The following is a 70118-nucleotide window of genomic DNA, read 5'->3' as shown; positions in this document are numbered from 1 at the left end:
AGCTTTTGGTTTTTACAATCCTTGGATCAGTCTTATTATTTCCTTTCTTCTTAATGGTTGCCCTCAAGACAGGGAGACCCGGCCCTCTTTCGCCTTACTTATTTATTATTGCTACAAAACCCTTTATTCGGAAACTCAATGATCTTACTACTAAGTCTAGAACACATGTTTCGTATTTTAACTTTCTACTCATGGTTTCAAAATCTCTAACCTTATATTTGCATATGATTGTCTTATTTTCGCAAAAGCCTCTCATTTTGCAGCAAAAAAATAGTTTGCATACCTTAACTCTCTTTTCTAAAGCTTCAGGACAACAAATAAATTATCATAAGTCCACAATTTATTTTTCAAATAATATTTCTGCATCCATCAAAAGAGATATTGCTTGCTATTTAGGTATCCAACATAGATCTTCTATTGGTAGATATTTAGGAGTTTAGAATATAGTCTGCTGGAAGCTCTTAACTTTAATAATCTTACAATTAAGATTCAAAAAAAGTTAGCAGTTGGAAAAAAAACATACTCTTTCAAGAGGAGGTAAGTTAATCTTACTTAAATCTGATATGCCCAAAATAGACGCTCAACTTAACTCTGCAAAAATGTAGTCGTCAATAGTAAAGGATAGGCAAGGATGAAACCAGAGATTGAGGGTAACTATATTAATCACACAAAAGAAAACAAACTAAACTAAACTAACACATAAAAAAAGAATAACAAAATCTGAACTATACCAAAGAAAACGTCAAACGCTAGAAAAGAAGAAAGAAAGATGGAGGGTCAGAGAGGAGGATTGAAGAGGGCGTTGCAATCCTGAAACGAAACTGATTTGGGGCTTTTTAGTTTTTTTTTACGAAAATAACACGATTTTGAATTTAGGGTTTTGAAAGATAATGATGAAGGTGTTAGGAACTCGGAAATCCACCACCAAAACATGCTTGAGACGAATTTATCATCCTAGTTTCAATTACTAAGTCGTGAAAAAGGTTTCAATCAAGAACAAACCATGAACGCATGCATAAGTTCTTATTACTTCCCTAGATTACTTAGGCAAGATGAATGCACCATTACTAAGCCTTTAGAATAAACAATCAAGGTATAGAACGCTATCCTATCAACAAATTATTTTAAGCATTAATCACATGTGGAAGTTTGATCGAAACAAGTATGCAAAACTAGTGTGGAACGCCTACCTAGCATGCAATCCTTTTTATTTGGTTTCACCTATTGTCCTATAGGTTTTACTACCATTGAAACAAGCATTATTAACCATTTAGGAGATTAAAATACCTATTTCTAGCCCCACTCACATGATCATAATATTTTATGTGCGCATTCATAAAACATAAACATGCAAGAGTTATCTGTAAACCAAAACCAAATAAACACTTTCACAACAAAGCAATCACGAAACTAAGAATCAAAATATTGTCAAAAACATATCTTAGGGGCTTCAAACCTTGCCCCTAACAAAAGTGAATTTGCCACACATTGTCTTAAAATTCACAACTAAAAACATATAAGTTTGAATTACAAGAAAATAAAAACCGTAAAGGAGAGATGAGAGCCACGAATTCACTTTTAGGCAGGCTTGGATGCAAGAACTCCCTTCAAGATGGTATACGGCAAAGCTTGATGAAGATGGATGATGGTGTGCACAGTTTTTGATTCTTGAAGTTGAGGAATTTTAGACTTTGTGAACTAGGGTTTTTAGACAGAAGATGGCGTTGTAGATGGGTCCTTTTCAACGTGTTCAGAGCCTCTATATGTATGGAATACACAGCCCAAGTTTCCTTTTCCAATTTTGCTTTGAAAGCCTCCCCTAATTGCTTAAGGATTGCTTCTAATTAGTGCACAATTAAATGATTTTCAAGCCTTAGTAATCTTCCCACAATCTTGAGGAATAATTCTAGGGCTCTCCCTGATATTTGCAGCATCAATAACCTTCCAAAAATGTCCAAGAAATTCGTCCAAAGAAGAGTCTCGGCCAAAATGCCCCGTTTTGACTAGGATTCAATTTCTGTCTCTGAAGCTTACTTCTTGGACAAGGAACGACTTCATTTTTCCTAGTTTCTGGATGGTTCTTGACTCCCACGTGTTCTATGACATCACATTTTCTAGAATGATCAATAAACTTCTGGAAAATCTCCAAGAAGATCGCCGAAAAAGATCTCCCAAAAAGCTTCTTGAAAAGCTGACAGTTTCTGCCTTATCGGGAAGCCTACTTTGACTTTGATTTCCTACTATGTCGTTGTTGGGGACATCATTGAGTAGAAAAATATGTGCAAAAATGATATCTCCTACTCCCAAGTATAGGAGGTCAAGTTTTAGTAAAGGGGAAAAGTAAGAGTATCGTACCCAAGGGATTGAGTAACTATACCCTAACTAGATTACCGCGAAAATAAAACCTAGAAAACACATGTGAGTCTATCTTTTTACAAATTAATAGTCTCGGCCCTTTGGAAGCCAAAACTATCAATAATGATATTTACAATGGTAAAGTGGTGTATCGGCTTTGTTGATTTTAATTTCTATAAAGTAAAATAAGTTGCACAAAAATAAACTAAGCTAATAAAAACAAAATAAAATAGAGACTTTGACCAATGAGATAAATAGGAGTATAGGTTTTTGCACCTAGCCTCCCTCATGCATATAATGTAAATCTATTTTCTAATAACAACATGCTTTTATAAATTCCCCCTCGGTTTTCGCTAGAGAAACCGAGATACCAACTAATCATGCAACCTAACTATGTCGCTAGAGCAAAGCTAGATCACACAACCTTAGTCCCATTTACATTCGCTAAAACATAAAAGGGCTTTTGACAGGACCCGCCCCGAATTCCACCCTGGAATCCGAAGTGGCCCTGCAGGACCCACTTTTAAAGAAGGTTTACCAAAAATTTCGGCATAACCTCCCTTAAAAATGGGCAACCCAAAAACCTGTGGAAAACAAACTTCACTTCTAATAATCCAACCACAAACTCTTGGAGCCACCCTGCTCCCATCATTCAACCAACTCAAGCCCAAAAATAATAACAGTGTATCAAGTAATTCAAGTCTAAGAAACTCCAAGATTAAAATACTACAATTCACAAAGTTAGGTCATAGACCTCAAATATAATTCATGCAAGTTTGGGTCCCAAATCCCATAGTAATCAGAGCATTCTAGGAATATAAATGGACAAGGAGTGCAGTAGGCTAAACAGGTAACCTACAGAATGTGAGGGCGGAAGCAGGTGCGGTCACTATGGCTCACTCTCGTACGCCGAGCAGCAATACTGCAATCTGGGCATTTGAAACCGAAGGGCCCAGGGGAAAGTACATAAAAACGTTAGCGTGAGTGGACAAAAATAAACGATTTTAAACCAAATGGATTTTATACTTTCCCACATTTATTTCTTTAAAATTCCCGATGCATGCAATGATTAACAAAAATAAAATAAGAGGAGTTCCGCTCATGAAAGCCGACTAGCCCCGCTAGTCACAAACAAATAAAAGAAAAGGTTGAAACTCAGATACTCAAGGAAATAAAACCAGCCCCGCTGGCTAAAATAAATCGGACTAGCCCCGCTAGTCGAAAATAGTATAATGAGTAGGGGAAGACGATAGCCATACGAGTGAGCCACCCAGGCTCGGGTGATAGCCTCCCAGGCTAAAGTACTCCCATTACTCCCATAATATACCCTTATGCCACTAAGTGTAGCGATAGGATACTGGGCTTCAGAATTACTGTCACAGAGACAGTAATCAGCGCCACAAAGGCGGAGGGCTTCAGTGATCCCATCACCTCGCCACAAAGGCGGAAGATCAAAGCTAGCAATGATAAGTCACCCAAAGTATGGCAAAAGAAAATCCGAAAACCTCATAAATCCATAAAACTTCCCCAACTCTCGTAAATGAATTTCCAACGACGTGTCCCACACGCCAAGATAATCTCAAATTCAAAAATAAATAGGAGATAAATAAATATAAAGACTAACTCCATCGAAATCTCATTTCGAAAATCTCATAAAAATCTCAAATCGACGAATATAAATATAATATAAATAGTATAAATCCGAAATCACATCGGAAATAAATAAATAAAAGAAAATAATCGTAATCCAATGACGTGACCCCGCACGCCATAAAACCTTCAAATAACCAAATATCCAAAACCATTTCTGAAAATAACCATATGCTCGGGAAAGTAATACGATGAATAAATTATAACCTCGGAACCTATTAAATAAATGCATGCATCATTCTTTGAAAAATAAAAGTCCACTCACAGTATATGATCAATCCTGACGTCGCTCGGTATTTTCCTCGTACGAAGACTCCTCTCGTCCTGTACGAATAGCACTCGTAAAAATATATTTACAGGACGGAAATTAACTTTACGATAATTAGAAATTGAAATTCATAACGTCCCCCTTCAAAATTCAACTCCTTAATTCACATCGAATCCATCCATAATACTCCAACAATATTCATTCATCGATATATAAGTTCTAAAGTGAATTCAAAAGAAATTCGACGATCGAATTCACGTAAATCAATAATTAACCATTTATACTCAATTCATAATTCCTCCAATTCCCACCAAACTTCATGTATACAATTCTACAGTCATTATAGGATTTATGGAGCCAAAAATTGTAATTAAAACTCAGCTCTACGCGCCACCCACAGTGACCGCGCGTGGGGCCCACGCGCCATCGGCAACCACCACCAATGGCCACCAAATTTTGGCAGCACCACCTACTCAACAGACCCAATCTCTTTCTCAACTACAACAAGTTCCAATTTTACCTTGAAGGGCTCCAAATTGGCCGGTGAAATTTTTCCAGAAAACTCCAAGAACCCTAGAAATTTCAAATCGTTAATTCGACCTCTACATTGCAAATTGAAATGAAAGACCTTAGGGGAAATGATCTATGTCAAAAACCGAACCTTCGACACCGATTTGGGGGCCGGAGACGGCCGGAATCGCCGGAAATCGGCAAAACCCGCAAGTTGCTACAGTAACCTTCCCAGCAAGAAATCGAGCTCCTCCGGCCAAATCTCCCCAAAATACCACCACAGATGCGTCAAGGGAGAGGAGACGAGCTTGGAGATGGCCGGATTTCACCGTGGGTCGGTCGGAGGAGGGAGAAATCGGAGGAGGAAGAATCGGGCCGAAGAGGAAGGAAATGTCGGGGGAGAGGAGAGGGAGAGTTACCGGGTTTCCGAAAATGGAAACCTACAGTGGTAACTTTCCATATATATATTTTTTTACCATGAACAGTAACTTCCACATTTTAAGCTATAACTTTCACATACAAACTCCAATTTTTACGTACCACATATGCACGCGCTCGGTTTAACGTCCTCTACAACTTTCATGAAGGAAATTTTCTCAAATTGTTAACCCATAAAAAGTCAACTTCTAGCACCCCCCCTAAAAGATAAAAACTGAAACCGAGGACGGCAAAACATAAAGAAATTCACTTCGACACAGATCAAGGATAAATCGAAGACGGGGCGTAACAACTTTGATGTTGTAAAGCCTAAGGCCTCTTGACTCTTAAACTCACGGCACCAAGCATTAATTTTAAGGTAAGAAACCGAAGCAATCTAGTTCTTCCAGTAAGAATAAGCTAGACCACCACCCTATTAGCTACACATGCTTCTCGATTACAAAAGATTGTCAAGCTTAAGTTTCCGATTTCATTAATTCCTACAATATGTTTCTAGGTGACAAATCTAAAAACATATGTAAGAAATCATTAAAGTAAAGTAGCTAAAAGATTCAAAACATGTATATTCATCAAAAACATGGCATCACATTGTTTTATATATGAGTTTGGCTAGGGCTAAGTCCTAGCCCCAAATTTATTTTACTCACAACCCATAACTACATAAACTAAAGCCATAAACTTGTAAAGCATCAAGTAAAGAGAGAGAAGAGTAGAGAAAGGAAGGAATACCCACGAGTTTGATTCCAAAAAGAACCAAACCGTACCTCTAAGAACACTTTCTATCCTCCAAGATGCAATACAAAGTGAGAAATGCTTCCTAGTATGGGATCTTTGGTTTCTAATAAGAGAAAGGAACCAAAAACAGCATACAATTCCACAAAATCTCTTAAAACTAGAATGAACAAGGCTTGAATATATGAAACTAGAATTGTGATTGATCAAAAGTGTATAGATACTTCGGTTTTGGTAAGGAAAAACCAAGAACCCAAGAAGCTATACACCTATCTCTACACAAAGCTAGGAAACTATGAACTAAAACTCAAAACTAGAGAGAAACTATGCTAGAACAAGAGAAAAGAGAGATTTTGGTGTTGCAAAATGAGAGACTAGAAGGGTGAACAGTTTTGGGGAGAGAGAATGGGCTATTTAAAGGCCAAGGCAATTCAAATCAAGGGTGGAGATCAAAAGGAATGAAGGGCTAGATGTGATTGACAAATGTGTAAGCACAAAATGTGGATCAAGTTTTTAACTCTACATAGAAATGACCTAGAAAGCCCATAGATATTTTGGTGGAGGAGAAAAAGTAAGGGTAGAAGGGTCATAGTGTAGGGGAACAAGGTAATAAATAGGAGACAAAGGTGTAAGGTGTAAGAATTGGATCACTTGTCATCTTTCAACTTTTGAATTTCAAAATAACCTAGACCTAAAGTATTCCCACCTAAAGTCTCTAACCCTAATCAGCTCTTTCCTGTCCTCCACCCATGTTTTTGGCCGGCCAATTGATAGGAGCATTTTAATGCGATGTTTTAATAGTTATTTCCTCATATTTTACATAGTTATTTCCTTAAATAGATAAATTTTAATTTAGTTTTTATTTTCTAGGTACATTGGAATAAATGGAGAAGAAATGAGCTGAAATGAAAACACATGGCGAAAAGAGAGGAGTCCTGATGGCACTAGGAAACCACATGGCTTGAAGATGACGTTGGAGATATTTTGGGAGATTAAATCTGATTTTTGCCATGGGAAGTGATGGAGATAATGTGAAAATCAAGGAGATTACATTGAGAATATCAAGGGAGAGTTTTAAGGGATTGTGCAACAAGAAAAGTCTCAAAACAAGTCCAGATTCATTCCTCAATTCCCTCAAGATATGTTGGCCGAAATTAAGGAATTAAAATCTGCAGTTTTAATGTGAAAATCAAGAGAAAATCAAGGTGAGGATGTTAAGGATAAAGCCATGGAGAGATTTAAGGGAGAAAATGTTCAAAATGCGTCCGGATACATTGTCTAGGTTCATGCCTTGATATTTGGCCGAAAATTGTGAATAAAATCATATTAAATCTTGGGAAAATCAGCAATAATATATTTGGAAAGATTATGGACTTATTTTGGAGCTTCCTGATTGGTTGAGTGATATGGCAGAGCTGACGTGACATTAATTCATTGGTTGGAGCTGTGTGGTGCAACCAGAAAATTCCTTGGAAATTAAATTCATGAAGCCTTGCCTTCCCCTATATATACCCTCCTCTCTAGACGTTTTACAACACAACACCAAACCATAACAACACAAACCAACACCATCACACCACAACACACCTCTCTCCCTCAGTAAATAAACATAAGAAAAATTCTCTCCATTCTCTAGTCTTCAGAAGCTCTGCGTTTCAACTAAGGAGGAGAAGAATTCATGCAATACATCAAGATCCTAACCGCCATCCACCCTTGTGTCGTCCCTAGAAGATTGCTTGCTTTCAAGGATCTTAGACTTCTTCGTCTCAAGGCCATGTCATCCATCTTTCACGGTGTATTTCATACTTTCTTTTGTTTTCCTTTGTTTGATATGTAGAGTTATGAATTCTAGTTAACATGACGTTAAGGGCAAAGTTTAAAGCCCATTTATATGTTTTGAAATAAAGTTGTGATTTCTTTATGTTGATTTATACGTTGAAATAAAGCCCAACTTAGGATATATGCATGTAATTGCAGCTAATTTAAGTAGTAAAGGCTTTGGACAAGAGTCGAAATCAATTAAGGAGGATTGCAAATAGGTGAACTTATTCATAACTAGGTTGTGCACTTTGGTTGACATCCTTTCTGTGTTCTTCATGCGTTGAATGTGTTCTTGATTAGCTAGCTTTCTAGACTATGATTGCATGTTCAATAGGATTGATTTAGGTGCTTTCACTTAGATTAATTATTCAAGGAAAGTAAAAAATGGGAAATCGTTTGCTTTCTAACGTTTCACATAGTCAACTTCTTTCTCATGACATAGAAAATCAACTATAGGAATTGTGATTGGATTTCATTCATATGATTGTGGTTTTGATCTTTGTTACTTGCGTTCCACCCGTGTATATAAGTTTTTATGTTTTATTTATTTAATTTATTTAATTTTTGATTTAATAATCCTAAAACCCCCTTTTGTTTGTTTTATTTTTGTAAATAATACTTTATACTTATTTTAATTCTTTAGTTGTTTTGGCAATTACAGGTGTACCCTCAATCCCCGGTTAGAACGATCCCTACTTATTCTATACTAACGATGACATTTCAGGGTTAAATTATACGCTTGCTTTGGGCGTATCAATTTTTGGCGCCGTTGCCGGGGATTGAAAAATCACTTGTTTTGGTTTATAGTTGTTGTATATAAACTGTTTGAAACTTAGTTTAAATTAACTAGGTTGTTTTTTTTTATATTGTTGAATATGAGTTTTAATTGTAAGTTGTAAATTAAGAGAAATAGGTGAAGTCGTGTTTGTTAATATTGGCCTAAACCTATAACATCCCGAATCAGAATTTACAGATTTACTAGTCATTTGGACGGTAAATGACCTTTACTTTCACTTTTATTGTCGTTTCGGTACTTTTAGGGGGCCCTAAAAGATGACTTTTTGTTCGGATCAAAATTTGAGAAAATTTTCTCCATGAAAGTCGTAGAGGACGTTAAACCGAGTTCGTAGACGGCACGTTAAAATCGGAGTTTATATGCGAAAGTTTTGGGTATTTTCGTTTTGATGGCATTTTAGTCATTTCACCTTGTCCCTGACTTCATTAAATCAGCCATCTTCTTCTACTATTCATGTATTCACGTTCAGAACCAGAAAGGAAGAGAGAGAAAGAGAAAGAAAGAAGGAAAGAGAGAAAGGGAGATTCGTCCAAACCGTCGACATTTTGGAGAAACCTCAAGGTATAAAGTTGTTCTTTACCTCATGATCTTTCTTTTGAGTATAATTTTGCATATATATTGGAGGATTTTAGAGATTGCAAATCCGGCACTATTCACAATTTGGGGTTTACTGTTTTCTTAATTGTTGAGTTAGTTCTAGTTGTTTTCTGAACTTGGTGTAGTTGAGGAAAATGCTAGGAAGGTTGAGATGAAGCTGCTGCCAAAATTTGGTGACCATCGGAGAAGTTGGCCGCCTCATGAACAGTGGCACCGCGTGAATAGTGCAGCGCGTTAATAGTGACTTAAATTATGTGTTTAGCTAATTAAATCACATAATTGAGGTAGAGTTTGTATGTGTGATTTTGGTGAAGATTGGAGAAGTTTTGAATCGATTATAAATTTCTGAAATTTAGAATTTCGATTATTGATTTACGAGAATCCGACTGTTGGATTTCTCTCGAATTTGCCCTAGAACTTGTAAATTAATGGAATGTTGTTAGTGGTAAAGTTTGGGTTGGATCGGAGAAGGAAATAGAGATGTTGGCTTGAGAGGATTGATTTTGGGATTCGTATTTAATTACCGAATTGTTATTCACAGAAATATAATTGTGTCCAGGGCAACATACCGAGCTATTGCTCGACGAAGGAACTCGTATGCGTGATCGCCTATATAGTACTGTGAGTGGACCTTTGCTTTAAATAAGGATGCATGCAATTGTTTTTCCCGTATTAATTATTTAGTTATTTAATTCCATGTGATTATATTTTGTTTGCAGAAAATTATTATTAATTTGTCTTGTTTTGATTTGGGAACTGAAGTAGTGACTTAAACTATTGTTTTAATTTATCGAGCATATTAAACGGATTTAAATATTTTATTATTATGTCAATGGGATTTGAATCAAAGTTTATTATACTCGATTTGGAGAATATGATTATTATATGGTTCCCAACGATTCGTTTTCGAAAGAATCTTCGGGATTAAATATTTTTTTTTAATCGCCGACTTTGGATTTCTAGAAGATTTTCGAGATGAGTTTTCGATGGAGTTGGATTTCTCGTTTATTTATTGACTTTCGGTTTGGCATTAGGAATGCCTAATTAATGATTTTTGGATTTGGTTTGTTTCTTGGAGTTTTTGAGAGATTTTTGGAATTGAGATTTGCTTATACTAATTTCCGGTTTTGGTTATGGATTTGAGAATACTTTGGCGTGCGGGGTCACGTCATTGGAAAATATATATATTTTCTCGTGAGAGATTGGGGGAAGCCTTTCGGATTTTATGGATTTTGAATGTTTTCCTTCACCATACCGGGGTCCAATTACTAGGTCTCCTCCTCACTTACTTGTGTTTGTGAGTGGCAGTTGAGGTAGCTTATTCTCCTCCTCACTTACTTTGTGTTTGTGAGTGGCAGTCGAGGTTTCTCCTCCTCATGTAGTAGTAGTCGAGGTTATTAGTCTCCTCCTCACACAATCTATGTGTGGGTGGCAGTCGAGGTTAGGGGTTCCTTTACCCGTATGGTGACATCCCTTCCCCATATCTTTTTATTTGTTACTTTACTTGACTAGCGGGGCTAGTCCGATTCTTTTAGCCAGCGGGGACTGGTATGTTTTCACGAGACTCTGAGTTTTAAAGACATACGTTTTATAAGCGTTGCATGCATCGAAGTTTTACGAATTTAAATTCGTGGGGAAGTAATACAACTTCTTTTCTTTTAAATTATTTATTTAGTCGTTTATTTTTGTCCACTCACTCTAACGTGTTTTTCAATTACTTTCCCCTGGGCCCTTGGGTTTCAAATGCTCAGTTTGCAGGCGAAATTAGTTGAGGTCGGGCGTACATTGGAGTTGAGGCATAGTCAACAGCATGGCTTCCGCGTTTTTATTTGATTTTGGTTTTCCTTGTTTACCCTTGCTGTTAGAATTGCTCTGATTACCTGAGGAAATTAATGTTATTTAAGTTGTGATTTATGTTATGTGATTTTTGGTTGATGTTGATTTGGGGAGCAGGGTGGCTCCAGGAGAATAAGGATGGATGTTTTAGAAGTGTAAATGTTTTCGTACAGGTTTTGGGTAGCCTACTTTTAGGGGAGGTTTCGTCAAATTTTTGGTAGAATTTCTTCTAAAGTGGGCCCCGCAGGGCCACTTCAGATTTCGGGGTGAAATCCGGGGCGGGTTCTGTCAAAACCCCTTATTGGTACCTAGTTCAGGTTCTTTAAGGTTGAGGGCGGCCCTTATTAACACTTGTTGAACTGTCTTCACACTTATGAACTTTTTCATCTTAGTAAGTATAGCCTATGTGGAATGGTGTCTAGGAAGGGGACAACGTTCATGATGGGTTTTTGAATCCAGAAATGCTTGCAAATGGGCCTAAACCACTATGTGGGAGTAGCTTATGCCAAAATGGATTTTTCCTCTCGTGTTCGTCCTCCCCTACTTGGCCATTTCAGTAAGGTTGCCCAAAGGATTTGAAAGGGAGTTTGTGTCTAGGCGACTATACTTGGGCCGCATGTCCACTTGATCTACCGCTTGGAATTATATTCGATATCAATGATATTTATAACAAAAGAAAATGTTGTGATATACTAAGGTAAAAAAAAAAATTAACACTTGTAAAAATACTACTCACTTGTGTTAACTTGTGTCTTGTGTACAATGTATTTGTTAATTATACTTGTAGTTTATAATTTGTATTTTTTTGTTAATTATAGTCACTAACTTTTTTTAATGGAGGTACCGTCTGGCTGAAAGACGTTAAACTCAAGCGCTGCTTGGGAGGCAACCCAATTCAGAAGCAGCTGTGAAGGAGTTTACAAATGCAGATTTGCTTTCTCTTTCCCTATTTCTTTCTATTTTTCAATTTTTTTTTCGTAAATGTCTTCTATCTATGCTTATTTGTTTCATTGCATGCTTATGATTGATTACATTGAGGACAATGCAATATTTAAGTGTGGGGGAAGGGTTTATATTTTTGTCTTGAGTTATATATTGAAAAATACAAAAAAATTGAAAAATGTCAAAAAATTAAAAAAATTGCGTTGCTTTTATTTATTGAGTCGTAGGATGCCCTTTCAACTGTCTAGGATGATTCAATATCTCTGAAATTATGGCTAAAAGAGGATCACAAGATTGAGATGATTTTAAAATGGTATTCTTTGGTTAATTGAGATATATGAAAAGCATATGCATGAGTAGTGGATATGGATTTCGTGACCTTGGTACAGAATATGAGCATGTTAAGACGAGTTTTGATTCATAAAAGCTCATGTGAGATATTTGAGCCCATATCTCTTTTTTTTGGAGTGATAAATGAAAAATATACTCTTATTTTCTTGGCGATGTTTTGATGATCTCATTATTCTTTCATTTGATTGATTGCTTGCCATAGATTAAGTTTGATGGACTAGAGAATGCTAGAATTCGCTCTTGTACTTGTTGAGACTTTTTTTCAATACATGTCCCTGATTATGGAAAGGATAGAGGCACCATAGGAATTACCACCATTGCCAAATAAGCTTGTGTCCCCCTTTGTGCCCGTCGTGGGACTCCCTTAGGTAAACCCTTTTGAGCCTACATTAAGCCTTTTCTTTCATCACCCTTAAAATATTTAATCCCTGAACCTTAGTATAGTTATAATCCTTACCCTTTGTTCTAAAAACTTAGTGGAGCTATCTTTTGGGACTTTACTTGAGGATTTAGCATTGAGAATGAAGATTGAGAAGAGGTGAAAGTTCAAGTGTGGGGGTAGAATTGTCCATGAAAAAAAAATTATGTGAAAGCCATGAAAATGAAAGAAAAGAAAAAAAATGTGTACAGCTAGATAGAAAAGAAAAGGAAAGAAAAAAAATATATATGTTTATGGATTTTAGTCCCCCATACTTGGTGAGTTTGGAGATCGTTTTGAATTGAAGGCCCAGTATTGAAAAATTTGGTCTTTGTCCAGTGCACAAGAGTTCAAGGGAAGTTTAGAGTGAAGTTTGGGCCCAACATGAAGACACTAGGCCTGTTATTTTGCCTCTATGGGTGTGACGTTTTGTTTTGGTGAATTTCTAGAAGTCTCTACATCTACATAAGCTCTATTAAATTTTTAGGACACTTTGTTAAATTCCTTACCCTTTCATTTCTTAAAACCTTGAGCCTTGGCCCCATTACAACCTTTGATAAGACCTTCTTGATCCTTAAGATGGGACAACCTTTGATCTGTGGAGATGAGTTACAAGAGTTGAACCTATGGCTTGGGTCCATCCGTTCAAGTAGTTGATATCCTTCATGAGATCTTTTGAAAAAATTATATTCACAAAGAGCTTTTCATTTCTTATATATGTGAGCTTTTTGATTGCCTCAAAATATTTTCTCTCACATATAATTGAGTGATTATAAGCTTTTAAGCATTGCCTTGAACTCTGAGAGAAGAAACAGTGGATATACCTTGTGAGGATATGAATCATACTTCTCTGAAACATGCTGAGCTCCACCTCATCACCATTGTTACAACCAAGTCCTACTTGTGTATGTGTGGATTATGTGTTTTAATTAACTCTCGAATGCCCAAATATTGATTCTTGGTTGAGTGCTAATCTTGATGTTGTGAAAGTAAGAGATTTCTGAGACAAAATGTTGAAGGGCAATAGAGTCATTGTATGTTGTAATGTTTGAGTCTTTCATTCTTTAAATTTCGTTGAGTATAAGTTTGTGTCTTTGTTTTGATTTTGCTAAGGGACTAGCAAAAGCTAAGTGTGGGGGAATTTGATAGGAGCATTTTAATGCGATGTTTTAATAGTTATTTCATCATATTTTACATAGTATTTCCTTAAATAAATAAATTTTAATTTAGTTTTTATTTTCTAGGTACATTGGAATAAATGGAGAATAAATGAGCTGAAATGAAAACACATGGCGAAAAGAGAGGAGTCCTGATGGCACTAGGAAACCACATGGCTTGAAGATGACGTTGGAGATATTTTGGGAGATTAAATCTGATTTTTGCTATGGGAAATGATGGAGATAATGTGAAAATCAAGGAGATTACATTGAGAATATCAAGGGAGAGTTTCAAGGGATTGTGCAACAAGAAAAGTCTCAAAACAAGTCCAGATTCATTCCTCAATTCCCTCGAGATATGTTGGCCGAAATTAAGGAATTAAAATATGCAGTTTTAATGTGAAAATCAAGAGAAAATCAAGGTAAGGATGTTAAGGATAAAGCCATGGAGAGATTTAAGGGAGAAAAGGTTCAAAATGCGTCCGGATACATTGTCTAGGTTCATGCCTTGATATTTGGCCGAAAATTGTGAATAAAATCAGATTAAATCTTGGGAAAATTAGCAATAATATATTTGGAAAAATTATGGACTTATTTTGGAGCTTCCTGATTGGTTGAGTGACATGGCAGAGCTGACGTGACATTAATTCATTGGTTGGAGCTGTGTGGTGCAACCAGAAAATTCCTTGGAAATTAAATTCATGAAGTCTTGCCTTCCCCTATATATACCCTCCTCTCTAGACGTTTTACAACACAACACCAAACCACAACAACACAAACCAACACCACCACACCACAACGCACCTCTTTCCCTCAGTAAATAAACATCAGAAAAATTCTCTCTGTTCTCTACTCTTCAGAAGCTCTGCGTTTCAACCAAGGAGGAGAAGAAGTCATGCAATACATCAAGATCCTAACCGCCATCCACCCTTGTGTCGTCCCAAGAAGATTGCTTGCTTTCAAGGATCTTCGACTTCTTTGTCTCAAGGCCATGTCATCCATCTTTCACGGTGTATTTCATACTTTCTTTTGTTTTCCTTTGTTTGATTTGTAGAGTTATGAATTCTAGTTAACATGACGTTAAGGGCAAAGTTTAAAGCCCATTTATATGTTTTGAAATAAAGTTGTGATTTCTTTATGTTGATTTATACGTTGCTTATGTGAGATTGCTTGATTGATTTTGTTTTACAGAAAACTTTTGCATGTTTATGTTCTTTGGTGGCCAACTTAGGATATATGCATGTAATTGGAGCTAATTTAAGTAGTAAAAGCTTTGGACAAAAGTCGAAATCAATTAAGGAGGATTGCAAATAGGTGAACTTATTCATAACTAGGTTGTGCACTTTGGTTGACATCCTTTCTGTGTTCTTCATGCGTTGAATGTGTTCTTGATTAGCTAGCTTTCTAGCCTATGATTGCATGTTCAATAGGATTGATTTATGTGCTTTCACTTAGATTAATTATTCAAGGAAAGTAGAAAATGGGAAATCGTTTGCTTTCTAATGTTTCACATGGTCAACTTCTTTCTCATGACATAGAAAATCAAATATAGGAATTGTGATTGGATTTCATTCATATGATTGTGGTTTTGATCTTTGTTACTTGCGTTCCACCCGCGTATATATGTTTTTATGTTTTATTTATTTTATTTATTTAATTTTTGATTTAATAATCCTAAAACCCCCTTTTGTTTGTTTTATTTTTGTAAATAATACTTTATACTTATTTTAATTCTTTAGTTGTTTTGGCAATTACAGGTGTACCCTCAATCCCTGGTTAGAACGATCCCTACTTATTCTATACTAACGATGACATTTCAGGATTAAATTATACGCTTGCTTTGGGCGTATCACCAACTCGGTCGGAAAAGTCCAGAATCCGGCTTTGACAACCGTTGACCTAATTCTTTGTCCGTTTGTGCATTTTCTTCTCCTTTCTTCCTTCAATTGAATCTCCACCGAAGGTTCCTAATTGGCCTTTGACTTCTTCATACCAAATGTTCCTCCATGAGTGTAGATCATCCAGGTAAAATTTCAGAGCTTAGTTCGCAGTGTTTTGGCTGGAAATTCTGACGGAATACGTACAGATCCGGTTTTGCAATTTTCGTCTTTTAGTCAGAAATTTGTGCCTATCTTTTGAAGCCCTTCCACTCCGAACTAGCTCTTGCACTCTTCATAATAAATGATCTTTAGGATGTCTAGAATGGATCTGGAAAGTTTCAACTCATTTGAAGTTCATTTGGTTGGCCTGCCGCTGCTCCTTCCTTGCCTAACTCGGTTTCTTCTAGCTGGAGTTGGAAAATGTGCTAAAGTTGACTTTTTAGTGCATTTCCAAGATTCTCCATCATTTCCTAGCATGATAAGGAAAACATAATAAATATATATAAATAAACACAAAGATTAAGTAAAAGTGAAAGATTAGAGGAATAATTAGTAGGTAATTATGGACCTAACAGTCGTCGATGCTTTTTACCAGTTCTTTAGCTTTTATCGAAGTATAACATCATGTATTGAAGGATCGCTGGCCCTTTTATGCAAGAGTTTCTCCTCAAAACCGTTCCCAGAAAGCTGATTCTAAAACTGCAGTTTTTTGCTTTGCAGCAACTGTTTTGCACAATGATTTCCATGGACTTCCCTTGTAATTTCCAGCCAAAAGGTTGATCAATCTTGGTCCTTTGCATCAGTAATTCATGATCCATGGCTTCTTTACTCCCTTTAAGCTCCTATTTCTCTTGAATCACTCCATGAACTACCTAAAAAGAAAACAAAGTTAAAACTAACTTTTAAAGGAAATAGCTAAGAAAAGTGTAGAGGATTGCACATTATATTTGTCGCATTTATGCTTCTATCAAAATCTAACCTTTCTGGGATGCCTAATCACAATCTTTCCTGCTTTAAGTGTCCTCATACTCTTTCTGATAGAATTAATAAAGAGTTCAGGCAGTTCTTCTGGGTTAAGTCACAAGGTCATGTTGACTGGAATCAAGTTTGCCTTCCCAAATCTAAAGGTGGTTTAGGGGTCAGATTACCTAGTGACCTGCACAAAAGCTATTGCCCAATTTAAAACTCTATCAATGTAGTAATAATAAGTAGAGATCATCCTCAACTGGGGATTAGGGGTATTTATTCCTGCAAAATAAAATGTTAGACAAAAGAAAACAAAGAATATATACATTATTTACGATTTACACAAGAAAGGGAATTTTAAGTTTTTATTTTCTAAATTAACTACTAATTATACACAAGTGACACACCAAATCAAATCATAAACCAAATAGATAAAGATGAATGGAAGATGTAGAGATGAAATTAACTACTCATTAACACGTTAACAAGGGTGATATTCTTAATTTTCAAATCAAATATATCATAGCAATGAATTGATCAAAAACAGAGATGAACGCATACAAAGTCTTTTTTACTTCCCTTAATTAAATTAACTAGATTAAGCATGCAATTACTAGTGGTAGCTAATTACTAACAAGAACACAATCAACGCATTAAGAACATATGGAAGTTTGATCAATTCAAGCAAATATAACAACTTAGAACGCTAATCTTATCATGCAAAACTCATTGTTGCTTTACCTAAGAAATTATAGGTTTTCCACTTCACTTATTAAAACCTAGAATGCTAGCAATCTTAGTATGGTTTCAATTACATGTTCATCAATCAAAGTATGCATCCTAAGATCAATTAACAAGTAAACGATGGGTTGAAGCACAAAATCAACAAACATGTTATGACATATTGAAATCGCAAATTTTCAGATTATTAAGAACCCTAAAACGTTAACATGCTTTATGGTATTTGGAAATTAAACATCAAAATATACTTTCAATCTCACAAGTAATCAAAACAACCAAATTATCATAACAAAAAAGTATTTTGAACTACTAGTATTGAAAACCGAAAACAAAATAAAGGTGTTCATGGTTACACTTTTAAACCTTCAAGAATGCAAGAAGCTTCAAAAGGTGGTGAAGGTAGACGTCAAGGATACTTGGAATGGAGGATGATCAGGGCTATGGAAGAAAATGATGCTCACGGCCTCAATGCTTGAACTTTAGAAGAATGCCGAAACTTGAGAGAAGAAAGGGGAAGCATTTAGGATTTGGTGGTGGTGCAAAACGTCTCACAAACCTCCCTTTATATAGTGCACGGCATGCTAGGGTATCCTAGATATTCTCTACTTCAATTATGTTATTCAACCAATCAAAATATTGCGTGAGAAGTAGAGAACGAATTTTCATCAATATCTTCTTTGCCGAAATATTCATGTATCTTCCCTCAATTTGGTCTTCATTCAACTTGTATGCAATCAGGAAACCTAAATCAATATTTATTCTCTTTCATTTTCTTCTCCACAATTCAAACGAAGTAAATATTCTCCAAAACTCTCCCAAATTAGACTTTGCCGAAATCTTCTTGAATATTCCTCTTATTTTACATGGAATAAAGCAATAATTATGGGAACTCCTCCAAGACATCAAGATGCTTCTAGACACTCACATGCAAGTCACATGCTTGAATCTTTGGGCCAGACTTCTCAACTTGGACAATTACAAATCTCATCTTCATATGTGACGCTATTCTTAGTCTTCTAGAACATTCTTGCACAATCTTGAGTCATCTTGAAGCCATAGCATCTCTTAGCCTTCCCAGATGTCCTAGTATCATCAGGACTCCTAATGCAAACAGGTCTCCTGGTCCAATTAGGACTCTTCATTTCCGAGATGTTCTGGAGCCTTCCTGAGCTCTCCTTGTGCAACATGGACTCCTAGTCATGTTAGGTTTCCTTTTCCTGGTAGGAATGGGTTTCCTTGTCTAACTGGGATTTTGTCATTTCTCATTTTTGCATTCATTTCTATGAGCTCATTTCTAGTTGACTCAGGATTCCTACTTCAACTGAGATTCCTTCTCCAAGTAGGATTGGAAAAACTTCATTTCTCAATTTCTTGTCATTTCTGAGCTACTTACTCCTTGCCTTCCATTATAGACTCAAAAGTACTAAAAACAAAAAATAAGTTAGAAATGATAATGTTAAGGAAATATCCAAGTAAAATGTAGAGAGAATAACATTCAAAACATAGCAAATATTGCTCTCATCACCTAGTCATTTTAATAAAGCTGCCTTAGCCAAGTTAGGATGGAAAATCTTAACTCAACTTCATAATTGGTAGGTTCAGTTAGTTACTAGAAAGTACTTGAAGCATCATCATTTTTTAATAGTGCAGAAAAAAATCCTCAGATTCCTTAGCATGGAAAGGTATTCTAAATGCTAGAGACTTACTTTCTCAAGGATTTAGATGGTTAGTGGGGGATGGCCACACTAATTTGTTTTGGTGTTTTAACTGGGTGTTTCCTTTTCCTTTATTTTTACTTTTGCCAAAACAGCAATGATCTCATTTTAGAATTTTACAGTAGCACATTTTATTATTCATAATACTTGGGATATTACTACTTCAGAATTTGTTGCCTCAGGATGTTGTTCAACAAATTTTAGCAATTCATGTCCCTGTTCATCCTACACCTAATAGTTTTATTTGGGGACCTTCATCCTCAGGGGAGTTTTCCATTAAGTCTACCTCTTAGATCCAATCTCAGCAGTTCCTCCCCATTCTAGAACTTCGATCTTTAGTTGTGGAAGTTAAACATTTCACCCAAGGTTAAAATTTTTGCTTGGTCCTTAATTAGAAATGCTCTAAAAACTCGAGATCTACTTTCTTCATATAATCATAATATTCATCCCACAGTGTTCATTTTGTTTTAATGCGTTAGAAACTATGGATCATCTCTTTATGCAATGTCCTTTTGCTAATCAAGTTTGGTCTTCTATTCCATCTCCTAATCCCTTGTCTTGGAATAGTTCATTTTTGTCTTGGATTCAGCATATTAGTAACACTCCATCCTCTGCTGAGTCTCTTGCTTCAATTTTCTATACGACTTGGGCTATTTGGAATTGCAGAAATAAATTAATCTTTAAGCATCTTGAACTTTCTCATGCTTCTTGTGTGTTTCAAACTTTTATGTTCAGTTCTAGTTATCTCAAGGCCAATCCCAGAATTTCTCAGCAAAGGTTTCGAAAAAATTTCATATCAACTGGCAACCTCCTAATGCTAATCAAGTTAAGTTGAATTTTGATGGTTCTATCAGGAATAGTTTGGCTACTATTGGCTTTTGTAATAAGAAATAAGGATGGTAAACCTCTGTTTGCAGCTAATAGACAGATTGGAAATACTAATATCCTTGTGGCGGGGGCAACGACCTTACGAGATGGTTTACACATTGCTCTTCTCCATCAGCATCCCAATGTCATCATGGGAGATGACTCCAAGCTTTTAATGGACTGTGTTCAAGGCATATACCAGATTTCTTGGAGGATTAGGACATTGATTAATGACATCAAGTCCCTCGCTCTTTAGTTTCAGTTAATTATTTTTTGACACATTTATCATGAAGCCAATTTCGTACCAGATTGCTTAGCTAGCTTGGGCAGCTCATAATTATGATAATCTCTATGTCTGATTCTTTTGTTCACCCATTTTAGTGTCCCCAGCGTTCCACTTGGATCAGCTAGGAGGCGGTGTTGGTAAAGTTTTTGTTCTTTAGTTATTGCTTGTTTTTCTTTCATAAAAAAAAGTGTCCGTGAGTTTAGATTGAAACCTGTGTTCAATTCAATAAACATCATGCACGTGAGGACCATGCGCAAGTCTTCTTGCTCTTCATTTGCTTGCTCCTGATTTTGCGTCTGAGTATGATCAATTTGATATTGTTTTTGAGGGAAATGCTATTTCTGAACTCGAAAAAATAAAAATTGTTCGATTTTAACCCTAAAGATAGGGCTATCAATTCAGACACGATCTAGTAATACGACTCAAAATCCACACAAAACATAACGGGTTGAGCCTGCACAATTAAAAAAGGGGTCATTTGCATGTCAACACACCAAGACCCATTTAATAAATAGGTCATTTGCATGTCAACCCGCTAACATGAAATGAACCTTGTAATATATTTATCAAAAGGATCGAGGGAAATTCAAATAAGTAATATTTTAAATATTTAGGTGTTTAATGTCTTAAGTGAGGGGTGAGGCTGTAATGATGACCATTATAATGAGGACTTTCTAATCAACTGTTAGATATTTAGATATTCAAGAGTAAATCATTTTGTAAATTTTTAACCAAATTAAAAATTGTTAAGGGACCGAACTAGATCAAATCAATGGACGAATCAAATATATCAAACCTGAACTTTTCATGTTCATAAATGATAAATCACGATAATGAATGTCTTAACTAATTTCAATTTAGTTGAAAATTTGCAGAAATGATTTACTCATGGATATTTAAACATCTAACGGTTGATTTATCGAAATGTGATAAAAAAAAATGGAGCTCACAACCGTTGATTAGAAAGTCCTCATTGTAATGATTCTCATTAGAGCCTCTCCCATTAAATGAGCTAGATGGTTAAGTTATGCACTATTATTCAAAATTTCAGTCATATTTTTTAATTAAATGTTTTAAGGCCTTGTTTGGTTCACAGAATAGAAGACTTAGGAACGGAAAATTTTTCCTTTCCTTTGTTTGGTGTGCACAGGGGAAGGAACAACTTTCTTTTAAGAAGGAAAAATACAGGGGAAAGTGAATCTTCTCATCATCCTCATCCAAATGATTCATTTTCCCTTCTACTTTCCCAGCATTAAATGTACATTAGATACATAATAAAATTACATTTATATCCTTGTTGAAAATTATTATTGACAATTTTATTTGAAAAGTTTATGATTTGTGTGACTATATTTTAATATATGAGGATATAAATGAAATATTGATATGATTTAGTTTCATTTCTTTACACAAATGGACAAACCAAACAATCAAATGGAAACAAACCTATCTTTTTCCAATACTTTCCTAATGATTCCAAAAAGCAGAAAGGAAAATTAGTAAGAAGTTTGTTTTCCTTTTCCATGGGATTCCCTCATGAATTGATTTTCTTTCGGAAAACTAAACGAGGCCTAAATGGGTCAAGTAGTGACCAGTTTATATGATTTAAATGGTCATTGAACTCAAACTTGAAACAACCTGTTTATTTTTTATTTTTTTGAAAAAGAGCCAGTGGGCGAATATATATTCATCAAAAGCCAGAATAAGCCGTTACATACCCTTATGTAATGTTCGTGTTGAAAAAATGAAAACCCTCGAGAGCAAAAGCTCTCGCTATCCTAGTGCCGCCACTAACAGACGACATCAATAGGAGTCTGCCAAGCCTTCCAGCCAGGGCTTTTATCAGTGACCGAGCACAGCGGCTACGCCTATGGCCGCTCCTACCTGTTTCCAGCCGAGGTTTCTCCGATGTGGGGAGTTCTTATGGAGGTGGTTATTGATGGTGACGATTGGGTCGGGTGGCTTTTGGCCACGGCCTAGGCGTGGCCGGCTCCGACAATTTTTTATGGGCGGCCTTTGGTTCCTGCTTTGGTGGTTGTGGTTGATGCGATGGTCTGTGTCGAGGCCTGAGTTGCAGATTGCGGTGGTGTCAAATGTTTATGGCTGGGTTTCCAGATCCAATGGGATGTGGTTGTTACCGTTGGGATTGATGGAGATCTTCGAGGGAGGAGGCTGGTGCCTAACTTGGTGGCTGGGGTGGAGGTGGACATCGTTAGGCAACCTGAGTGTGCTACTCTGGGTGTCCAGATCAGCCTGGGTTTCCCAGCTTTCGGGCTGCTATGCGGCCCATGTCCATTGTGTTGACACCTATCCTGCAGGGCTGTGGCGGCCCAAATCAGCTTTAAGGCTAAAATAAGATGGGACTGGAGTGTGTTCATGTTGGAATTGGGTTCTTTGGTGGACCCTGCGAATAGGCTCTATTTCTTCAGGGTTTCGTATTTGGGATCCTGGAGGAGCATTACCCTGCAGCTGGAGGTTCGAGAAAATGGCAATGGAAAGCCTTAGGCTTTCCTGGTCTTCTTGCCTACTACTAGAAAGTTGGTCTTCTATTACTTTCATCTTAGTTTTCTCTAGTTGTACACCAATTGATGTATCTAGGCGTCTAGGTTTACTATTCAAAGAGAGGTTCATAGTGAGGATTAACTTTTTTTTATTAGGCTCAATAAGTGAGCGTTTGTGTTAATAGTGAGGGTCACCTGTCCTTTGCTCGGTAGCTTGTGCCATTTATGAGTTTGGTATAAGACAGCATCTGATGTACGTGCCTTCTGGTCATGGATAAATTAATGAAGTTATCAATTTCCTCAAAAAAAAAAAAAAAAAAAAAACCGTTACATACCCTTCCGCTGTCATCTAGACAGACAAAAAGATAGTGGTAGTGGGATCCCCCTTTGGTACTACGCCGGAGGTGCTAGAAAGATCCGGCCTTCCCAACCTAACTCTTGACTAGTAAAGCTAGTCGCATAGAGACCTCAATTGGTGTACAACTAGAGACATTGAGAATTTGAGTTAGATTTGGATTTAATATGTTGGCACGAAGAAGCCAACTCATTCACGGATCATTTACCGAGCCCTGAAGCCAATTGACTTGGGTAACGGCACCTTATCCCAAGTTTGGGCACGGCGTCTGCTGGCCACACTGCCCGTTTACAGATTTCACAGACGCACACAAACAAACGCGCTTGGTTTTCACTCTCATCCAAACTTTCCAACCACCCACACCTCTCTCTCTCTCTCTCTCTCTCTCCTTCTTCAATGGCTTCCATCACTGCGCCAACCCCAGCTCCTCACAACCTTACCTTCCCCAACCCCAAATCCTACCCCTCCTCCGCTTCGAAAACCCCATTGTACCCTTCCTCTTCCTCTAGATTCTCCGATTCATCCCTCTGCCGGTGCCGGAACCCTTCCTCCTCCTCCTCCGACTCAGTCCATTGGAGATGGGACTCTGCGCTCCAGGACCTCGTCAAAAACGCCATGAAACGACTCGATTTCCAGGGAGGAGGAAGCGCTAGCAAGGCCGACGAGGAGGAGCCCGCCTGGGATTGGGATCGCTGGCGTCAGCATTTCCTCGAGGTCGAAGACCAAGAGCGCCTCGTCTCACTTCTCAAGGTCCCGCTTTGCTCATTCCTTCCTTTTTTTTTTTTTTTTTTTTGCACACAACACACAACACACGACATCATATAAAAGGAGGGTCACCTCAAATTTGTGTTTGAACAGTCACAGTTGGGTCGAGCTGTAAATGTAGAGGATTTTGAGGATGCTGCTAGGCTCAAGGTTGCCATTGCTGCCGCCTCCACAAACGACGTCGTCGGCTCAGTCATTTCTCGTCTCAATGTCTCTCATATCTTTCCACTTGTTTGTTTGTTTCTGACTCTCTTGTTCATCATAAAACCTTTTGCTAACATCATCCCATCCCATGCAAATTCAATTTTATATTTTCAGAGAGCTATACAGGACGAGCGTTACCAGGAAGCAGCATTTTTCCGGGATAATGCCGGTGCTGGATTGGTGAGGGACTTTCTAATTTACTTATGCCATTTAACTGTGCTTGTTTCGACTGCTATTGTAAAGAGTTTAATTGGTTTGATTGTGTGTGGACTACTTCTTTTAGGTGGGTTGGTGGGCTGGCATCTCTAAGGATAAGAAGGACCCTCACGGCCTAATTATACGAGTAACTGCAGAGCATGGACGATATGTCGCAAGGAGTTATAGTCCCCGGTAAGTTCATTCTTTGTCCCTACGCTGAGGATTTGCTGCCCTATCTTCTCAACCAAGAATAAGTTTCCTAATTAAGAGTTTTATACTTGTCGGACTAATGGTTAACCAACAAATAGAAAAAGAGGACAGTAGATAGGGAAGACAAACAATTGATGCGTATTGACATAGGAGGGTCCAACCGAATATGCGATTATCATTTTTGGCTAATAATCGATTACGAGATTAACAGAATGAACTTTCTGCATTACCTTTATGCTACTATGTACTGTTTATGTGGGATTCTACCTCTTCAGCCATGTTCAATGTCAGTCTGTTTGAGCTGCTTTTTATCTATGCTCCACAAAAAATAGAAGAAGAAAAAAGACATGCACTGAATTAGATATGGTAGTAGCAGATATTGCGTGGTAGGTAACCACTACAGAAAAGGGTACAGAAAGAATTTACTTCCAACTAGTGTACCATAACCCAAGTCAAAATGACACAATTTTCGGTACTCAATTCATCAGTCAATACTTAAATGCTAAACAACTTCATATGACTTATATGTCCTTCAACCAGGGTCCATATATGTGTTTCTCTTTCTTTCTGGTTGACAGTGTCTTTTCTTAACTGATACTATAGATATTGAGAATTATGAATAATAATTACCATTCACTTTTCACTTTTAAAACTATGAACGTTTATAAAGGAAGAACTACTTGAGAACCTATTCATATGGATATCAGTGTGTAATTATCTACCAAAGCTTTCACTTGGGCCTTATGGGAAGGTTTCAAAACTTGTTGGTCAAACTATAATCTGTTGTCAGTAAATAGATTTGATCTTACATGATTGTTTATCATGTCATATTTGACGTTTGATTTGCTAAGTGTCCCCTGTTGTGTACATTAGGATTTGTATGTCAGTTAATTTCTCTGTTATTGACATTCTGTAGGATACTTGTCTTTTCTGCCAATGATGTATTTTTTATGCATTTTCATCTTCTCTCAGGCAGCTCGCTACAGCTGCAGCTGGTGTTCCACTGTTTGAGATCTTTTTAACAATGAATAAAAAGGGTGAATACAAACAACAGGTATCATCCATTTTTCTTCTTTTTTTGGTAGTATTGTAGTTTTATCTACTGTAACGATCACGAATTTTCTAGTACTTGGGATCATTTTGAATCCTAATTGGCACTTCTGCAAATTTTCTTATTAACAAAAATTGAAAAGCCACAATAAACCGAGGGAAAAAAGTAAAACAGCACATGCATATCCTGAGCATGAGCAAAGCTTGTTGGACACATGGTGACAAAACAACGTAGGGAAGCAATGCAGGGGATCAAAAACTATTCAGAGATTCCTTAAGTTTTATGGATACTATTGAATGGCTGAATGCTAAGAGCAACCTTAAATTTCAAAGCTCGTCCTTCAGAATGTTAAATTTACAGTTTATTTAGGGAAGATTCCTGAAGAGTTCTTCAACCAGAAGAGATCTATGAATATGAAGAGGTTCAGTTTTCTTTATGGACAACCATTCTTCTTTCCTCCTGATGTTGGTTAAACTGACTGTTTACCAGCTTTGGCCAGTTAGTAAGTAAATGAGATATTGGTGGTGAACCGAACCGGTAGATTAGCTAGCCTGGTCAACCTTTTATTCAAAGTTGGTTTTGTAGATGATGGTGTTTGCTGAAGAATAGAAAACATGTAATTATCTGGCATAACACTGAACTCAGTTCCACAAATGAAATTTCTTGAAGTTAATCATTTTAATAATTAGTACAGAAGTTAGGTATATAATTATAGTATCAACTTTCCTGGTCAGGGATTCCTAATTCAAATATATATTTCTGGGAAGAGGTTTGTTGTTAGTATTGATTCACTGAATGCATCATTTGCAAGAAAAAATCTTCATGGTTGGAACTGTACGATCATCACTGGATATACTTCTATTCTCGTTTCATTACGTTTGACATCCATTTCTTGTTTTAGACTGCAAGCCTCTCCTTTTATATATGTACATCTATCTTTATATTGAGCCCCTTTTAAGGACTTCCCTTTCCATACTCTACATAGAAGAATATGGCAATTATAGTACTAGTTATTTTCTTAATGCCATAATTTCAGGCTGTGTACTTAAAGCGGGGAGGAGTATTTCCAGATTCTCCACAAGTTAGCTCCAAAGCAATGGACACCACTACCACCTTGAATCCTTTAGATTCAACTGAAGAAAAAAGCGATCTATTTCTTGGAGGTAGTGACGATACTGAAGATGGTGATGATATGGATGATGATTTGGATCTTTCTGAGGGACTCTCTGGATTTCAGAGCATCTTGAGGGATATGATTCCTAATGTGAAGGTCAAGGTCTTGAAAGTGACATCACCAGGAAAGGTAGATCGGGATCTAATATCTAAAGTGATTGAGCAGATCATTGAGGAAGATGATGAAGATAAGGATAATGAAATCGAGAATTCAGAAGCTGAAGATGAGGACGAGGACGAAGACGAAGAAAAGGTTGAAGGTGATCAAGAGACTGTGATTGAACTGGATGCTGATCCTGCAATTATTCAAAATGCTGAGAGACAAGAAATTGCAGTTAAAGTTGTTTTTGGTGGTTTTGGGCAGAAAATATCTAACATCCCACCTAGTAAAAATTTGCTCCGAGTCCCTGCTAAAATAGAGAAGAAGGGGCGTTTATCCTTTTCTTTTACTGTTGAGAAAGATATTAATCAACAGGATTCTCGTGACAAGGAACAAAGTTCAGGAGATAAAAAGCTAAAGTTGGAGGTCAGCGTAGCATTGACAATGTAATGTTTGATCTTGCTAAGTTCATTGGAAAAGAGAAGATACCATTGAAGGTTGGCTTAATTATCATTGTAGAAGGGGAACAACTTGTGACTTAGCAAATATCCCTTACTGCTTGATATTTAATCTTATCTTTTATTCTTTAGGTACTCAAAGATGTTGGTGAGTTGATAAATCTTGCTCTCAGTCAGGTTCATAATCATCAGCCATTGTCAGGATCCACTACTTTCAATCGCATTGAAATGCCCGTTTCTCAAGATCCATTAAATGGTGAGTTAGTACAAAGTTTTACTTTCTTTTTGTGTCATCTATTTGATGCTATAAACATAAGGAAAATATGTGCACAAAGCTGTTTCTTTATTTTCACCACACTCTTCCTAAAATCATATCCTCCCATTTCCCAGCACAAAGTGACTACTCGAAGAAAAAATAATCCATACCCTGGGAAATAGAGAAATTCTGTGGGCTTTTTACCAACATGGTCATTCGATGGGATATTCCCATTCAGACCAGGTTTAAATGGTCTGCTTGGAAAGTGTTTCTGATTCCGTTTCTGGTTTTTATTTTATGTTTTTTTTCTTTTACTGTAAAAAGTTACGGTAAGCAGTAACTGTTTGCAAGTTTCTTTATAGTTTTCAACTTTTCAACAGTTTAAAGTTTAAACAAATATGAAATAATTTTCTTCTTGCATGTATTATCTCCATTGGTATGCTTGTAACTTGAGCCAGATATAAGAGAGCTGGAAACCTGGTCAATTTATGGTTTAAAGAAAGTTCTTGAAATGCAGTAACTTAGTTTGGGATTGCTGCAACTTGAAATGCTGTAACCTGGTCCCAACATTATTGGTAGTCTTTCTTAAAAAAAAAAATATAAAAAAAAAATAAAAAATTCCTGGGCAGCATCTTGAGCTCGTGCATCTGTTCTTAATTAGAATCTCCGCAATTATTTCTGAAGGATCTCCTCATTCTCTTAACCCAACTTCCCATCTTTAAATCGTTCTCTGGTTCATTCTAGTTTGAACATCCTATCTAATCTAGTGGTTACCCCTGTTCAATTTATGGTCTTTGGAGCTTTATGTCTGTTTTGTTTCTCATCTTATATTTTTGTTTAGAAGCTTGTCAATTTGCTCTGAATTCAGTGCATCTTGGGCTCTTCACCTTGACCAGTTTGTTATCTTGTTTCTGGTTAAATATAATGTGTGTGTGTGTGTGTAGTGTATATATTTTTGATGCTATATATACAGTACATTCTAATGGTCGATCATCCTGCTTGTTTCTAGAATACTGAAATGCCGGACCTTTAAGTCCACCCTTACATTGAATGTATATATCAGGACTATACATTGGTGCACATGGGCTCTACACCTCAGAAGTTATTCACCTGAGACGTAAGTTTGGACAATGGAAAGAAGACAATGGGACTAAGGAACCCTCAAACCTCGAGTTTTATGAATATGTGGAAGCCTTAAAACTTACTGGGGATCCTTATGTACCAGCTGGCCAGGTAATTTTCAAGATGTTACAAGTGTCTAGTTTCATAAAATATTGTTGAAATAAAACATCATGGGTGGTTTATGAAGGATCTGCTAGTAGTTATTTGCTCCTTTATATTGTTTCTGAATCATGTAATTAAGACTAGGGAACCCAAACTAGATCTTCAAAGTACCCACCTGAACTTTGCTATGAACAATTAGTTACTTAGTTTCTGTCAAAACCTGGAGATCTCATCAATTTGTTTCTTCAGGTGGCATTCCGTGCAAAGATTGGGAAAAGATATCAGCTTCCTCATAAAGGGATCATACCAGAAGAGTTTGGAGTGGTATATTCTTAGCTGGTTGGAGTTAATTTTTCTGTAAACTTGTCATACTATTACATTATTCTTTTTCTTTTCGTTGAAGAGTGTTTTTGGTTCTTTTGGAAACTCAGGTTGCTCGATATAAAGGACAGGGGAGGCTTGCTGAGCCAGGGTTTCGTAATCCTCGATGGGTCGATGGTGAACTTGTTATTCTTGATGGAAAGGTCGTACATTTTCCTTTTGCCAATTTAGTTTTCTTGGTAATCTGAATCAGTATTTTATTCACCATCTCCATAATGTATAGTCACTGAGATATACCTTTATTGAAATGTTGCAGTACATTAAAGGAGGACCTGTTGTTGGGTTTGTTTATTGGGCCCCAGAGTATCATTTCTTGGTGTTCTTTAATCGACTGAGGCTTCAAGGCTAGGTTCCTTGTACATAATGCTCAAGGTTGTTGACATCTTTTCTTCGCAATTTTGTAGGGTAAGTTCCTTTGCATTTGAAAAAAGTCTCTGCAATAATGTACAGATAATGTATCTATAGATTTTTTGGTGTAATCTTGCAAAGTTTTATCCTCCGCACATAGTCGTACACAAGTTGTTTAGGAATGTGATCCAATGGCTCTTCTTAAAGTTGATTTGGTAAATTACACCAACAATCCTTTTGCTAGAAATGATCATTGTAGCTAGAGTCACTGAACTTTTGGATACTTGATGGTGTATAACACAAGGTAGGTGCTAAAGATGCTATAGGGGGTTTTTAAATATCATAAATTTCAAGTAAAGAAGCAAATGTTCGGTTTCTGTGCAGTGAAATTAGAAGAATAGAGAATAAGGCTTTGAGTGTCATTAAGTCAAGGGAGGGGTAGAGGGTAAATGGAGATCTGTGCTTCTTCTGTGGATATCTGTTCTTGCCTGGTCCATGAAAATACTAGAAGGTTGTTAGTAGGAATTGTGAGGCCCATAGTTTACTCCCTTGTGGTCTGGGGTTTGAACCCCCGGACGGTACATACGTAGCTATTTGGTAGTGTTCCTGTCTCCTAAGATTGTAAATGGAGATCTGTGCTTCTTCTGTGGATATCTGTTCTTGCCCTGTCCATAAAAATACTAGAAGGTTGTTAGTAGGAATGGTGAGGCCCATAGTTTGCTCCCTTGTGGTCTGGGGTTTGATCCCCCGGATGGTACATACGTAGCTATTTGCTAGTGTTCCTGTCTCCTAAGATTGTAGGGTTCAAACAGAAGGAGCGAATTCAATCATCAGTACATTTTCCTTTGTGCGGCCATGAATTACTAATAGAGGTTTCGTTTGTCCTTGTTGTGCAGTTTAGATATGGATTACATCGACAAAGGGCTACATATCCAATGTTTACTCAACTGACTGGTGCACATGCAAGCATGCCTGACTCAGAACAATTACCAAAGCTATGAACTGGAATAGAGTAGATAATTGCCTTCTTTGATCCTGTTTCTGGAATATCGTTTTCTGTCATTGTATGTGTCTAACCTCTGTCGTACTATCAGTGTTTTGTTTTGTCTTAATTATTATACACTTAAGTAATGCTTTTGTGCAGTCTTTCTTCAAGCATTGCTTTAGTAGGTATAATTTAGAGATACTATTAGGTCTTGATATAAATTTTAACCGATATATGTGATGGTTTGATTCTTGTATATATTAGGTGGGCATACTCAGATGTAAATTATTAGAAACCAAGTGCGGGATAATCAACACAATTCCTCTTCTTATTTTAATAACGATTGCATTGACATTATTCTTTTAATGGGATTTCTGGCCTTCTATGTTACCTATATGATTACCGTTATGTCCATATTTCAGTATCTTGTGCACGAAGTTTATACTATATCAGAATCTGGAACAAAAGTGGTGAAATTAAACAAAAAGCCGAATTGATTTGATTAAGACCATTTCCATTCAATTCCAGTCTAATAAAGATGAACTTTTATTAGAACCGCAACTAATTGATACGATTTCAATAGGGAACTTGGGTCTTCTTCTGTTTCTACTAGGAAAGTCTTCAGTGTCTATGAATGTCGTTATTGATCAGTAGTTGTTATCTGCGAGTGAGGCTGAGCCGGAAGGACTTGGAGAGTATAAGCTGTAATCGTCCTGGTTCAGAAATCATCGAATACAATTTGCAACTTTCATTTCTCTTTTCAATTTTCGAATCTTCTGTTTTTATCCATTTGCTAGGGTTTGAGACCGGAATAATTGATGTCAATGCCACTGTAGTAATAAAAAAAAAATTAAAGAATAAAAAAGGATGGTGGCAGTCTGCGACCACCAGTTTCTGACAAACTGAGCCATGTTGAATTTGACATACAAGTCCCTCGGGATGAAATGACAGCTAAATTTTTGGAGATGCAGGAGTCTTTCGAAGCCATACGAGCTCAGAAGTATTCTGTTTCGAGCAAAATTCTTGAGCAACTTCGTCTACTCTAGTATTGGATGAGGGACATAGGTCTACTTATCACACCTAATCCAAGGTCTGGATACCTTCATATACCATCCTTCTGATTCTAGTAAGATTGGTTTTAGGGCTCATAGTGACCACCATGAGTGTTTGATAATGCCGTTTATGGGTTTACCAATGCTCTTGCCATATTTCATTTCTATAATGAATGAAGTACTAGGGGACATTTGCAAAGAAGTGGTAAAGCTGCTTCATATTTTGAACTTTCTTTGTAAGAATTCTGTTTTTCTTTTCCATTAGGCTTTGATTTGTCACGTGTTTCATCATCTTGTCATACAAGGAATAGGTTTCATATTTTGAACTTTCTTTGTAAGAATTCTGTTTTTCTTTTACATTCGGCTTTGATTTGTCACGTGTTTCATCATCTTGTCATACAAGGAATAGGTTTCAGGGTTACGATGTTTGTCTGGTTTTTCTAACGTTATTATTTTCATGAAACATTAGGGCTATGACGTTTGAAAGAGGAAAGACTAATTAGTTGCCTTTATCTACATTGTGCCACTTCACATGATACACAAATACATTACTTCCAAACTCGACTTATTACTAAACTTCATCCTCTTCTTCCTAGGATAGCGTAATAGGTCATAAATTCTCTCCCGGAATTCATGCCATGGCTAATGGTTGGTATTGTTGAAGATGAACTTAGGCATAAAGTGCTTTTTCACTTCAATGTGGATGGACGAAACACCTATGTGGTATGTGGTAGGATTTGTCATGATCTATACTTAAATAGATAATTTGACATGATAGTACAACCTTGAATGAAGGCTGTCTTACAACAGCTGGTAACACATTAATTCATCAAAAAGTCCTCTGGAATTACTTTTTCTTATGCGTAGAAGGACATGAGCTTCTCGCTTAAATTCTCACATTCCAACCTATGGAACATATCTACCTGTAGACAATGTAAATATGAAAATGTAAACGATCGATTACTTATTAGTTTGTATAAACAAATGAATGAGAGTAAAGGGAATAAAAAAGTACCTGGAGATGTAAATTATAGAAGACCCTCCCTCCAGAGGACTCAAAAGAAGAAGCATTCAGTATTTCAAGCCCATCCTCCTCCAGACTTTGCAAAATCCGAGATATGAAATTGTGGGTGGAATCAAGTGTGGATATTTGAATGGCAACTTCACTATCACTAAGACGGGTTGTTGAAACAGCAGATAATGAGCTCCTACTCCTCCGAGCTGTGCTTTTTACTTGCTTTTCCTCTTGTAATATTACATTTTCTTGCTTAGAAATTTTCGACAAAAGCTCGTCTCTTTTTTGAATTAGTCCGTCCACTTGCTGCTGGAGCTCTGGAATGTATTTCAGCACCCGCGAAACTGTGGCTGGAATGCTTAATTTTTTCTGTATTAGGAAAAAATATTTGCATAGTGTAAGTAGGATTCAATACTTACTATTGTGTTCTACTTCTAAAAAAAAAAAAAAAAATACTTAATATTGTGTAGTATGGATAAGAAAAAAGTCAAAAAACTGAAGTTACCAGAAAAATGATACCAACTGACCAAAAAAAGAAAAAGAAAAAAACTAACCGTCTGTATGTCATGCACTAACCATAGTCCATACCTTTAGGCTTCTTTATTTTTATTTTTATTTTTTGTTAAAGAAACACGCTAATTTGAGAGTATAGGAAAAGAATGTATTCATACCGCATGATCTGCGGGAACGAGAGAACGCAGTGATGAGTACAAGTTGTTGATCTTCTTGCGGCGGTCACGCTCACTAGCATTGTGGTTAAGCTTCTTAGTCATTGAAGAACTGTTGCCCTCGCCGCTGATTGCGGTGGATGGCGTGGAGTGATCAAGCTTATCAAACTGTGGCTGCAGAGTTGTAGGGAAATGAAGAAGCGATGATTCTGCTGAGAAATAGTTATGGTCATGACTTATGGGATGATCCTCCAAGGGCCATCCAATTGTTGAAAATAGAGGAGGAGATAAAGCCAACATGATGAGATTTGAGAAACTGAATTGAATTTGCTGGGACTAATTTGCTTACAAATTTAGTAGATCATGACATTCATATATATACAAACAGCCGTCATTTTCATAGTTCACCTCAGCAACATTAAGTTATTCAAGAGTTGATAGTCCATACACTTAAATTACTTGTAAAAACTTGGTCTTGCAACAATCAAAAATTTCATTACAATAACATGGTTACGAAAATGACTTGCCAACTTCCCCCAGCGTGTGTGCGCTCGTGTATGTTGTTTCCATAGGTCTATGTGGCTTAACTATTTGTTTATAGAAGGGATTTGCAGATCGAGTTGGCAAAAATGGCTCGCAGGGTTTTATACGATAAAAACAACACCATTTGAACAACCTCTCCATTTAAATCGTAGTCCGCAAGACCTAAATTGATTATGTACAATTGTCATGCATTTTCTGTTGGTTGAGAATTCTGCACAGAAATTAAATTGTTTTACAAACATAATCTTCAACCCTAAATGCAGTCAAAGCATGCACTCCTAACAAAACTGGCAAATCATACAGCTTTTTTAAAAAGACACGAATATTTGTGTGAAAGATAATTCATAGAGATGTCCAAACCGGTAATGGATGGAGCAAGGCAGGCAATGAGGAGAGTGAATTTTTGTCCATGTGGTTGGTTTAAACAATTTGGGTGCCAAGGGGAAGTACAAATAGCGTGTGTTGTGCATAAAATACACGAGTTTGGGACAGACTTGGTCATTTATTCCACGTGCCTAGGCTTCTGTTTCTCATGGAGACCTCATCTCTTTTATTTCATTATATTAATTAATTCAGAGAGAGTCTTGCGTGGGGCAGTCGCACGGACACGTGGTGGGGAGGACCAATCACTGCCTAGCAGGGAGGATGTTTTGAGTATTGCACTTGAGGGAGCAGGGGCAGTTTCTGAAAAGATAGAATTTCATTTCTTCTGATTGGGTGGCCTTAAAGCCACGTGGTGGGGGAAACCCCTACCTAAGAATTTCTCATTAATTCATGGTTTCCTTCCGAAGCTTATCAACCAAGTAACAATATCTATATATAATATAGATGACGTTCCCCTTCTGGACATTTCTGCTTCTACTTAATTACTTTCCTAACCAAAATGGGATAGTTTATTATTATTTCAACAATAATAACAGCATCCAATTTACGTCATTACTCCTTTTTCCAAAACATCCAAGGAAGGTCGTCTCTCTAGTACAATTTTTAGGGTTTTTGTTCATTTACCCAATTTTTAGGGATTATTTTCCCACTTACCCCATTAAGTTTTTTTAATTCTCTCTTATCCAAAACACTCTAAGGAGGTCTTCCCTAATACCCCATTAAAGTTTTTTTGTTTGTTTTTCGGTTGCTAGAATCCGGTCACCGGTCGCCGACCGCTGCCTATCAGAATTTTCTAAAAACATCTATTGCCCCCAATAGAGGGGCAATAAACTTCTATTACCCCCCAATAGATGTCTCCTAATAGATGTCTATTGCTCCCAATAGACATCTATTGCCCCCCAATAGAGGGGCAATAAACTTCTATTGCCCACTAATAGACGCCTATTGCCCCTCAATAGAACTTTCGATAGCCGGAATGGGAACTAATATTCCTAAAATTAGGTAAATAAAACTTTGATTAAAGAAAAAAACGAAGAGATTATATCAATTTTAAAACAATATACGTCTATTGCCCCTCAATAGACATTCAAAACATTTTTTCTTTCCTTCTGTCCCATTACTTCAAAAAAAAAAAAAGTTTGGGCACATATAAGCACATGCTCTGCCCTGTCCACATTCACATCAAAAGCAATGTGTATCTACATAACACAACACCAATCATGATGACAACAAACAAATAGACAAGAAAGACTCGTAAATGAACCTACGGAAATGCATCGCAAATGGCTTCTCTGCAAAAACCCCAACCACCCGAGAACTATAACAATCAAAACCCATTATGGATGCGCTTCTTCTTTTCTTTCTGCTGCTTTGCGGCGCACCCTTCTTTCCCTGCCCGCCCAGCGCAACCCCGAAAGCCCATCCAAGATCCACGCCCGCACCACCTTCAGGCTCAACCTCCAGGATCCTATTGGCGCATGGAACTGCTGGGATTTCTCCACGCCCTCCTCTCCCTACGACTGGCGCTGCGTCTTTTGCGACGATACTACTCGGGTCTCCGAGCTCCGCTTGCCTCGCCTCCAACTCGGCGGCCGACTCAGTGACTCGCTCGTGAATCTTAGGATGCTGGGGAAGCTGAGCCTCCGGTCAAACTCCTTCAAACAGACAACAAACAAAACTCGCCGATCTCAGGCCTGAGGTGGTGATGATGATGCTTCTTGATCGAAACGCCGCTGCCGCCGACGCCGACGCCGTCTTTTGCCATGGACGAGTACTTCCGCTTTAGAGTGGCTCGATCGGAGCAAAAAGACTCGTAAATGAATCCAAGGAAGGATCCGGTGAGAGAGAGAGAGAGAGAGAGAGGCATAGAGGGTACATGTAATTAATTAATTAAGTTAAGGATAAAACTGTTATTTTGTTTTAAACAGGGCAAGTGAGAATAAAAATTTGTTGTTGGAGTAAGTGAGATATTTTTGTTCAATTTTAGTGCTTTGGGTGAAGGACCCAATTTTTAACCTATCAAATGAGTTTTCGATCTCATTTTTACGTTCCGAGTAAATGCGTGGTACAGAATAATGGGCGTAAGGGCAAATATTCAGACTTGGAATTTTAAGTAAATGATAATCAATTATATAAGATAAAACTGCAGTACAGTACAGTCTCCACAAAAAAAGACGATACCAACGTCGTATACATTATATGTTCGGCAATTTCCTAACTTGAATACACCATCTCAACAACAAAATGATTAAAAGACCAGCAAAGATACAACATCTAAATGAAAAAGACTCCACTATCCCACAAAATTGCCTAGATCACCGATTGAGCTGCCATAAGCATAATGATCTTTTTACCCGCGACCTCTTCTGCCTCTTCCCCCTCTGCCACCTCTCCCCCACTGCCTCCCCTGCTGCCCCCTCTACCCCCTCTGCCTCCCCTGCCTCCCCTGCCTCGGCTTCCAAATCCATTCTTATTTTGCTTTAGCCCCAATGAATGAACTCCCCTTCTCTTTCCACGCTCTGCTTCTTCATCATCATCCTCTTTATACTTTGAGGAGCCTCTAGCTCTGAAAGAAATCTCACGTGACCCTCCAGGGCCCAGCTTAACACCACTTGGGAGGGCAGAAACCCGCCGATCATCTCTGAGGGCTTTTACCCTTTCTCCCAATGGCAGCAACTCCTCATGTGCAAGTGATGCACCACTCCTGAATGCCTCTGCATGCCGCTCATCCTTGGCCTCAATCAATCTAAAGAATTTAGAACCGACTATTAGTACAGAAAATTTCAAGTTTTAATATTTAACCGACATTCTTAGGAGTAAAAAGTTCAGACCAAACCCTCATGAACAGACAAAGAAACATACAACAATAGATGGGGGAAAACTGGACAAATCTTGTTATAGTGTTCACATTAATTACAAACACCATCTATCAGCCTGATCAATATAGATTAGAATAGATTATTCTCCTTCCTAGGGTTTACTCGAAATACACAGATATTCCCAGTTTATGACAATTCTATTTTCAAAAATTATACTGACTTGTCTCACCAAGGATAATAATTCTTCGCATATATATTCTGTATTGAATTCTGTTTATGTACTGTCTCTTATATTATAAAACAGCTATGTGATGTGTATAAAATCAGTTCAGTTTAAAACTTAAAATAATGTTTTTTCATTCAACGTCCTGTTTCTCTGCAACTAAAGGGCCATGCTTTTACGGAGAATGCAATGTAATCAATGAACAAACAGAAGATAACAGTCAATAAAGATACAGCCAGAATGACTCACCTTGGAGCTCGTCCTTTCCCTTTTATTCTGCTGTTTCCATATTCAGGCTCATCCTCTGATGTTGCATCAGAATCACTATGATTCTCATCTTCATCTTCCATGGCAGGTCTGAAGTGTTCTTCCACCAGAGATGCTCGCTTGTTAGAAGAAACCGGGTGTAAAGCCTTATATTCATGCGAGTACTCATCAATTTCAAAGTCCTGCACACAAATTACAAAAGGATGCATTATAGGGAACTGTTTACACAATCTAAGGAACAAAAAAAAATTGAATATATGGTTTTCTTTTCTTTTCCCCCACTCCAAGGAAAACTAGGTTCACTATATGAATAAAACTGGAGCTAACACCAACAAATAGAACAAAAGCGCACTCTGCTGGAAACAAATGAAACAGGAAAACAACCAGACAAAGTGACAAACTAAACTAACACTGGAGACCCAAAAAAAAAAAAAAAAACTTAAAACAATAGAAGAAAGAACAGTTAAATGATAGGCTAAAGGCCTACAAACTGTCCATTTCATTTGATCGTCTTTCTTTTCCTCACTCACACCCTCCCACAGAACTTGCATATAAGCTTCTCAACCTCTCCAGGAAACTAGAAAACAATGATAATAAGTTGGCAGACTTTGCCAAACAGGTGCACTGAGGTAAGTCTCCCATCACTAGACAATCATGCCCTCTTCAAACCTGTTTTACACTCTCAATCAAAAGTTCCCACACTGCAAGGCACTAGGATGACCACTATTGGAATCTTAAAAGTACACCATAGGAGCAACCCACGCCCCTACCCAAACCTGCCAGAAAGAAATTCCAATTTGCTCGATTGGGAATTAAATCCGGGATTAAACTCATTCACATATTCACTCTATTGGGATTTAAATTTAAGAATTGAACACATTAATGTATTTGGGATTAACAAATTTCTAGCATTTAGTCTAGTTCGACTTCTCCACTAGACCAAATGCTACTTCGGGAATAACATATTTCCACAAATTTTTTCTATATGGAACAACAATAACACTTGAAAGTTGAAATGAAACAACAATCTGAGCAATAATGATGATATACTTTTTTCTATTTGAACCCAAATTTTTTGTTAACTAATTCATTTCCTATCCCTCATCTTTATTACTACACTATTTTTATCTCTCCTTTTTTTATTTGTCAAAATTCATGAATAAAAAATGAGCCACAGGAGGGGGTAAAGGCAGGAAAGGTGCAATTAGACTTAAAAGCTGACCAAAAGCAAAAAAAAAAAAAAAAAACACCAACAAAAAAAAAAACAAATGAGAAAATTATTGCGCCAAAGAGTTGTCCTTTTTCATGGGAGCCAGATGTTCAGATTATCATACCTTATTTTCAAACATTGCTTTAAATCGTTCATCTTTAAGAATATTAATATCAAGTGCCTTCTTTTTCTTGGATGGCTTGTTGGTCTCATTTTCATCAATATCTTTAGTTTCATTTTCTGCTTCTTCATACTCCAAAAACCTCTCTGCAAACTTTTGGTTGACCTTGGGCAATTTTCTCTTTTTCTGCAGTAAACAAAAAGCACATTATATAAGGAATCATACTATTGACCTCCAAATAGATAATCTAAAATGAGTCTCCCACAAAGTCAATATTATATAATCACATTCGAGGACTGTGAAGACCATTATCCCAAATTAACAGTTGAACCCCTACTATAAGACAGTTTCTTCAAAAAAATTATTAGAGCACCTCGGAGCAATGTTGAATGTTCTTTATGGATTAGTAATTAGTTTGGATACTAGAGTACAAAAAGAATCATAAAGTTTGTAAATATACAAACAATATTTAGAAGAAAGTGTCTAACCGTAATTCGCTGTCCAGCAAATTCTTTTTCTAGCTTCTCCTTTTTCTGCTGTTCAATGTATTCACTAATATCAAAAGGTTCTACCAAAGCTTTTGCCTGCCAGAAAGTATGCAATAAGGATTGAAGTATTAGACTACTAAACTAATACCTTATTAAAGCAGGTGAAATATCATTTTTGAATAGAAATCAGAAACACTTCACCAACTCATGGTAATTAATCCATAAATCCTTAGTGCCAGAAATGTTTACTAAGAATAGTATTTAGAGCAGGAATGGAAACAGATTCATTATTATCCTCGTCTGTTTTTTGTAAGTCTGAAACAAGTCCAACAGGTCTATTTACAACCATTCTTTCCTTATATGAAATACAGCACGGGGTCAGCATACATATGGATGATAAAAATTTATTTTGGTTCCAACAGTCATGAAACCCTTGATCAAAATAATCATATATAAACGAAGGCAACCAAACCTTTTTATACAACGAATAACGAACAAAGAACCCATGCATGTAAGCTCTGAGTAGATTCGTTCCAATCAGCTTAGTCAACCTCAACCTCTCAAGGTCTTCTTTTGTCAAAAATTGATAATCATCATAGATGGTCGTCTGCGCACCCTCCTCTAGCTCTTCCTGTAAAAAGAACAAACAAACTATTATTAGCTGGAGATCTAAGATGAATGAAACCAAATTAATACAGGAAATATAGGAAAACAATATAAACCAAAACCTACAGTAAGATTTTGCAGGTAAGAACACCAATTTGGAGCAGGTCCAAGATCAGGTATGAAAAACGATGGTATCTGACTGCAGTCCAGAGCCAACAGCATCAATCCACTGCCAGGGAATGTACATATATCATTTATTGCTCCAGCTGTGGGCTCAATGCTTGTCATTCCTTCTCCCTGCAAACAATGGAAAATCCACTTCATTATGTATACAGAAAACAATATTCCATAACTTTTCATTGTATCCAAAAGTATATTATCTTACCGTGTCAGGGTCCCATATTCTAACAACGTGATTGTCAGTGGTAATTAACTTTGGCCGTTCAGAATTAAGAGTTTGATGCCACTTAATGTCTAATATCGGACTGCCATACCTATAAAACAATGACATGGTCTTCAACAATCAGTAAATTACAAAGGGTGAGAAAAACAAAGCCCCTTATTACGTTGAACCAGGAAAAACTGCATAAGGAGATATACTCACATGTGATCCTTCACCTGTATAGGATGTGATGAACGCAAGTCATAGACGAGAACCTGCAGGTTCAATGACACAACTGAAGTTACATTATTCAAGGAATATATTCTGAAATGCAATTCATTCTTGTTGAGAAGAGGATCGCAACTACACAAGGTATAAGTGATGGTCCCAACACTATTCATCTTGTTATCTACTAATGTACAATGAAGATGCAATCCATTCTGGTTGAATTGTAGTGTAAATTTACCACCCGAACATGTCATCTTAATCATCACACCTCATCTACTCATCAATTTTTAGTGATTCAGACTATACCCACTACTACTTCACATCAAATTCTAATGCTACTGCAGTGATGTATTTTATTTCTCAAGATCTGTTTTGGGATTTTGTTTAAATTCAAACTGGAAAACTCTCAAAATATGTGTTGCAGTGTACCTTCCCTGCACTGCTTCCAACAGCCATTAAGAAACCCGTTTTTTCATCAAACTCTACTGCTGTGACCTCCTGCAAATCCAGAAAGCAGTCAAATGGTTAATCAAGTCAGGATCGAAAGGAAAGTAATTAAGAGGCCCTGTCATTAACAGCACTACTACATAATTAAAGAAAGAGAGAAAAAAGAAGAGGGAGGTGGGGGGACTGGAATGAACTCGCAACTATAGACACAAGACCATTACCTGGTCGATGTCACCAGCAGGTCCAACAGCATTAATCCTACCAACTGAAGATTTCATTCTCAAGTCAAAACATTCCACAGCACCATCTTCACCACCACAAGCAACTAAACCATGAAGCTTGCTGAAATTTTAAAATAAAAGCTCCTTGCTCTTAGATAAACACCAACACCAACCATATATAGCAAAAGAAAGCACATATCTGATATTTGAAGAAGAGAAAGAAGAATCTAGATATCAAAAAAAGGTCAACAAGTCACCTTCGAGAAACTACATTTAGCGCTGGCGACTGTGTGTTGAGGGAAGATAAAAAACGCCCCTACAAACCAATTAGTGTTAATATTGACAGAACTGTGAAATAAAGCAGATTTAAGTGAGTCTGGTTGATATGGAAAACCTGTTCCAAATTAATTCTGTAAAGTTCTGGAGAAGAGGCAGCACAAAGCAAATCACATGACCAGCAATCATAAGCCATATCTCTACCCATTCTGTAGAGAGAAGTTCAATCAACACATTGTAGAAGGAACACAGATAACTAGCCACTGCCCATGCATGGAACTAAATAATTATAATCTAAGTTAAAGTAAAACCGAAGCAGCTCTAAATTATATGTTGGTAAACATGATTTCAACTACTATCTGGATGCAGAAATACACTTAAATTGAAATTAACTTCAGAGGACTAATGCCAGAAGTGCTATTTCTATTTGCTATTTCATTATATAATATACGTTGTACAGAAAACCGAATTTCAACACAGTTTTGCTATTGTAAATGGAAAATCCCCCGATATACAAAAGAAACAAAAAAGTCAGAAATGCATATCAGGAAGAACAACCAAAATCCATTCATTCAAGGAAAAGAGGAAGGAAGAAGGCACACCTTGGAATGCGCAAACTGTAATGTTTTCCATATTTTGCATGTAGATAAACAGAACGATCGGCACATAAAAACGCAAGCTTTGAATAATCATCAGCCAAAACCTAAATGGATAACAATTAACTTAGTCAGTCATATATGGATAACAAGACGAGAGAACAAGTTAAATGGAGCAGAATAACCAATGAGAGTACCTCAAAATCAATAATCTCAGAATCCAAGTGCCTTTCAAACTTGAGGGCAAGTTCCCTGAGCTCATAAACCTTGACTTGGGGCGGGTACATACCTGAATTACAACGCAATGGTAAGAAGGAAGCACAAGAAGTGAGAGTGAATTTTGATAGTGATCATATAAAAAAAGTAGAGGAGGTTAAACCTGATGCAATGAGGAACTCGCCGTCAGGAGTGGCCTTGATTTTGGTGGTGGCAGTTTCGAAGCGGAGGTCCTGAATCAAGTCCACCCTTTGCATATAATCTGAATGAAATTGAGATGAAAATCAGAATCAGAATCAGAATCAGAAAGCGAAAGAAGAAAGAAGGAAGAAGGAAGGTACTTTTGTCTTTGCGGAGGGCTCGACGCTTGTTGGGGTCAAGCCAGGTGGCGAGAGAGGGTTGCTGAGAAGCAACGCTGTACATCTTGACGCCATTGATGGAGGTCGACTTGAGATTTCCTCCATGGTAAGCCATAGCGTGCAACCTTCACCTTAGGTTTCAGGGTTTAGGGTTTAACAAATCAATTCCAACTTCCTCCTTTCTGTTTCTGCCGCTGGTTTGTTCTCAAGTCGGCGGCAAACTAGTAGGTTTCTCCCCCCGTTCTGCCTTGTTGACGTGGCCCAATTAGAACTCGAAAGGTTTCAATTTTTTTTTTTTTTTTTTGAAGAAGAAAAACACGATTTACTTGTAACTGCGGTTTAGGGTTTAGACCTTCAATCACAAGAATTAAAGAGTCTTTCTAAATGTACCCAGCAAATATCCAAAATATTTTTCACACCTAGTTAATTTTCAATAATACCCTTGATTGTAATTAAACCCGGCAAAACCTATTACACCGAGCAAAACCTAAATTATTATTTAAGATAAACTCCACAAGCCCAGAACAAATCCTTCGTTCTTCTCAAATGTTGATGAGGAACGAGTCCCGAAAAACAAGACTTCCTCAGCTACAGTTGTAGTTGATGAGAACAAGTCCAACACCAAATCATCTTGTGCAGGAATAACATGGAGCAAAGACGATGAGAATGTTATTTTGGGCGATCTGATCTCGTTTTAGGGAGACGCGAGAGAATATAAAGCAAGGACTTTTATGCAATACATAAATTAAAGAATCGCCTCAACCGTGGAGATTTGAACCAAGTAAAGGAGAAAGTAAGATCCCTTTAGAGAATACATGGGGATGCAGAATCAGACTTTTTTTTTTTTTTTTTTGTGCCTTTGAGACTTTCCAGAAGGAGTGTTCCCATGAGATGAAGGTATTGAAATTGTCCAAATCATATTGGGTATGTACGTCATACTTAATTCTCATATGTTGTCGCTGATGCATTAACTAATAATTGTTTGTTAAGTAGCAGGGTATATTTGATGTTGTTGATGAAGACAATTGTTAAGCAAGGGGAAGGAGCAGGAACGGGTGGAAATTGATGGCCAAACAATAGTAATGCAGTTGGCCGACAATGAGAAGATGAATGTTGATGATCAGAGCAAGTCAAAGATTAGTGGAATTCTTGAGTTTGGGACTGGTTATGCATCCGTGTTAATTTATAATCTCAGAAGAACGAAGGATTTGCTTTATTCTAATAAGGTTTTGCTGGGTGTAATGAGTTTTATTTTGAATTAAAAATAAGGGTATTATTGGAAACTTGTTGGGTATAATTAGAAATTCTATGATTTTATTGGGTGTAAAAAATATGCTGGGTATACTTAGATATTTACTGGGTACATTTAGAAAGACCCGAATTAAAATATTAGTTTTTAGTTGTTAGAAGTCAGAAGTTAGATTTTTGAAAAAATAAGATATCAGAAATATCGGCGATAATTTCAGTTTTTTGAAAGAGTCAATTTATTAGAATTACATATAAATACATAAGAATGTCAACTTCATCTACATCCAAAGAGGGACTCTAGGTTGCTGAATTAAAAGTTGCCAATGGTCTACGATCAGACTACATAGAGTCAACTACAAACTACATACTACATAGAGTCATAGACTACACAGTACCAAATGATTCATATAATTGCACCACATGTTTTTTACACTCTTGTGTGGATCATAACCTAATAGTCTGTTCTCTTTGTCTGAAACTTTAACATAATTAATCAAGGCCAATCCCATATAAATATATAATTGAGAAAAATGAAGTGAATGAGTTACTTCTTGAAAAATGGCTCCATGGTGTTAGCTCAGTGGTTAGAGCACCCACTACCTATGTACGGAGTCATGTGTTCGAGTCACCATGGGGGCATGAGTGAAACCCTTTGATCCTCTTAAATAAAAAATTAAAAAAAATGGCTCCATCAAGTTTGTTTTCAGGAAATTTCTCCTCACCTTGTTCAATCATCTCATATGGGCCGCCCATAGGGTGAGCCTTAAATTGCTTTCCTGAAAATGAATGCTAGAATCACCGGAATGTGAGTTTAAACATGCATTAATCAAAGCTAGGATTTTGAACTAACTAGGATTTTGTTTGTAATCAAAGCTAATACGTGAATATGTATGGGAAGGACCGAAGGATTATAGACAACAATTACACACGTACAGCTAGTAATATGATAACTAGACCAAACTTGTGATATTATATATCCAGTAATATTGATATCGATCGAGGTCAATATATTGCTTCTTGCGCTAATGGAGAATTTAGAACTGGCAAGGTTCTTGTTACAGGGAATTAAGCTTGACATTTCCACAAAATCAAATCTCCATGCATCACCAGATTTGACAGGCAATTAAGCTGCTATATATGCCTATCTAATGATCAGCAAACATTCAAAACTAAGATTTATTGTTGCCCTTGCTCTTGTCATATATTTAGAGACTGGGAGAGCTAGCTACAGAAATGGTTTGCTGCTCCTGCCAGCCTTAGACACACTCTAGATCTCAACTTCTCGAGTGTAATGGTTGGCTACAGAGCTCATGGCATTGCACGCTAGCTGCTTTTTTATTTTATTTTATTTACCGGCTGGTCTATCTATCTGTACGTACGTGGAGTACATAATAAGGCATATCTGCAAGTGATTTGACACTCCACTTTTAACTACTTAAAAATCGAGTGCAAGTGGTGAATTTTGTTGAACAGTGGGGTGCTGACATCTTCTGTATGACAGATGAGCGTTACAAGTCGTCATTCCCTTGTTGCAAAATTTTGGAACGACCTTAAGGCTAGCTCAAATGTCTTAACTTGGGATCCTCTTAACTTTGATCAAATTACCAAGCTTAATGCGGATGGTTATTCTTCTATCGGAGAATTTCGAGTTTGGGAAGGGGTATGGGTTGGTGTTATGTACCAAACTAGGGACCCGGGGAGGTTACGTTCTTAATGCAGAAATTAAGTTGGGGTTTAGTTTATGGTTGTACGCTTGCATGCGGTTGATAAATATTGTCACTTAAATGGATTCTGGTGTTTATATTTGTTAATTAGGTAACGCATATCTGGTGTTTATATTATGATGATGAACTTGGCATCTTGTCAGCTAAAACACATATACCGGAGAATAACCCAGCTGCGGACCGAGCGATGGAGCCAATCTTGATCTTATGGCATGCATGCATATCTAGATCTAGTAGTTATTTTGTATTGCTGATATTCTTTTCAAAAAGAAAAATCTGCGCGCAGTATAACAATCAGTGTGATCGATTGATAGATAGATGACTACTTAATTACCATGAACAAAGGCTTCTGCTCAGACGTTGAGTCAATTGTTGCCATTTAATTTTTCCAGTTCAAAAGTTAAACCAAAGAAGCTAGTATTGAATAAATGGACCCTCATGAAAACTATCCATATTGATGAGGCAGCTTTAGCTTCATCTTTACATATAGTTTAATGAATGAAATGATTTGACTTGAATCAGGATCAATCATGTGATTCCTCCCAACTACCACTCAATATTCAAAACATGGACGTACTACCACTAGGGCTATTACTTTCATATTCTGTTCTTTTTGTCCCAGTCTCTGTCTCCCTACTCATGTCATTATTGTCATATATGGGGGTCTCTAACTGTCCATGTTAGTAGTAAACAATGCTTTTAATTCTTTTAGTAGTAATTGATGATTTTAATTCTTTTGTTACTATCAGTGTCAAATGACAGAAGGGATCTGGTAGAGAAAATGTGGCGCATATATAGAGAGAGAGTGCAGAAGATGAAGAAAAACAATATGAACGCAGCAGTAAGAGTTGGAACAACAGCAGAAGTTGAAGTATGGAGTCCTCATCAGCAACTCCAGGCAGAAACACAGTATTTCCAGCCATGAAGCTACATCCATATTCTTCCTCTCCAAGACGGCCATTTTCTTTTTCACCTTCATCTTTTGTATCATCCTTTAATGTCCCTGATCATGATGATTCCCCTGCCACCACCCCGTTTCGACTTTCTGGTGTCCCATTTTCCTGGGAACGTTTTCCTGGAATTCCAAAGAAACAAAGCTTCAATTGCAAGAAGAATGAACAGTACTGCAGCTCACCATCATTGAAGGTTCTCCCATTGCCTCCTACAACTGCTCATCAAGCTCCGAAAAAGAAGTCCTCATCCAACTCAAAGCAGACTAGTACATTTCCAAAAGATCCTTTTGTTGCTGCTTTAATTGAGTGTTCCAAGGAGGAAGATGAAGAAGAAGATCAATATTCCAAGAACAATGGTCAATGGAGTGCCAAGGTATCAAGAAGTGTAAGTGACAGGTTTGGATTTGTCAATCTTTATGCATCGTCGTGTAAAAGAAGTTGTGCAGTTTCTCAATCTATCATACATGTTCCGAGGCCGCTCAGTAGAACCTCCTCTAACTACGATCTACTTAGTCACCGTTCCCGTTCCCGTTCCCGATGAGTTTGTCATCATCATCACCCAGACAACAATAATAATCTTTGCTTTGCTGTCTCAAAAGATTTATGCATTATATATGTGTTTGTTGCCAATATATTGAGCAAGCTCTATATAATATATGATGCTCTTTGCTGTATTTCATGTGATGTCTGCGGCAGCATGAGTGAAATATACACGACCCCATGTGGTAGAACTGTAGAAGTAGTAGTCTTAAGTCGACTCTTGTCTACAAGAGGCTACTGACATATTTTTTTTATATATCTCTTCCTTTCAAAAGACATGTTGTAGCACACTCTTGATTTATTTGGCAGCGCAGAATTGCTTCTCCATTCTGCAGCACTTACGATTTTTGTTCAAAGGTTTTGTTCACATCTACTTCTCACATAACTTATTCATACAACGTAATCATCTCAATTATACTTTAGAGACTTAATAATTTATATGCTATATATGTAGTAATGTTGACAAAATAGGCTCATAGCTCTTTAGCTCCAACCCAGGACACTTGATTTGTTATTTTGGCTCCTCTTTCCTTTGCCATGTAGAGTCCTATATGATGCATCAGTTCCTGCAGCCATGATTTTTGTTATCCAAAACTTTCAAAATGGAGATAAAAACAACTAATGACGAGATTATGTTGCACATTAATTGTCTATACTATCACAGATGATTAGGTTTCTATTCCATATTCAGATTAAAACAAGTTTTACATTTTAGTGTACATCTCTACAACTAAGAGAACAGAAATAAGGGATTCTTATGTGCTGTTCGGCACACTCAAGATCTTGCAAAAGCAGTAGGATTCACCACAAACAGCGTCTCACACCAACTCTTACATAACAATATATCTTCCCATATTGAAGTTAATCTAACTTGCCTGGATAGATACTTTTTTCATTAGCATATATTCCCCTTTTTTGTAGATCACATGCTATAGCAGATATGTACTTCTCAACTTTTTTTTTTTTTTTTTTTTATCTCTCTTTTTAATGGAAAACATTTATGTAAAATCAGTGATGAAGTTTTAATCTAGGATGTGTTGGCAAATGATTACCTGAGGGTGAGCTAAAGCTCCTTTGGTGTTTCTGGCAACCTGAAGAGGAACATTAAATGTGGCGCAGGCACGCGAGTAAACCACTACGTCCACCAAAGGGGTCAGAAAACCACGGTTTCTAGCTGATATTGTGGAACAAACAAAGTCCAGAACACAGATGTCCGTGCATATTCCTACCACTAATAACTGCACCAGCATTCATGACATGACTGTCAAATTCTTGAAGCAATTATATATAGCTGCTCATTAGAACCAACAGAACTAAATAGCTGTATGCTGAAAATGTTTTAGTAAAATCAACTTACAGTTCTGATCTGATTTTTCTTCACCCAATCAACAAAAGCATTTGAACCATCAGGTTGAATTGAGCCTACGAATCCATCGTAGCAATCTTTGCGCCTGATTGTGACATTTGGTTCTTTCTCCAACCAACTTAATGCTGCATATTAGTACAGAAAGCAACATATATGTGAAACAATTATCCAACAACAATATGACTGATTTTTATTCTTAATGTAGCCTCTATCATCATCTCTCTTCTAAAACTCCCATTTCATTTCTGTAATTAACAGAAAAGACTATCTAACCCTAAACTCAATAGTGTACTTAACGACAGTCATTAGAAAAATAAAATATACTACCAGCCTACCAGGGACCAAGTTTGATTCATCAGTGCCCTCGATACAATGAAGGGGATAAGGGTCTTCCAGCTTTTCAGGTTGATGAGAATCAATGAATGCCAAAACTGGCCATTTCTTTTCACAAAAGTGTCTGGCAAGTCTTGCAGACTCACTAATCATCTCCGAGATCTGCCTATCGGGTTCTCTTGGAGCCTGAAACCATAAGCAAAAATTCCAAAAAAATTGCAACCTTGTTGAGTACAAGATAACAATTGCTTTCCCTACTTGGTTATTAAATAAGATAAAAGGTTTCCAAACAAGATCCATTCAGATAAACTGATAGAGCCAACAATTGATATAGAACCTTACTAATCAAAGGTGACGAAAGCAAAGCAAAATCACCTAAACTAAAGAAAAAGAAAAAAACAAAAAAAGGAAACTTTGAGCTTATAATTAAGAACGAGTAGTCACCAGATTTCCAGCACCAACAGTACAGAAGCCATTGATTATGTCCACTAGAACAAGTCCAGTGACAACATCCTCTGACAGATCCACAGGTTCCTGGTCCAGAGGAATTTCATTCTTCAAAAGATCAATTGTCTGAGACACCATTTTCCAGTACTGGCCTCCCAATATAGAAAGCGAAAGTGAGTTGTGAAAAGCAAGCTATTGCACATACATCATATATAGGCCTGATGAGGAATGACATAATCAAGTATGCTAGTTTCCAAATAAGTTAGAAAGATAGATAGCATTTTCTTCCTTGGGCAGATAAGTCAGAGATGCATATCCATTAGAATGGACATTTTAACCGCATGCTATTGCCAATTGCCCAAGTCCATATGCAACTCTCTCTGATTGGAACTTGGAATCAGCCTTTGTCTGTATGCATGGTTAATCATAATTAAACGAACGAAATTAGGCCTGATATTCGGTATATTTGGTAATTACATTCACAAGTAGGTGGTAAAATTTTGTGATCCAATCCAAGAGGATTCAAAGTTGAAATCAATTCCATGGCAATTGGTTGAATCAGATTACAAGAAAAAGAATCATTGCTTTTGAATGTTGATGTTAAGACTTGGCAGCAAACCCAATAATTTCCAAAGTACGTCGTCGATCATTACTTTGTAGCACATTACCAAGTTTTTCCTTGATTTATACCTATTGATCGACAACATTTCAATCTAGGCAAGCTGTTCTATTGTCGTGGAGTTGTACAGCTTAATTAGAAGAGAAATTTAGCAACTACCAAGTTCAATAATAAAATTGAAGGGATGTATCATGTAGCTAGCAAGAACTGGATCTATCATCTAAGCCCAGAAAAAAAAAAAAAAAAAAGTACCGTCTATGGTTATTAATTATGGGTTTTGGCCACCACCTCGTCATGGTTCTTTCTCATTGCCATGGCAATTGGTTGGATCAGATTTACAAGAAGAAAAAGAATCATTGCTTTTGAATGTTAATGTTAAGACTAGCCAGCAAACCAATAATTTCCGAAGTAGTCGATCCCAAGGCAGATGTTACAGTTGAGCTCGATTTGCTTAATTGTTCAACTTTCTAAATTACATATATAAGTTCTGCCTCTATTGCGGACTCCTACAAATTCAAAACCTGACATATAAGTTTTTTGGGAGAAACTAAAAAACCTGGTAAGTTCTGATCCATAAAGACAAAGTTATAAATTGTAATTCTAAACACCAACTTATTATCAAACTAATGCAAAAAAGAACAAAGGCACATAGTAGCATATAAAAGTTGAAAATCTGGAAGATAAATAACCAAACCAAAGTAGCTAACATTGTCATAGAACAAAATTGAAAAATTAGACTAGTGATAATTCCCGCAAGACAACAACTTTGAGGAAAAACACATTGTCCTCCCACATACAATAAGACAGGTAAAGACCAAATCATAATAAACTAAAGCAGTAAATCACTGGGATACACCAAGCCACTTCTGGAAGACGTCAAACTCGGTGTAATCACTGTCAGAGATCATTGTTTGGTACCATGCTTTTCCAGCTGCCTTGATGGTACAAGCTTCCTCCTGTATAAACAGAAATGGGGCAACAATAAGTACACACTATCAAGTTCTTATATGAGAGTTGAACCACGGGTATGTTTAATTGATGGAAATCAGTATAGAATGAAAGAAACATCTCAGTTGCAAATTAGAACAATGTAAAAATTGAACAAACAGTGCAGTTTTGAAGTAGGCAAACACCAAACAGCAAACACCTAGAAATCAAAAACAGACTACCAACCATACAATCTTGACCTTCATCTACAGCTCACAGTCAAAAAGGCACCAAGCATAGGCAAAGTAACTTAAACAAGTTGTAAGCATCAACTTACAAGTTACAAGTAGAACACATTGCCTACACTTGTATAAATATGTATATTACAAAACATAGAGTGAACATTTGCAAACATGGTATAAAGGAAATAAATCAAAACACATTTGAACCACAATTAACAAAACTGAAAAAGCAATCCTAGCTGAAACAAAAAGCACGTACTATACCAATTAAAGAAACGATCATAACCATTAATATCATCCCAACACAAATAACAAGCTAGAGAATCTACCTTTGAAATGGGCTTCCTCTTCCTGTCGAGCTTCTCCTTCTTGGACTTAAGCCTCTGCTCCTCAGCCAACAGCGCCATTCTCTTGGCAGTCTTAGCATACGGGTTAAGCCTGAGCATGGTGTTGAGATTCTTGAGCGGGTTCTTCTTCAGTGGTGCCCTCTTCACCTCCCTCTTGATGGGCCTAACAACAGACTGAACCTCATCGGAGTTGATAATCCTAGCAAGGTCAGCATTGACCATCTTAGCCCTGGGCAGCACATACCCCTTCTTCTTCTCAGAAGGCTTATCAAACGACCCGTAAATCGAGTCCAGCTTCTCAAAAGCACACTTGGTCCAGATAACAAACCGGCCTAGATGGCCACCAGGTGCGAGCTTCAGCAGATTGAGCCTCTCCACATTGATGATATCAACTCCGGGAATGTTCCTGAAGGAATTGACGAGCTTAGCCCCCTCGGTGCCGTAAACAATGAGGGGCCCCTTGCGGTTGATGTACCGGCGGTTCCTCATCTTCCCCTTCCCGGGCCGAATCGAGTGGCTGTCCTTGGCCTTCTCAGCATCATCATAAGCCCCGATCTGCTTCAGCAGCTTGATAGCCGCGGAGGTCTTCTCGACGCCCTCGGCGGTGTCGCTGATGACCAGGGGCAATTCGGGAACATTCTCGATCTTGTGACCCCTGGCGGTGACCAGAGACGGAACCGAGGAGGCGGCGATGGCGGAGACGATGGCGTACCGCTTCTGGTTGACGTTGATCTTGCGGTGCCAGCGGCGCCAGATCTTGGTGGGGGCGAACATGCGGCCGCCGCGGCACATGTTGCCGAAGGCAGCCTGGCCGGCGCGGTGGGTGCCGCCTCCGGGGACACGGGGGATACGGGAGACGGCGCGGCCGGTACCCCAGGACTCGGCGGAGGTCTGGTGGCCGGCCTTCCTGGAGACGGCGTAGGCCTGGCGGCTGTTCTTGGAAATGTTGGAGTGGACGAAGGTGACGATGTCGGGTCGGATCGAGGCCTTCATGACGTCGGGTAAGGCCACGGTGTGGGCCTGATCGGTGGCCATGTCTCCTTCGACGCTTTGGACTGAGACCAAGGGACGAATGGCGGCGACGGCGGCCATTTTTGAGAGGAGGTTTCGGGGGGTTTGGCTCTTCGGCTCTGGGGATAGTGATACTAAAAGTGTAAACGAGCTAGGGTTTTGTGTTTATTTATAGTGCTGCCGCGCTGTAGGGTTTCACTGTTGGGCTTTTATAAATACACACACTTTCTTGGGCCTGTGTTAAGCACCCGTGGCCCAGGTGTAGAGTTGGAAGTTGAGAGGGTGGGTTTAGTGAGCCCTTGTTTTGTTTACACTTTACAGAGCGGAGGAGGAGAGGAGAGCTGAGGCGAGAAGAAGGTGAGCAATACTCGGAAACAGGTGTGCCCTCTTTGAATTCTGAAAATCTCGTCCGCCAAATTCTTCAATTCAAGCTTCCATACTGATTCACGGCCCTGCTATTTCCTTTGTTTCATAACCCAGAACCCCCGCTTTCGAATTAGCTAAAACCTGGCCTTCCTGCTGAACCCTACAAACTCTAGTTACTGCTCCTGTGCTGCTTATCCTCGTGCAAAGAAATAATTTACTGATTGCTAAAACGGCAGTGGCTTTATTGTTAGGTTAGCAATGCTTGCTTGTGTATTCTGCTCTTCTTACATTGCTACATGCCCTTATGTTAACTGTGTTTTTACTCATGTATGGACTATGTCACATGGTTCATTCACGATAAGGTTGTCAATAGTTGAATTTTTGGAAATGCTACTTTTCGTATGCTCTGATTTTAGATTGGTCTGCTTTATTGATATAGGAAATTAGGAAGATTTGATTGTGCCTGACAAAAAAAATTATTTATACAAGATGGAGCAATAGCAGTCAATGTACAGGTAAAAAAGAGGCAGGTCGAGTTGAACAACCTGGAAAACAAGAAACCACTTGTTTTACTTTTGGCTCAGTAAAAACAAAGAGTATTGTGTTGTGGATTTTCCAGGATAAGTTACTAGATATCAGTTACAGGCTTACAACCCTTGTAAAATATTAGCTATAGATTAGACATAAGAACTAGAATGGACTGCCGCTGTATTAACCTATATTTAATTTTTTTCTTGCTGCCTGTGCATCAAATTTGTTTTGAAGTCATTCCTCCCCAAAGGCCCTTTTCTTATGTTTAGCCCTTCTCTTCCTATTCTAAATTTTCATTCATGTTTCTTGTTCACATAGTATATATAGAAAAGTAATTTAACCATATCATGTTATTTATTTTTATTTCTCTTTGGCAGTCAATTACTCGAACAAGTACAGTTAGGAAGAATGGGTAAGTTTTTTTCTTTTTATGCCTCGAAATTTTACAATGACTTGGTTATTTGAGAAAGATGGAGAATCAAACTTATTTTATGCAAATGTCACAGAGAAATCAAGACAAGAAAAGCGAAAAGAAGCTCGGTCGGTCAAAAATGCCAGAAAAAACGAGTCTTGGCTCCAAAGACAGGTATCATGTACCACCAAACATATGCTCACTTTGCTTCAATTTCTTTGACAGTAATTTATTTGTATTTTATGATGTGGGTTTTTAGTTGTACCGGTTTTTCTTTCAATGTTGTGCTGTTTTTGTTGAAACTCTTTCCCTTTGAAAGCATGGACAATGTGGGTTTTCTGATTGTGTTCGTATGCTGTGATTTTATATATGCAGAAATCTCAAAAGCTCAAAAGCTCAAAATCTACAGAGAAACGACAAAATTCTTCTGTTCAGAATGTGAAAGACGAAACAGTTACCCAATTGGATGCTACTTCTGGGAGAAGTAGGAATATGAAAAATACTAGTATGGGAGTGGAAAAAGAAGTTGAAAAGACTAAATCAAAGGCGATGCAAGGAGACAAGGTATCAAAGAGAACCCCAAAAACAAAGTTTGAGAAGTTTCTTGAACTGGATAATACTAGGGCTGAGGAGGATTTGGAACTAGAAAGGAAACTTGCAAAGAAACTCAAAGTGAAGGGTGGAAAATTGAAGGGTGAGGATCTTGGTCTTAACATGTTGTTTGAAGGAATTTCATCTTTTGCTGATTCATTGGGAAACAAAGAAGTGGTGTATCCTGAGGCATTGCCTTCTAAAAAATCTGAAAAAAGCTCTCCAAGAAAGAAACGGAAGAAGGAAAAGTTATTACCTGATGACTTGAAGGGTGAAGATCCAAAGGTTGTCGTCATTGATGGTGCTGAGGTGGAATCTGAAGATTTTCCTTCCAAGTCATCTACAAGGAAGAGACAGAAGAAGAGAAAGTCCTTGGAGGAGACAAAAGAGGTCAACAAGGAAGGTGATATGAACATTGAGGTATCTAAGCCAATACAGTCATGTGGGACGGATATTGTGTTGGAAAAAGTTCCTGCCAAGACACCCAAAAAATATGTAGCTCCTCACTTAAGATCACGTGCAGGGAATGAGCTTGAAGAGCATAGTCAGATCCGTCGACAATTACGTGGTCTTCTAAATAGACTCTCGGAATCTAATGTGGAATCTATTACAGGGGACGTGTCAGTCCTCATGCGTTCCATTCCTCGTGGTATTGCCTCTCAGATATTTGGTGAGGAGGTGTTAGCCTCATGTGTTCATGGTCCTCGTGGAAATGAACAGTTAAGTTTATTTTACTTGATGGTGATACATCAACTTACTAATGTTTGATACTATAAAATTTAGCAATCATAATTGCAGAGACTCAGGATTTTTTTTTCTTTTGCATTTTTTTGGTTAAAATAGTATCTGTAATTAACTTGTTTATGCATGTCTGTTTTAAAGGCATGCTGCTGTTTTTGCTGCTTTTGTGGCTGGCATGGCCAGTTCAGTGGGAATCGACTTTGGTGCGAAGCTTCTGGCTTTACTTGCTAAAACTTTTGAGGTGTGCTTATACCGTATTAAATTTAGGTTCCATTGTTTCAGAAAGTTTTTACATCAAGTGATATCTCATTTTTTTTCCTCGTGTTTTTAGGATGAATACCACAAAGAGGACAATATTTCCTTGAGAAATCTTACTCTTTTTCTCTCTCAATTATGCATATTTGGAGTTTGTTCAAGGTAGGTAAGCTAATTTCTCCTGGATAGTTGGCATATATAATGGGAAGTTGAATAAGTTCGAAAGCATTAGTGCAGAAAGTTTGTTTCACATTTTTGTTAGAGAGTGGATCTCTATTTGAGATTATATTTTTGAATCTTACTTTCTACTTGATGGAACTTGCTAAGGCATACTAGTATGTTTCAAAAGGAGTGGTGGATCCCAATGTTATGTATATTTCTAAACCCTTGTTGTCAGACTTGGATCTGTCATCATCATGATACAACTAAAAAAATGCTCCTGAATTTCAGTGAAATAATGATATATGTATATATAAATGTCACACCCTTTCAAATTTTAATTTTGTCTTCAATACATTGTGTTGAAAAAGTCTTCAATGGATTGAGGGCATTATGCACAATTTTTATAATAAAGACGAATTAAAAAGATCAAAAGTATGTATATTGACATTTAGGGTGTGTTAATAACAATACCCATATTTGCCATAATTTATTAATTAAATCCTTTACTTTAGCTAGCTATATTGTTAGATATTTGATTTTTACTTAGTATCTTCTTTTATCCTATGAGCATATGCTACAACAGCTAGCGTGTAGGATGGAATAAACGCTTTTCTAATTGATTTATTTTTGGTTATGCTTTTCAGTGATTTGATATACGACTTTCTGATTGTTTTGAGCAAGCGGTTAACAGAGATTGATGTCTCCACCATCTTGACAGTTTTGCAATGTAAGCATTTCTGAAGTTTAGCATCATGTTTGTGATATAATAAGCTCTGCAGAAGAGATAAAAGATATTGTATCATCCAAAAGCTGCAGATGTAGCACCTCTACTCCTTCACCTCCAACTAGGAGCCCACTCAATTGAACTCCATATAAACACATTGCATGCTAAGCTTGCATTGATATATTAATTCATATTCATACTTATGATCAAATTATATTTTTTGTAATATATATAATTTGTGTTGTTAATGTACTGTTACTCAAACCAATTTGGAAAGTTTCAGACTCATGGACTTGCAAATCATATATAACATGAAATGTCCTTTCTGAACAGGCTGTGGAATGAAAATAAGGGCTGATGATCCTCTTGTGATGAAAAATTTTATTGCCAGTGTTCAGAATAGAGTGAATGAGTTAAAAGTCTCATGTGGAGATGACCAGGAGAAGATCAATGGCAAAAGGGTTAGCTTACATTTCTAGTTTGAATTGTTTAAAAACCTTTGTGTCGAAAGCTGAGAAATTTAATCTGATACCTGTAGATGGAGTTCATGCTTGAAACCATATGTGACATCAAGAACAACAAGAAAAGGCCTAAAGAAGATACCGCACCTCATACAAGGATAAAGAAATGGCTACAAAAGGTGTGTGATTTATACATTTTCTTTTTTCTTGCTTCCTTGTTTTCCTCTTGGCAGCATTGTGCGGAAGGAAGTTTTGGTGCTTCCTTGTATACCGCACGTCATACAAAGGATGAAGAGGCTTCTATCCCAATTAAGTTGTTGAGGGTTAAGCTTATCCACTCTTGGTGATAAATGCTACAAATAAGTTAAGTATGCGCTAGTTAGAAACTAAGTGCCTGTTTGACATAGCTATAGCAGCAAAGCTGGTTCAGGCAATGATTTGTGTCGGTATGGTTATAACAAGTGATAATACTCTAATACCAAGAAATTGTCTGCTATGTAGGTATAGAAAAGGGTATAGGTGAAACCTAATTAAACTTGCAAGGCTGTTATCTATGTGAAAAATCATTGAAATGATGGTATCTTTCAGCATAAGCTGTTTTTTTCAACTTTCAGCAACTTCCCAAAATTCTTTTCCCAGCTTCATCCTTGGTATTTGAAAAAAACTCTTTCAAGTGTAGCCAAATACCTTAAAGAAACATACAAAAAGCCTTTTGCTCCAAAAGCTGTGAAACAAGCAGCAACTTAACTAGTCTGGAGGTATAATTCAGTGTGCTTAGTTTATTAGGATTCTATTGTCTAGTTGCTGGTTATGATTTTTCAGACACGTATGTTTATTATTTTTCACAACCAACCCATTTTTTGAAACAAACATGAAAACTTTAATCTTTTACTCTGTTGTCAGGTTTTCATTGTTTGTATGTTTCTTGATGATTTATTTTCAGTTATGTGTAGAAGACATTTTAATAAGAGGACTCAATTGGAGCAAACTTCTTGATCCTAATAAGAAGGGCCAGTGGTGGTTATCTGGGGATATTGCTTCAACAGTAGACAATGTCGAAGAGGTAGCCAACACAATAGACAAAGAGGTTCTTGAAGCCCAGAAACTTTTGCAGCTCGCTGCTGCACAGAGAATGAACACAGATGCTAGAAAGGCAATTTTTTGTATAATTATGAGTGGGGAGGATTACATTGATGCATTTGAAAAGCTTTTGAGATTGGATTTACATGGAAAGCAGGTAGGTGCCACCTGATTTCATTATAATATAGCTTCCTTTCTTTTTTTTCTTTTTTTTTCCCCTGGCATTGTCTCTTCTCAATAACTTATTTCTCTTTGTTCTATGTACAGGACAGAGAGATAATGCGAGTTCTTGTGGAGTGCTGTTTGCAGGAGAAAGTGTTTAACAAGTATTACACAGTTCTGGCTTCCAAATTGTGTGAGCATGACAAAAATCACAAGTTCACATTACAGGTATTCATTTCTCACCATTTGAGTATTAAGATGGTGACTGATGAGGAATTTGGAATAAATAAAAGGAAATTCACAGGCGTTTTTTTTTTTCTTTTTATTAAGAGGAAGTTTACAGGCACTGACTTATAAAATGGAATCGGAAACATATTTCCGTCTTCAATGCAACATATTTTCTGATTCCATTTTACAGACATCTTTTTTCTGAATCCTATCTGCTATTCTCTTCTTCAACAGTTTTGCCTTTGGGACCACTTCAAACAGCTGGACTCAATGCAGCTTAGTAGGTCAATGCACCTAGCCAAATTTGTTGCAGAGATGATAGCCTCTTTCACCCTCTCCCTCGCCGTACTGAAGACAGTAGATCTAGCTGACATCAAGCAACTAACTGCAAAACGGACAATGCATTTCCGGATGTTATTTGAGGCCATCTTTGAGTATCCAGACAGCCTGATATGGAATATATTCACGCGTGTAGCCGTCACCCCGGAGCTTGAAAGTCTTCGACATGGGATTGAATTTTTTATCAAGTATATTGTGGAAACCAATAAATCCCTCGGTGAAAAGTTTAAGCTTGCAAGGAAAGCCCTGAATAATGCTGAAGGGGTTCTCATGTGAGGCCATTTTTGACACTCTTTGCTCCATCAACTATTGTGGTTCATGTTTTGTCGGACTACTTACCAACCTGCAAGATGGGATGCACTCAACTTTTTCCCGTTCCATTCAAGTAGTCTTATATATGAATGAGCAAATCAGATAAAGAAGAATATATCATTGTTTTAATTTTTCTTTTTTCTTTTTTGACACAGGAATATATAATTGTTTATGTACACTTGCCTATTCTATTGCTTGTTTTAACAGTGAAGTATGAGATAAATTATAGGGCTAATGCTCATACACCCCGAATCTGCCAAAATACTTCTTATACATCTCAATATCTTATTTTTATTCCTCTTTACACAAAACTCTCTCTTTTCTTCCTACTTACTCATCTTGTCTACCCTCCGACCTTTAGTACCCCTCTTGTAGTCTATTTCTATGTTTTGCAAATCTACTATTTCCTATAAAAAGATTGATGAAATGTGGTGGGCCTATTAGAATTTTATTTGTTTAATATAAGTACAGTCGTTAAAATTCATCCTCTATTTTCAAAGGTAAACATTACTTGTTACTATTCATAATTTCGATTGTCGACAGATTAGAGTTGATTGTTATCTGTAATATTACCGGCAAAGAACTGAAGAAAGAAAGAGAAAAGTTGAAAGATTTTAGAGAAAGTCTCAAAAGAGAAACTCCCGATTGCTGGGATATCATCTTTAGGGTTCAAACAAGAATTTATAAAGTTGAACAAGAGATTGAAAATCTCTTATATACTCTGAAAGAGGAACAAAAACCTCTTGATCATTTGAGCATTGGTTAGATCCGCAAATCACTGGTATCAGAGCTTGTAAAGAGCTCAGTAGGGGAATCCCCAATGGGGACAATGTCTGATTTAATATTAGAGAAGTTGAATTCTTTACTAAAATCTTCTGATGAGAAATATCAGAACCTGCAGAAAGAATTATCTAGATGTCAAGATCATCTAGAAAAACTACCTGCTATAATCCACCAATTAGAAAAATTGGAAAACAAACTGGATTATATCAAGGAACTTCCAAAAACGGAAGAAGAAAAGCTAACAAGTGTTAGTATAAAAATCAATGAACAGCAAAAAACGCTGGATTCTATGAAAAATATATTGAAGGACAAGAAAATGCCTACAGCAAAAACAAAGAAAGCTAATGGATTCAAACCATTAGAAAGACCATAAAAGAATCCTATTCCAAAATATGATTTTTCTGGAACCTTCTACTAGTTATACTAGTATTCGGTATGAAAATCCGAAAGAAACTCGAGATGTCAAAATGATGAGCATCTTCAGAAAAAAAAAAGGAGTACAACTCCTAAATGCTGAAGAGTTCGTATACAATGAAATCGAACACGAGGTAAAAAACGCCTCAATTCCAAAGCTAGATTTTAAGCAAATCTACAAAAGGGGAACATTTGACCTGATGGATAGCCATCATTTCAAACTACTGGAATTTACAACCCCCTCCACAACAGGAGAAACAGATCTACTGCTGATCACTCCTGCAGAAGTTGCCAGAGCAAGAACAAAAAATTATCAATTTATGCACATTGGAGTAGTCCAAGTTGGCATAAAACTTCTTGCCCGAGAAGGCATAAACTGTTCAGTTCTATGTGTTCTACAAGACAATAGACTGACAGATTTTCAAGCTAGTCTGTTAGGAACCCTTGAAGCATCTTTATGCAATCAAGTGGCATATTTCAACTGCTTTCCAAACTTCTTAACCAGCTTGAAATATGCAGCTCACTGTCTAAGACTGAGAGTCAAGACAGATGGCATATCTATGAAAAACAATATGCAAGAACTCGCAATAGTATACAAGATATACTATAAGCTAATGAGTATCACAGTAGAACCCAAGACAAGAATATCAAATATTCCAGGTCTTACTACTGGGTCCCTCACCAGTCAGAAGAACCATTCATAATAGATTCACAAGGTTACTTGGAATGAAGTAACTTTTCCTCTAAAATGGAAATTGTCTCATCCGAAAAAACCAGCAGAAAATGCCAAAGCGGCAATTTATGAAAGTAGAAAGACTGGAGATATCAGTCTCAAATTCGATGATCACAGAAAAAGTGATGTCTGTCCTGAGAATATCAAAGTAAACAAAAATCTTCTCAGAAGAAGCTACAGCACTAGAGAAGCTAGTAGCAGTGGTACCAAATTCTCTATTGAAGAGCCAACAGAACCAATCACTGAAGAAGAATTAGAAGCTGATCTGAACAGACCAGTAAATATGCTTAGAGCACAAAAGCTCTATGATCTCTATGATGAAGCAGAATCCTGAACGATTAGAAAAACTAATCGAAGAAATGAAAAAAATTCAAACCAGGAAAGGAAAGAAAACTCCTTCCCTATCAAGATGCTGAAATGGAAGAAGGAGATAGCTCCAAAACTTTCATCATTAGAGAAAAGGGAAAACTAAAACTCCCTATACAGAGAGCCCATACGGGGGAAAATGGAGAAAGAAATTCTCAAATATTTGTCCCAGAGAACAAGATACCCAGAGTACTAATTTCCAATTACGGTATCTGGCTAGATTTAGATAAAGCTCTAGACAAGAGAAAAACTCTTGACCAATGGGTAGACAGCCTAATGATGGCCTCTGCTCTTACCCTTGGAAAATTCGAAGCACCTGATCTTCAGATGTACTTTGAAACTACTCTCACTGGAGTAGCAAAGAAGTATTATTTCTCTTTCAAAGAGACAGCCCGAGGAAAAGAATGGCTGGAAGAAATTAAAACTTCGAAATCTCCGTATGATTTTGCAGTACCCCTGTACAATTATTTATGTGGAGATCTCTCAAATCTGAGTGAGAAGGCTAAAGAAACGGCCAAATCAAATATCTATGCTCTCAAAATTTGCGACATGAGATATTTTGAAGAATACTTGAATGAATTTCAAGAATATTACTATACGATTGGTGAACTAGAAAATACTGATCTAGTCAACCTGTTGCACAGAAAACTCCCTGAACCATGGAGAACAGCTGTGAGAGAAAGCATAGCTGAAAAACCAATTGAAAAATTTTCAGTTGGAGGGATTGCCGACAGAATTAGGCAACTGCTGAAAGAACAATGCAAAGCCAATCTTAGAGCCAAAATGGCTAAGAAACAACTCAAAGGAGTTGAAAATTTCTATTATGGAATACTGGATATGCTGACCAACTGGGGATGTCATGAATCCAAGATCCACAGAAAGAAAAAGGAAAAATATTACTCTAAAAAATTCAAAAGGAGTAATGAGAAAAAAGATTGGAATTTCAAGAAACAACAGAATGAAGATCCTAAAAAGAAATTCTTCAAGAAAAAGAAGAATCACCAAGTCAATCGTAAACAACCAAGCAAGAAAGCTTGCAGATGTTGGTTATGTAAAGCCGAAGGGCATTATGCCAATGAATGTCTGGAAAAGGGTAAAAGAACTACTAAAGCTCTCTTTGAAGAATATGAGCCCATAGTAGAAACAGCTAATATGAAGGGCTACGAAATAGCCTATTCTGATGATGAAGAAGACGATAGGTCAGTTTACTCTGCTTGGTGTGAAGACGAAGAATCTGAATCATCTGGTTCTGAAACAGATTCTAAAGTAGAGTACTTCGAATCTAGACAGATGAATGTTTTGAAATTCAAAAACAGGGAAGAAAGTAAGACAGAATCATTAATGTCTTCCTATCAGGTGAACCCTGGTACATTCGTTTGTGACTACTGCTTATGTCACGAAAAGAATGGACTTCCTATGTTTTGTGAAGAGTCAAAAAAGACTTATCACAAAGAATGCTTCATAGCTGAAGCAAGAAGAAAAACCAAGCATGGCCTTATCAGCCAATTGGTTGAACAAGAATATGAAGAATATTTCTCTGAGCAAAAAGAGAAAGAAGTAGAAACCAAGAAGTCATGGAACAACCATCTTCCTCAAAAATAAAGGAAGAAAAACTCGATGAAAATATAGAACTGGTTGAACTACCAGAAGTTGTTCCAGAAGAATGCAAACCATTCATACCACAGGAACAAGCTCAAGAAAATGAGCTTCAACAATCGAAAGTCGTCTCTACTAGTAGATACAGCAACTACATAGAGATTGGACTAAAATTCTTTGATCACAAAAAATATCATCTACATGCATTTGTAGATAATGGATCGGGATTTACTATTACAAAGAGATTTGCAATTCCAGAAGAACTCTGGAAAGAAGATAAGAAAAGAACAGCTACTGGCGTCACATTTGATGGAAGCCATCTTACCATGAATAAAGTAGCAAAAAATGTTCATATCACCATTAGTGCAGGAACATTTATCATCCACAATGTTTGGCAATCTGAAGGCCAAAGATCCGATTTCTTGTTGGGAAATGATTTTATTCTCCAACAGAGATTCATCCAGGATGAAGAAGCAATAGGCTTCAGAAAAGGAGAACGGGTGTTCTGGGCAGATAGGCTTACACAAGCCAAAAGTGTAGTAGGTCCAAACTTTACTACACAATATCAAAGATCGCAACAAAATAGTGGTGATCTTACCCCCTACAAACCCAAATTCGAACCCATACTCCAAATCAAACAACAATAAGAGTTACTTGTTGAAGAATCTTCTGAAGAAGAAGATGAAGAAACTAGTTTCATCCATAAGCATAACCTCAAGCACTTTTAGAATAAGCTTGAGTCTCAGAAAATTCCAACTCTTGACAAAATCAAGAAACTACTCGAACAAAATATCGATGTAGACCCTCAGAAATTTTGGGAAAAAGACCCAGTGGTTTGTGAATTAAGATTACATGACATGAATGCTATCTGTCATGTCAAAGCCATTCCTCAATACAGAGAGGAAGATAAAAAAGAATTCAGAAAAGATATTGAAGATCTCCTGAACAAGAGATTAATTCAACCCTCCACTAGCCATCATCATGCTCTAGCATTCTACGTGAGAAATCATGCAGAAAACCTCAGAGGAAAAGCTAGAATGGTGATTGACTACAGAGATGTCAACAAAAAGACTGTCAAAGACGGTTATCAAATTGCTCAAGTACGAGTATCAACCAGCTCAGAGGAGCTAAAGTCTTTTCAAAATTTGATGCAAAGTCGGGTTTTTGGCAAGTCAAGATGCATCCTGAGAGTATCCCTCACTGCATTTGGAACCCCACAAGGCCATTACGAATGGTTAGTAATGCCTTTTGGTCTAAAACAAACTCCCTCAATCTTCCAAAGGAAGATGGACAACATCTTCAAACATGTTGCGGAGTTATGTGTCGTCTATATTGATGACATCCTGGTCTTCTCCAAAACCAGAGAAGAACACATGAAACACCTCCATGAGGTTGTAAAGCTGATAGTTCAGCATGGAATTATCCTAGGAGAAAAGAAATCTTCTTTATCCTCGATGAAGTTGATTTCTTAGGAATAAACATCAAGAATGGAGTAATAAAACTCCAACCTCATATCCTTGAGAAGATCTGGAAGTTCCCAGATAGAATTCCTGATGCTAAGAGTCTCGAGAGATTCTAGTCTCGAGAGATTCGTAGGAGTCATAAACTATGGGAGAGATTTCATTCCCAAAATCAGGACTAACAACAATGTTATCTCCTAAAACCAGTTCCAAGAGAAAATGGAACTTCACAACAGATGATGAAAAAATTGTGAAGCAGATAAAAAACCTCTGCAAGAATCTACATCCTCTACAACAACCAGAGGAAAATGTTGAAATTATCCTCCAAACAGATGCGAGTGATAATTACTAGTCCGGTGTAGTTTTGGCAAAAACGCCTGAAACTAACATAGAAAAGATCTGTAAATTCTGTAGTGGCAAGTTCAGCCCTGCAGAACTAAATTATCCCACAGGGGAAAAAGAAATTTTGGCTGTCAAGAAAACGATTTTAAATTCTTCAGCTTTTCTAGGAAAACCCTTTACTGTTCGCACCGACTGTGCCAGAGTAAAGAATTTCAAAAATTTTAAAGCTGCTGATAGAGGAAGATTAGCAAATTGGCAATTATTTCTTAACCAATATGATTATAATGTTAAATTAATTGCAGGAAACAAGAACTATCTTCCAGACGCCTTAACCAGAGAAATGGCAATGTTCAGCCGAAAAGATGACGACGAAGGTCGCAATCCCAGAAGCAGAAGAATTGGGAAAGAACATGAACCTACTGAGGACCCTAAAGAAAAAAATCCTCAAAAGATTCCTACTAGGTCCAAAAGAACTGGCCACAACTGATCAATCCCAGGGTAAAGGATTGGCTAGCCCGTCTCAAACGGCAGACGGTAAAGGCTCATCAAGACCGTTGAAGGCTATTGCTTTGCCAAAAAGCAAACCTACTCCAACTGGAGTAATTATTGTTTTTAATTATAAACTTCAAACATTTGATGCTCCTGTGTTCAGAACTGGCAGGAGATTAGCTTACCACCAGAAGGCAATCCTGGATAATCTTTTATTTGCCTTTCAAGAAAGAAGCAGTGGTCTGATGTTCCCAGCTCTCTTTGCACTAGCTGAAGAACTCTATGAAAATGCTAGACCACAGTTTGAAGAAATTCATACACAGCATAGTGCTGTTAGAGAAAAAATTCACTTCCTTGAAGATCCAGAAAGTGCTAGAGTTCCTATCACAGCGCTAAAAGAATCAGATTGGTTAGAATTCCATAATCTGATAGGAAGTCATAATTCTGAAGCCCGTGTTCCTCTAACTCTCTTCATTATTGCTGGACCTTATGTTGGAAGATACTTAGTTAATGTTCAGAGTGAACATCCGCAAGAACACAAGCTTTGGCTTGTTGAAAATGGTTTTGTCCATAATCTGTAGACTAAGACGAATGATGATCTCAAAGGCCTGCCCCCTATCATTGTCAACACAGTCAAAAAAGTCAGGAAAAATGACTGCATGCTTCGACTGAAGTTCAGATCCACTCCACCAGAATGGATTCATAAGGCAAATGGTGAGGTTGAGTACATTTCTCCATATCATTATGTGAGAATTATTCAAAGAAGATATCTTTAGCCTGCCTTTGTTGGATACAATGGCCAGCCAAATTCAAGTATCCCATGGATGAAAGCCATGGCTCTAGAATATATCAAAAAGATCATCTCTGAAGACATCAACAATACCTTCCTGGCAGCAGGAGAGAAAACCATTATCACTGCTTACGATCATCCTGACATAGTCAGCAGTGACCTTTTTCTATCTCTCACAAGAAAAGAGATAGACTCGACACTGGCATGCTTACAGTGGGTTGAAAGGCTTGAAGCATACAACCACTACAAAATGTATGTTGATACAGATGTCGAGGATAATGCAACAACTGTTCGGATGGCCCAGGCAGACAACGACTCCTTTGTCCTTGGCCACAACTCAGAAACTGACGAGAATATGTGAAGCTACATGTGAAGAAGAAGCACCAAAATTGCAACTGTAGACTTTTAGAAAGCTACTTTTTCTTTTTCAAAAGAGAAAGTGAAAAACATTTCACTAAAGGGTTTTCTGCTTTTCCCTGTCTGACCTCCATCGTCAGAAGCACTCAGGAAAGCAGAGAGTCACAGAGTTGTTCTGTACATTTTTATGTTTTGAATTCTGTTCTGAGTTCCGCTCCCTATATAAGGAGCTTTAAGTTCAGTTGTAAGGCATCAGAAATTGGAGCAGAAGAGTCTTCTCTCAAAGAATAAGAAAGCCATAAATGGCAGTGTGCTTCCCTTCTTGTCTAGGGTGAAGTAGTGAGCTTTCATATCAAGTAAGTATTTGTCACGCCCCTGATTTTACACACATGAAAATCGATATATATAACCCCATAATTATATATGCGTGAACGTCCAGTCATCAATACAAAATACCTGAAATCTTTTTCCCTTAAACTTACACACTTATTGATGCCCTGAACCCTCAAAGTTAATATACACTCGCTCCAAAGAGTTATATATTACACAAGCTTACGAATTAAATTGTCAACAACAAGATAAACGTAATGCAGCTCAGAGCAACCCCCCTAAAACCATATTCTTCAATTAATTATTCGCCCGAAACACTTCCGCTCCATCCACGAGCCACGAAACCGTCCAATAGTTATAAAATTAATTCTGGAAAAATCCTCAGAAAATAATTACGAATTTCCGGGGCATCACATTCTACCCCCCTTAAGGAAATTTCGTCCCGAAATTTACACGTACCACTCCCACAAGTACGCATAAACTCATCTCCCCTGATTTTACACACATGAAAATCGATATATATAACCCCATAATTATATATGCGTGAACGTCCAGTCATCAATACAAAATACCTGAAATCTTTTTCCCTTAAACTTACACACTTATTGATGCCCTGAACCCTCAAAGTTAATATACACTCGCTCCAAAGAGTTATATATTACACAAGCTTACGAATTAAATTGTCAACAACAAGATAAACGTAATGCAGCTCAGAGCAACCCCCCTAAAACCATATTCTTCAATTAATTATTCGCCCGAAACACTTCCGCTCCATCCACGAGCCACGAAACCGTCCAATAGTTATAAAATTAATTCTGGAAAAATCCTCAGAAAATAATTACGAATTTCCGGGGCATCACAGTATTGTTACATTTTAATATTTTATTTATTATTGAAATTAAATTTGGGTGAATTTATTTTGTGTTTAAAATCTGAATTTATTTGTGTGTTTAAATTCAGAATTTATTTTGAATTTTATTTTGTAACTCATGGTGTTTTATTTTGATTTATTTTGGGTTTTAATTCTTGTAACTTATGGCTTTTGGTTACTACCCTATTAATGGTAGGGAGTGTCCTAAGAGCCTATAAATAGCACCATTTGTTGCATGTTCAAACAGATCATTGCTTTTACGTAATATTGTTACGAAACACTACTATTCGCCCATCAATTTTCTTTCCAAAATCCCCCAAAGTGTCTTGTGTGTTTTTTGGCCAAAGAAAGGTGTTCTTTTGGTGGAGCTTTGGGTTCCTCCAATTTGTGCAGATTGGTGTGAGCCACACAACTTGTTGTTGGGCTGTTGTATCCTGGAGGGGACAAGTCAAGAGATTTCTGATGCACCGGCATTGTTCCGCAGAGGGCTTGAATCTCCTTAAAGAGAGCGAGATACCCGCGCCTCAGCCTTTTGTCAACGAGTTTCTCATATAGAAATTATAATTTTATTGTAATTTCACCAACAATTTTAAGGAGAATTCAACGAAGATGGAGTGTGCACAAGAGAAACCGTTAGACAATATGGGAGATCTCAACTTGAGAAAGATGAGTATAACTATTCTTTTTTATCTCTTGACTTATTTCTCATATAATGTTTATGACTATATTGAACTACTCTTTGTTATTCAAAGAAATATTGAGAAGTTTTGTAGATTAACTTGGAGAGTGTTCCAAAAATCCATGCGTCACAAACAAAATGAGATGTCCTTGGAGACCTTGACGACTCGCATCCGAGTTGAGGAGGAAGCAAGAGGTCAAGATGTTCTTATGCAAGATACAAACAATGACACCTCCAAGGTAAATTTAGTATCTTCCAATAATAATATGCCCAATGGTCATTTTCATAAAAATTCTCAGATGCAGCCAAAGAAGAAAAATATGAAAAAAGTTGGTAAGCCTCACCAACAGAATAAAGACAAACCAAGCTATGTGAATAAGAACCAATATCCTCCTTCAGAAAATAAGCAACAATATACTTGTTGTTATGTTTGTGGCAAAAGTGGGCATATTGCTCGAAATTGCAATTATCGAAAACGTGAGGCTGTTCCTCAAGCTCACGTCACTGAAGAACCATATGTGGCAATGATAACTGATGTAAATATGGTTCAAAGTGTTGAAGGATGGTGGGCAGATTGTGGTGCTAATAGGCATATCTGCTATGATAAAGATTGGTTCAAGAAATACACTCCTTTTAAGGAGCCCAAAACAGTTATACTTGAAGATTCACATACTGCTCATGTGCTTGGAACTGGTGAGGTGGAACTCAAATTTACTTCTGGTAGGGTGCTAACTTTGAAAGATGTGTTGCATACACCCTCCATGAGAAAAAAATTTGATGTCTAGTTATCTTCTTAATAAGGTTGGTATTAAACAAACTATGGAATCTGACCAATATGTGATCACCAAAAAAGGTGTATTTGTGGGCAAAGGTTGTGCTTGTGATGGCATGTTCAAATTGAATGTTGAGAATAATAATAAAGCATCTACTTCAGTTTATATGCTCTCTTCTTTGAATTTTTGGCATGCACGTTTATGTCATATAAATAGTAGATATGTGGGAATCATGAGTAGCTTGGGTTTAATTCCTTCAGTGCAAAAAGATTTTGAAAAATGTGAGACTTGCAGTAAAGCAAAAATTACTAGAAGGCCTCACAAAAATGTTGAAAGGAGTACCGAGCTATTGGAATTAATTCATACAGACTTGTGTGAATTTGAGGGAATTTTAACTCGTGGAGGTAACAAGTATTTTATCACTTTTATTGATGATTGTTCTAAATATGCTCATGTCTATTTGTTGAAAAATAAAAGTGATGCTTTTGCCAAATTTAAAGAGTTCCTCCTTGAGGTTGAAAATCAATTCGGTAGAAAAATTAAAAGACCCCGAAGTGATAGAGGGAGAGAATATGATTCTTCTGAATTCAATTCTTTTGTTCAATCTTTAGGAGTGATTCATGAAGTTACTCCACCTTATTCACCTGCATCTAATGGTGTGGCCGAAAGAAAAAATAGAACTTTGATTGAGTTAACAAATGCCATGTTGATTGATTCAGGTGCTCCCTCTAATCTTTGGGGTGAAGCAGTTTTAACTGCTTGTTATGTGTTGAATAGAGTGCCACATAAAAATACAAAAATTACACCATTTGAGGTGTGGAAGGGGCATAAAGCAAATTTGGGTTATCTTAGAGTTTGGGGTTGTCTAGCCTTTGTGAGGTTAACTGACCCTAAAAGACCAAAATTGGGTGCTAGAGCTACTACTTGTGTTTTCGTTGGATATGCTTTAAATAGTACAGCCTATAGATTTCTTGATGTTGAAAATCATGTTGTGATTGAATTTGGTGATGCAATTTTTCATGAAGAAAAATTTCCTTTTAAATCAAAAAATAGTGGGGGTCAAGAATCTAGAGAAAATATTTTTTCACAACCTAGTTCTTCTTCTTCTAATTTGCATATAAAAGAAACTAATGAAAATGAACCTAGAAGAAGTAAGAGAGCTAGAGTTGAAAAAGATTTTGGCCCTGACTATTATGTTTATAATGTTGAGGAAAATCCTATTTCTTTACATGAGGCTTTATCATCACCAGATGCAATTTTTTGGAAAGAGGCTGTGAATGATGAAATGGAGTCTCTAATTTTTAATAATACTTGGAAATTAGTAGATTTACCAACAGGTTTTAAAACCATTGGGTGTA

General features: G+C 37.2%; 7 protein-coding genes across 11 annotated transcripts; 3 read left to right on the top strand and 4 right to left on the bottom strand.

Annotated features, from left to right (window-relative positions):
• Positions 1–23430: 23430 nt before the first annotated feature.
• Positions 23431–30901, top strand: LOC112170006 (protein EXECUTER 1, chloroplastic). Its single transcript, XM_024307152.2, is given in 13 exon segments — positions 23431–23932; positions 24041–24157; positions 24266–24331; positions 24435–24541; positions 25532–25613; positions 26647–27265; positions 27268–27380; positions 27474–27597; positions 28661–28830; positions 29071–29145; positions 29253–29345; positions 29459–29607; positions 30447–30901. Coding segments are annotated over 12 exon segments (2013 nt in total). The 5' UTR covers positions 23431–23578; the 3' UTR covers positions 29552–29607; positions 30447–30901.
• A 1165-nt stretch (positions 30902–32066) lies between these two features.
• LOC112170008 (transcription factor ORG2) lies at positions 32067–33613 on the bottom strand. Its single transcript, XM_040508285.1, has 3 exons — positions 33274–33613; positions 32603–32971; positions 32067–32510 (listed from the first exon to the last, which is right to left on the bottom strand). Exons 1-3 carry the CDS (start codon positions 33568–33570, stop codon positions 32445–32447), a joined length of 732 nt encoding a protein of 243 aa, XP_040364219.1. The 5' UTR covers positions 33571–33613; the 3' UTR covers positions 32067–32444.
• Positions 33614–36304: 2691 nt separating this feature from the next.
• Positions 36305–42901, bottom strand: LOC112173816 (nucleolar protein 10). Its single transcript, XM_024311498.2, has 16 exons — positions 42639–42901; positions 42461–42559; positions 42279–42370; positions 42088–42188; positions 41604–41694; positions 41467–41525; positions 41210–41330; positions 40971–41039; positions 40536–40588; positions 40317–40425; positions 40058–40228; positions 39798–39956; positions 39326–39421; positions 38841–39023; positions 37489–37688; positions 36305–36943 (listed from the first exon to the last, which is right to left on the bottom strand). Exons 1-16 carry the CDS (start codon positions 42769–42771, stop codon positions 36508–36510), a joined length of 2172 nt encoding a protein of 723 aa, XP_024167266.1. The 5' UTR covers positions 42772–42901; the 3' UTR covers positions 36305–36507.
• A 3518-nt stretch (positions 42902–46419) lies between these two features.
• Positions 46420–47156, top strand: LOC112174108. The gene has a single exon (XM_024311808.2). It carries the CDS (start codon positions 46502–46504, stop codon positions 47120–47122), a length of 621 nt encoding a protein of 206 aa, XP_024167576.1. The 5' UTR covers positions 46420–46501; the 3' UTR covers positions 47123–47156.
• A 238-nt stretch (positions 47157–47394) lies between these two features.
• LOC112174107 (nicotinamidase 1) lies at positions 47395–49485 on the bottom strand. The gene is made up of 5 exons (XM_024311807.2): positions 49265–49485; positions 48823–49006; positions 48479–48612; positions 48174–48359; positions 47395–47687 (listed from the first exon to the last, which is right to left on the bottom strand). Exons 1-5 carry the CDS (start codon positions 49403–49405, stop codon positions 47595–47597), a joined length of 738 nt encoding a protein of 245 aa, XP_024167575.1. The 5' UTR covers positions 49406–49485; the 3' UTR covers positions 47395–47594.
• Positions 49486–50538: 1053 nt separating this feature from the next.
• On the bottom strand, positions 50539–52562 carry LOC112172182 (60S ribosomal protein L4). Its single transcript, XM_024309425.2, has 2 exons — positions 51385–52562; positions 50539–50842 (listed from the first exon to the last, which is right to left on the bottom strand). The coding sequence occupies exons 1-2, from the start codon at positions 52492–52494 to the stop codon at positions 50729–50731; spliced, it is 1224 nt and encodes a 407-aa protein (XP_024165193.1). The 5' UTR covers positions 52495–52562; the 3' UTR covers positions 50539–50728.
• A 92-nt stretch (positions 52563–52654) lies between these two features.
• On the top strand, positions 52655–59020 carry LOC112172511 (nucleolar MIF4G domain-containing protein 1). 5 transcript variants are annotated; one of them, XM_040509283.1, is made up of 13 exons: positions 52655–52770; positions 52894–53030; positions 53688–53722; positions 53817–53896; positions 54098–55032; positions 55196–55295; positions 55386–55471; positions 56116–56198; positions 56529–56656; positions 56734–56835; positions 57600–57893; positions 58004–58126; positions 58361–59020. In XM_040509283.1, the coding sequence occupies exons 3-13, from the start codon at positions 53719–53721 to the stop codon at positions 58739–58741; spliced, it is 2316 nt and encodes a 771-aa protein (XP_040365217.1). In that variant the 5' UTR covers positions 52655–52770; positions 52894–53030; positions 53688–53718; the 3' UTR covers positions 58742–59020. The 5 variants fall into 5 exon arrangements, with proteins under 5 accessions (XP_040365217.1, XP_024165652.1, XP_024165651.1 ...); XM_024309883.2 differs by having other exon boundaries at positions 52670–52791; XM_024309884.2 differs by lacking the exon at positions 52894–53030 and having other exon boundaries at positions 52668–52791.
• Positions 59021–70118: the final 11098 nt, after the last annotated feature.

This window comes from Rosa chinensis, chromosome 6 (genome assembly GCF_002994745.2).
Source record: "Rosa chinensis cultivar Old Blush chromosome 6, RchiOBHm-V2, whole genome shotgun sequence".
Lineage (NCBI taxonomy): Eukaryota > Viridiplantae > Streptophyta > Magnoliopsida > Rosales > Rosaceae > Rosa > Rosa chinensis.
The sequence above is the reverse complement of the archived record's forward strand: the minus strand, read 5'-3'. Positions and strand labels throughout refer to the sequence as shown.

What these genes read in the sequence shown, in the direction of transcription:
- LOC112170008 (XM_040508285.1), bottom strand. Translation starts at nt 33,570, where the DNA reads ATGTTGGCTTTATCTCCTCCTCTATTTTCAACAATTGGATGGCCCTTG. An exon ending in TCGTTCCCGCAGATCATGCG is followed by an intron (nt 32,972 to 33,273) that starts GTATGAATACAT and finishes TTCCTAATACAG; the next exon opens with AAAAAATTAAGCATTCCAGC. An exon ending in TCTATAATTTACATCTCCAG is followed by an intron (nt 32,511 to 32,602) that starts GTACTTTTTTAT and finishes CATTGTCTACAG; the next exon opens with GTAGATATGTTCCATAGGTT.
- LOC112173816 (XM_024311498.2), bottom strand. Translation starts at nt 42,771, where the DNA reads ATGGCTTACCATGGAGGAAATCTCAAGTCGACCTCCATCAATGGCGTC. An exon ending in ATACAGGTGAAGGATCACAT is followed by an intron (nt 40,426 to 40,535) that starts GTGAGTATATCT and finishes ATTGTTTTATAG; the next exon opens with GTATGGCAGTCCGATATTAG. An exon ending in GGGAAAGGACGAGCTCCAAG is followed by an intron (nt 36,944 to 37,488) that starts GTGAGTCATTCT and finishes TAAATTCTTTAG; the next exon opens with ATTGATTGAGGCCAAGGATG.
- LOC112174108 (XM_024311808.2), top strand. Translation starts at nt 46,502, where the DNA reads ATGGAGTCCTCATCAGCAACTCCAGGCAGAAACACAGTATTTCCAGCC.
- LOC112174107 (XM_024311807.2), bottom strand. Translation starts at nt 49,405, where the DNA reads ATGGTGTCTCAGACAATTGATCTTTTGAAGAATGAAATTCCTCTGGAC. An exon ending in TGAATCAAACTTGGTCCCTG is followed by an intron (nt 48,613 to 48,822) that starts GTAGGCTGGTAG and finishes ACTAATATGCAG; the next exon opens with CATTAAGTTGGTTGGAGAAA. An exon ending in GAGCTTTAGCTCACCCTCAG is followed by an intron (nt 47,688 to 48,173) that starts GTAATCATTTGC and finishes TCATGGCTGCAG; the next exon opens with GAACTGATGCATCATATAGG.
- LOC112172182 (XM_024309425.2), bottom strand. Translation starts at nt 52,494, where the DNA reads ATGGCCGCCGTCGCCGCCATTCGTCCCTTGGTCTCAGTCCAAAGCGTC. An exon ending in AGAGGAAGCCCATTTCAAAG is followed by an intron (nt 50,843 to 51,384) that starts GTAGATTCTCTA and finishes CTGTTTATACAG; the next exon opens with GAGGAAGCTTGTACCATCAA.
- LOC112172511 (XM_040509283.1), top strand. An exon ending in AGAAGATCAATGGCAAAAGG is followed by an intron (nt 56,657 to 56,733) that starts GTTAGCTTACAT and finishes TGATACCTGTAG; the next exon opens with ATGGAGTTCATGCTTGAAAC. An exon ending in TAAAGAAATGGCTACAAAAG is followed by an intron (nt 56,836 to 57,599) that starts GTGTGTGATTTA and finishes ATTTATTTTCAG; the next exon opens with TTATGTGTAGAAGACATTTT.